Source organism: Clarias gariepinus, chromosome 7 (genome assembly GCF_024256425.1).
Source record: "Clarias gariepinus isolate MV-2021 ecotype Netherlands chromosome 7, CGAR_prim_01v2, whole genome shotgun sequence".
NCBI lineage: Eukaryota > Metazoa > Chordata > Actinopteri > Siluriformes > Clariidae > Clarias > Clarias gariepinus.
This window is the reverse complement of record NC_071106.1, coordinates 18,206,523-18,278,611: the sequence shown is the minus strand read 5'-3', so window position 1 is coordinate 18,278,611 and position 72,089 is coordinate 18,206,523. Positions and strand designations below refer to the sequence as shown.

General features: G+C 39.5%; 2 protein-coding genes across 4 annotated transcripts in view; both read left to right on the top strand.

Annotated features, from left to right (window-relative positions):
- Positions 1-23,984, top strand: part of znf423 (zinc finger protein 423) — a 155,600-nt gene extending 131,616 nt beyond the window's left edge. For all 3 annotated transcript variants that reach the window (XM_053500257.1, XM_053500255.1, XM_053500256.1), the window contains 3 exons: positions 3,278-3,409; positions 6,982-7,097; positions 23,127-23,984. In XM_053500257.1, coding sequence (XP_053356232.1) covers positions 3,278-3,409; positions 6,982-7,097; positions 23,127-23,156 — 278 coding nt within the window. In that variant the 3' untranslated portion in view covers positions 23,157-23,984. The remainder of the gene's footprint in view (positions 1-3,277; positions 3,410-6,981; positions 7,098-23,126) is intronic.
- Positions 23,985-30,502: 6,518 nt separating this feature from the next.
- On the top strand, positions 30,503-70,024 carry si:ch211-212o1.2 (uncharacterized protein LOC492735 homolog). Its single transcript, XM_053501117.1, has 6 exons — positions 30,503-30,952; positions 50,581-50,700; positions 53,454-53,545; positions 58,281-58,425; positions 60,910-61,122; positions 68,151-70,024. Exons 1-6 carry the CDS (start codon positions 30,793-30,795, stop codon positions 68,270-68,272), a joined length of 852 nt encoding a protein of 283 aa, XP_053357092.1. The 5' UTR covers positions 30,503-30,792; the 3' UTR covers positions 68,273-70,024.
- Positions 70,025-72,089: the final 2,065 nt, after the last annotated feature.

Here is a 72,089-nt window from a genome sequence, read left to right as displayed (position 1 = left end):
GTAGGAGGAGAGCGAAAGAAACATGGGGAGGGAGAGGGAGCAGGAAAGGAAGTGGAGAGAGATGGACAGGAAGAGGAACATAGTGTAGAGGAAGAGGAGAGTAAAGGACAAGAGGCAGGAGATGAGGACAGGAGCTCAGCACAGACCGTGCCTGTCTCTGGGGAAGCGTGCAGGCCAGAGCTCCACCTGGCTCCCTCTGGTCAATTAGCTGGAAGCACATTGGCCAAGGATTAGCAGCAGCCACTGCAGTGTTTGTGCACGGCGGAGACATGCACAGTTGGTGGAATGATACACGAACGTTGTCTTTTTCCTCATGTTACCGCTTATAATCTGTCCGCTGTGAGCGTGTTTACATACACTCCTAATAATACACACTGATTTAATGTAAAATATCTGATTGAAGAGAAGCTAATAAAGGGTTCAAGACTTTTTCCGACCCACGATAGATGTGTGACAGCAGCACGTAAAGGGGCGTTTAAGTCAAACCAGGACTTTTGATTGTGCAGAATAACAGTAAAAGAGTAAAAACACCCTTTATTCCTTTAAATAATTTCCTGTTACACTAATGCACTTATCCCAGTATTGCAATAGTGCCTGGATACCATCAAAGTGCAAAGCTTTCTCAGTACGCCGGAGCCATGATATCCTGCTTTACACCTGAAACACTGGCCTCCCAGGTCTCGCTTCCATTCACAAAAAAATTCATCAGTCCCAGTTTGACTTGAATTCCCGTCATAACGTTCAGCCATAAAGGATGCCCAACTAAATACCCTATGGAAAATTACACTTTCATTTCACACTTTCCTTTTGTTACGATGAATTTATTGGCAGGTTGCAATCCCGACTGTAGAGCAAAGTGCACTTCAATAAATCATTTCAACAAATCAAGTACTCGACACAGAAAACGAGTGAGCACTCAAATTCCTCGGGAAAGGCAGTGTAATTAAAAAAAAATTCAATTACTGAAAGAATCAGGTGGACCTAGAGTTTGCCAGTGTATGTAAATGTGTTAATTAAAGTCTTACCATGTAAGATGTCATTGATAAACATCACTGACATCACTTATAGAGTTTTTAATTTACTGTATATATTCTATATGTTTTTCACTCAAGATTCAAGATTCAAGATTCAAATAACTTTATTAATCCCAGAGGGAAATTGCACTCCTCTGCCTGTGTCATCTTTAACAGTATTCTCTCTAGTTCTCTTTGATAATGCTGGAAGATTAAAGACGGTTTTAAAGAGTGTTTAAGGCATTTAGCATTTTCCCACTGTTTCCTTAATCGAGCGGCACCGTCTGCACCCCGCCAGCATCACACCACCACAGGACTCCTCTGACTCTGATTAGCTGATCAATCCATCAATCAGTTCAGCTCGCCATCACCGATGCCTTTACCTGCACTGAATCTCCTGTTTAGCAGAGGCCGTAATTGAATATGGTGTGCTTCCAGGCAGGCATTCTACTTGCACACACCTGGAACGCTCTCTCCACCTGCCTCCAAGGGAGAGAAAAAGAGAGACTATGAAATTTTTTGCCGTTTCTTTTGACGTGATTGCGCTTTAGCTAGCAACATTTTGGCAGACTCTCCCTGTGTCCTCCATTAGGCTTCTCTTGTCTTCTTATGATGTGATTCATTTCCCACATGCGTTGTGTGTGGGGGTGTGTGTAGGTGTGTGTGTGTGTGTGTGTGTGTGCGCGTGTGTGTGTTTGGTCTTTAGCTATAGGATGGCTCCCTTCAGTACACTGTAGTCTTTCTCCCAAAGCAGAGCATGTCATCTCCACTGATCAAATACCCTATCTGACACCATGGGGTTGGTTGATGGTAACAAGCAATCCCTACATGTGTCACACACAATCACACACATACACACATAAACACACACGCTCACAAACACAGTGGAGTGGAGAGCTTAGTGTTAGAGCAGAGGCTAAAAAACAGATGATGGAGCATGTTGCACACTTGCTGATCAAACCACAACAGGGCTCACAGAGAGGAACATGTTTTGTCTCTCTCTTTCTCTCTCTCTCTCTCTCTCTCTCTCTCACAAACACACACGCGCACAAACACACACACGCAGGCCCCCTAGCTACCATTACTTTTGGCTGGACAGCCCAATTATCCCTTTGTTTTCTGCTTTCTTTAGCAGAATTCCTTTCCTCTCCCCATATCCCTCTCATTTCCCCAATGTTTCGCTTTGGTGTCGCTGCTCTCTCTTTCCACTCTTGCCTTTCTCTTTCTCTCTATCTCATTTAAAGCCTCTTATCCTGCTATAAAACAACATCCAAAAAATCCTCTGAATGCTGTACTGCCGTTGATTCCAAACCCCTTTTAGGAAAGGGAAACGTCTTCGAATCCAGTGTCTTTGAGGAGACACACCAAACCTTTGTCCTTGCCAGTCTATCTTTAAAATTTTTATTTTTTTTAAACCCACACCTAGATAGGCTAACCTGCTTTCCCACCCCTCCCTGTCCTTTCAGACAGGATTAGAGCTCCCCTACTCAGGCCTTTGAGACAGCGCTTAGATTAGAATCATCGGAGGTCGTGTTTTTCGGACAGGAGTTTGGGAGGTCTGGGGGATGGCAGAGGTGGTTGATTGAAGAGTTTATTAACCCCAGACACCCCTGGAGCTGGCTAGATTTTGTTATGGCTTCTGTGCCACCCCATATCTTCATGAAGGGAGGAGGGAGTCAGCGCGGGGGGTCTGGAGATGGGCAGGGCGATGCGGCGTGGCTGGCAGGAGGGCAGCGCTCAGGTCTGTGTGGCGTGTGGGTGATAAGAAGGGAGCGGAGGCACCCAACTAGGACCCAACGCCCACCTTTCATCTGTCCTACTCTGGTTGGAGGCAGGGGGCCACTGATGTCACTCTGGCCAGCTTAAAATAGAGCTGCAGGCAGGGGGGAGGGCACGGCGCCCATGGTGCTGGGGGGTGGCAGGCAATTACCGGTCGGGAAAAAGACAGCTCTGGGCAAGGGAGGACAGGAGAGGGAGGAGGAGGGATGGTGGGGATGGAATGGAATGGTCAGTCTGCACAGAGCAGAGTAAAGAGAGCAGTGATGAAAACACTAATTTCATCAATAACCATAAAACCACCCCATTCTACATTATTTGTAAAATACCCAGATTATAGAGGTGTTTGTACTGTATGTGTGCGTGTGTGTTATTATGTACCCATTTCTTCTTTCCTCTCTTTCTTCTCTTTACCTCTTTTACTCTGTCTCGGCCTGACCCCACTGCTGCGCGTGTAACCTGTTGTATCATGTGCTCTTCTGTTGCAGAGGAAGGCATCAATCACGAGTGCAAGCTGTGTAACCAGATGTTTGACTCTCCAGCCAAGCTCTTATGCCACCTGATCGAGCACAGCTTTGAGGGCATGGGCGGCACCTTCAAGTGCCCCGTCTGCTTCACAGGTAAGGGGGACTTGCCCGTGGGGTCGAGGGCGTAGGGTCAGGGGCAGAGAAGGCATGTGTGAGTGGGACGTCTGCACACACATACACATGTTCAGATATTACAAGGCGATCACTTACAGTGTCTGCCCACTCACTGATACATGTGTGTAATTGCACTCATTCGTGTAGGTTAATGACGCATGATTGCATGCATTTGCTCAGGTTTTGCGTGTATGGAAATGCAGACGTACTCTATTACATGCTCTCTTGCACATGCCCTAATTGTGAGCAATTAAACAGATGAGTTTGTTTTTAACCTACTCTTAATAATTGCACTCATTTTTTGTATTCTCTCTGCTGGCTGCTTCTTCTGTATTTGTGTCTTTTTGCCTGGCTGATTAATTGAACTGAATTAACACGATATCCATATGCGGCTGGGTGAATGAGCAAGAAAACAGGTGTGAAGTCACCTTAAACTTTATTTGCGTACCATAAAACACCTTCTGTAGAAGTCCATGCTCAGTTACACCTGATTTGTGTCAGCAACATAAAAAACCCATATTTTATTAAGTTAGGAAGACAGGAATATTCTGTAATAAACAGTTCCAGACTTTTGTGCAAATAAATGTATGTAAAAGCAAGTATAGAGAATTAACTGCTAGCTGAATAGACAGGGCTTTATTTTATAACAAGTGCTAATTTTATCTAAAGGCAAGAATAAGGTGTAAAACTTTATCTTGGCCTTGACACCCCACTTTCACCATTGTGTTTTTAGCTTTTCATATATACCTAGCATGCTAGCAATGAAATAATTAAGATTTAGCTTACCTAGACTGCTAAAAAAAAAAAAAAAAAAACTCCTACCTAAAGAACAAGCATATGATGGACTAAATTTAAGATGTCAGAATCAATTTAGAAAGTAAGTGTTTTTTTAACAATTTCATCCCTTTCACCACAACACCGCTAGCTGCAGCTAAAATGCCGAGTCATGGCTAAGATAGAGTGGCTAGAAGAATCAGCCTGTTTTGGAATTTCTAGTCTGGCTCAGACTTCAGGATTGACTATAATCTATGAGAAATGAAAAATAAATAAATAATATGACTGCACTTTACCGTTCAGCCTATATTTCTCTGTGGACATAATTCAGAAAGAAAATATTATGACAGGATCTTATGCGGAAGCAGAGGAATAATAAAGGTGTAATAAAGGTCAGTGTGGAGGAGTCCGGGTGTCCTGGGCAGTTCGGATCTCCTGATGCACTCACAGTAAAGTTAATGAGTTCTGACCTCCCTGTTGAGATGTCTGGTGGGACTGGAAGCCTCCTGGGCAAGAACACGGCGCTCTGGCTACCCTGGCTTAGCCTGCTGGAGATGTGAGAAGCGTGGAGCAAGAAGAAGCTAAAAAGATTCAAAGCGTAATGGTGATATTTATAATACAGGTTTGACATGGCTGCCGTTAATCAGATATCAGAATTTAAGAATTGTAAGTGTAAATCTTCAGGAAGGCTGACATTAAACAGATGAATCTGTATAATATAAAGAATTATGCTTTATGAGCAACCAATACACTTATCAGTATATGTAAATGAGCTACTATTAAGCGACATCCCGCTACAGAACAGCAGAGCTGAGCAACAAGTAAAGGGAGGGTATCTTCTTACTGTAAATAAGGTAACAATAGGGGACAAATGTGTTTGGATTATTTAAGCCCTAGTAATACAGAAATGTCACAAAAAACAGGTAGTGTTTGTACATGAACACTGGAAATGCATCTGAATGTCAAAAAAATACTTTAAAGCATATTTATAGTCCCCCCCCCCTTTAAGAAATACTATATATCATACTTTTTAAATTTCAGGTCACTAGTGTTACACTATCAACCCCAATATAACATAATGTTGAAGATTAAAGCAACACACAAACTAAACCTTATACACCAAGTATAAATATGCTATCAAAAGTAAAAGATGACAGATAATGATCTTCAAACTAAAATAAATATATATAATAACCATATATTAATATAAGAAAATATATTTTATACAGTTTAGCCAAAGAGGATATTTATGACGATCTAGAAAACACCTAAGAGCTACACTTTAAATAAAGCTATATATAAATGGCAATATAGTCACACTGTTAAAGAAAATGCCATGCACCATAATAGACATGGTTACAGTTTTGCCTTGCTGTCTTTATCTACATGACCTCTGACCTGTGAATTTCTCAACCTTTTTTTGTGAACTAAAAAGGGTCTTTGTGGTAGAATCTCTTGTTTTTTTCCCCTATCAGTAAACTTTTCAAAGGGTAAGAGAATGGCGTAGCGGTGTAAGAAGGGACAATAACTGGTTTGGGAGGCAGGAGAACGCTTCCTGTGTTGCTCGTCCTAGCTTTTTGAGGCTCCCTGTTAGCAGCCCACATTTATACTGATAGCAGGTTAAAAGGTTTAACATTAGTCTCAAGGCTTAAAGGTCTTTAAGGTAAGCTGGTTACATATGTGTGTGTGTTTAGCAGAGGTCAGAGTATAAAGGGCAGCTTTATAGAGAAGTGATGTAATCCGCTCAGCTTCTCCAGGGCAGAGCCCCCGATATATACGTGTGCTTTAAGCTAAACAGCTATATGTGTGTGAGTGTGTGCATGTGAGTTAGGTGTAATGTTCATGGACACTTGAAAGTCACTTTGAACTGCTTGTCAGGTGACGTTTGGGAATCAGAAATCATTATTTGAGCTTGTCAGCATCACTGCCTGGTGTTACAGGCCTGACTATACAGCCGCAGTCCTCTATGTCCTGCCTTATTTTTCTCTCTATCTTTTCAGTGGTCGCCACTGATCTGTTAAATACTCTTGAATTCCTTCTGCTTTTTTATCAGAGTTATTTTTTTCTTAAACAGTGAGTCATTGTTTGTTTTTCCATTTCAACTCTCCCTGGTGTGTCATGTTGTCCAACAAATTGTCCTGCTCATTATTGTCCTCGTGATCTCTCCTTTCTCATTTTGTTTCCAGCTACCTACATCCCTCCACACACATACACACACATGCGCACACACACAAACGCATACTCGTACATATAGTAGGTATGCAGGCCTTTTTTAAGTTTAACTTTATTCCTGTGTGGTTTATGAATAAGTAAGCGAACTGCTTTCTCCTCCAGGGATTTTTTAATAATTCATGTTTTTCTACACGCACATTGCAAGTTAAGTTTACTGAAATGGGAAAAAAAAAAAAAGAAAGAAACACAGGAACAGAAGTGAAAATTCTAGGGAAAGGGGTGGGGGATGATTTATTGATAAATATCACAAGTCCTTAAGGGCAAAGAAGAGTCTACCTACAGTTTCCATCCCTCCACTCATTTCTTAATATCATCCCTCTTTCTCACACAGCTCTTTTTTCCTCCCCCCTTGTGTCTCCTTGCGTCATTTCCATGAGTTTTTGCGTTCTCTTCCACTAAAGGTAGAAGTCTGTGGCGTTGTCTCCTATGATTTGCGCTTGTCCGCCAACTCAATCACTGTCTGACATCACTTTTCCCTAAGAGCACAACCGAAAGCTTTTAGACAATCATCTGATTCTTTTCTTTCCTTTGTTCATTCTCTCTAGTGTTCGTCCAGGCCAATAAGCTGCAACAGCACATATTCGCCGTGCACGGGCAGGAAGACAAGATCTACGATTGCTCGCAGTGTCCGCAGAAGTTCTTCTTCCAAACTGAGCTGCAGGTTAGTTACGATCTCCTCGATAAACTTTACCTTTCTGAAAATTAAGGGAACATTTTTAATAAGCAGCTTATTTGCAAGTGCAGTTCACATGTAAATGTGTGGGTGAAGGGAGATGCAAATGTGAGACAAGTTAAGAGTAATACTTAAAGGTGAAGAAGGTGGATTTTCAAGGCAGCAACAGGTCCAGCACTGTGCAAATGAGTCAGATGCTGTTGCCTCAATAATAAAGCATCAAATAAGTTTAGCAGTTTTATAATGAAAAAAAAAACATTGTTTAACCATACTCTATGAAGTGACTGAAAAGTCATTCATAACACAGCCCTGAGTGAGTCACTCATCTCTACTTATCAGTACGTAGTGATCATTTTGCACTTTAATCATTACACTGATCCAGCATGCTATTGTTATCTATAAAGCAGCAGTATGCATTAACATCCTTAATGTTCTTACACCGCAGTCACAGATTCAATACATACTGTAGACCCTGTTCATTACAGTACAGCAAAGACTGTGTGTGTGTGTGTGTGTGTGTAGCGGGAGTAGGCTGTCATGGTGTAGAGCACATCCTAGACAGACAGCTCAATGCCCAACAGGTTTACGCTCAGGTGCACAGAGCAAGTGTTCAGTGTGGATTGTTGACAGGTCATCAGAAATGGGCTTGAGTTATTGTAACGTTATTCATGAGTTTTACAACGCTCCTTTCCAGATGAATCTCTCTCTCTTTCTCTCTCTCTCTCTCTCTCCTTCTGTCTTCCTCTATGTGTCACAGAGGTTTTGTCTCTGTCTCTTGAATGCGGTCATGCTGAGCCTAAAACACACACCCAGTCTCTCTATACACACACATAACAGGAAGACTTGTACATTTTATGGCTATCACACACCCTAGGTGTCCCTTGTTACACTTTTAAGTACTTACATACCTCATACATGCACCTCCTTTATCTTGTCTCGTTCAGAGCTATGTCAGTGAAACAAGTTCAAGCCAAAAGTATGATTGAAATGTTGATAAAAAGGCAGTGGAAAAAGTGATTCCTGTAGTGGTGCTCATCTCCTGGCTCTCACCAACAAAGTGCTCGTCACCAAAGCTATATAGGGAAAGATCTAATACATTTGTTAATAATAATAATAATAATAATAATAATAATAATAGTTCTAAAATCAGTGGTACAATCAGCTAGATGTCAAAACTTTATCTCTCCCAGTGGTTCTCAGAATAGAATCCTGGGACAACCGCATCCCTCCCCCCCACCCCAGGAATCTGTGAAGCATAGCCAAGCGTTCATGATTTTTTAAAATTTAATTACAGTGATGGCCTCACTAAGCTAACCTTATTACATTTATTAACTAGTTTTTTAAACTATTGGCCGGTCCTTGAAATTGAGTGTGTTTAATCCAAAGTCAAATCACTATAAATAATACAAGATTATATAAGACTTAAATAATTACAGAGCTATGAAACTACGTCAACTATGTAAAGGCACTGCAAACTGTTTAAAATAATTAAATTATCACTTGCTTGGTCTATTGAATTACTGAATCGTGGGAAAAAAGAGTTCGACGTTACAGATGTTTCTTTCACAGGATATTTGTCATCTCAATCTCCTCTGAGATACTTTATGTCTGGTAGGTCATGAAATAGTCAGTCTTTGCAGTAATTAAAAAACATTCAAATGTGCATCAAGAAGTTCCTCACTTTCTTATTAATAAGATCTGGACTAAGTCTCTGTATTAAGCAGCCCTGTCTTCCTCTGAAAAGTTCACTTTATTTCAGTATTCAGATGGCAGATGTAGTGCTAGAACTAAACTCATTAGCGTGATAGATCTGCATGAGCAGGATAAGGAAAGCGTGTAATCGATAAAGCCTGAGCTCTATAACCAGACACTGTTCAGGGGTAGTTTTTTTTAAATCTACTTGTATGAATTTTATAGAATTAGTTCTCTTTTTTATGTGTCTTTTACTCATAGGAAATAATCTGTTAGTCCCGATCATTCAGTAGATGAAGGTTTTGTGCTGAGATCTTTTTACCCTATGCTGCATAATATATTTCGTTGTGCTGCTTATAGGTCAGACAGAATGAGGAGCGCAGGCTGGGGTATAACTCAGCTCTGTGAAGCTCCAGTGGGCAGCTGGGGTCAGCTCCATCCTGCCCTAGCTCATGCTGCATTCATCTTCCTGAGCTATGGGCCACCAGCCTGCACACTACACACACTGGTGTGTGTATATGTTTGAGAGGGAAGACTGAGTCAATGTTGGTAGTTAGGTGTGAGGTTAATAGCCTTCCGATGTCAATAGATCTACCATAATCTTTTCAGGGAGGCAATAGGAGGGGGTGTGACCTAAATCTCCCATAAGCCCCCCCATTATCTTGGTCACTGCATGTAGCCCCACCCCCAGCCATGGAGTGACAGTGATGTAGAGCCGGCGGTGCTGGGCATATGGCCGGTCAGTCCATTTAGCAGCAGGAGTAGCACTGGACCCTGTCGGTCACTGTCCACCTCGCCCTGAGGCTGGACGGCCAAGATATTCACTCTAGCCGATGGCCCAGTGGGTGCAGTCTCCCTCTTCTATCTTTCCTTCCATCCCTCTGTCCCCTTATGGCCCCCTACATCCGTGCCAGACCTGGAGCTCCAGGCCAACCAAGCATGTGTGGGTGTATGAATACGGAGGAGTCAAGGCTTAGAGGTCTGTGGTCTGTTTTTTGTTTGTTGTAAAATACTAATGTCACTTTATTTCAGCTAAATATTTGAGTTCCTTGAAGGACTAACCAATTACATCTCAGAGAATAAATGTATCCATTACATACATTCATTGGTCAAGGTAATAGGAACACCTGCAGAAGACCACATCTGGTTCCACTCCTCTCAGCCATAAACATGAATCTAAGTTTGCAGTGAGCACAGAGTCATTGAAAAGAGATAGCTGCCAAAATGGAAAAAGCCCAGACAAGTTTATTCTTTATCTGTCCAGGTGCAGCCACTTCTTGTTCTGTTCTCACTTGACAGGGGTAGAACCTGATTTAGTCCTCTGTTGTTATAGTCCATCCTCCCATCAGTTTGACACAATGTTCTTTCTGAGAAGGTTGTAAAGAATGATTGTTTGTAGACTTGGCTCAAACCAGTCTTTCCTCAACAAGGCTCACCTAGATGTTAAGTAGTTATGATTTATCATGACTCGCACCTCCAAGGTCAAGGATTGTGTGTGGAGTTTGCATGTGCTCCCTGTGGGCTTCCTCTGGGTGCTCTGGTTTCCTCCCACAGTCCAAAGACATGCATAATTCTGCTTGTATTTGGCGTTTTTCAAATTTCCCATAGTGTGTGAGTGAGGGTATGCCCGCTTGTGTGCCTTGCAATGGATTGGCACTCCTACCAGGGTTTACCCCTCTTCGTGTCCTCTGGGATAGGCTTCAGGTCTTCTACTACTCTGTACATTATAAACGGTATAGAGAATTTTCACGTGTGTGGTATGACTGTGGAGATAGTGCCCATCATTTGGCTTTAATTTGACTTTACCATAGCCAACCAGTCTTACCGTGTGTGTGTGTGTGTGTGTGTGTGTGTGTGTGTGTGTGTGTGTGTGTGTGTGTTAATGAGGCTGGATGGATGGAGGAACCTGGTCTGCAAGCCCTAACCCTCTCAGGGCCAGCCTCAGTTAAACCTTCACCATCCCATGAGCCTTTGCGGGACACTCACTGCATCATGCTGTCTCCCTCCTACATTGCCCATTTCCCCCCCTCTGCCTTGCTCTCACACACAACCACTAACAGTTTCTAACTCCATTATTCTCCTTTTTCTGTCTTTCACATTCTTTTTGCCATACTTTCATACTTTCTTCATATTTGATCAGCCACATGCATATTTTAGCCTCTCTCTACTGCCTGTCTTTCTCTCTCTCTTGCTCTCTCTCGCCTCTCTCTCTCTCTCTCGCCTCTCTCCTGTGCCCCATAAATAGTGCAGTCGTAAGCTGGTAAATAAGTGATGCTTTGCTCTGATCAGCGCAGCTAGACCCACTCTGCCAGATCCTAGCTCCTTTGCTGGAAACTTCAGAGACTTTTTTCACACTGTGCATGTGTACATATGTGTGTGTGTGTGTATGTGTGTGTGAAAGAGAGAGAGAGAGAGAGAGTTTTCTTTCAGCTGTTGTTTTGTTTCTCTAGCTATCCTTCCCAACACATTCCATCCTGCCCCACTGTTGGCCCCAGTGGCCGCCGCTGTCATCTGCTGACAGCCTGCCTCATGTTTACACACTACTGCCTATACTGCTGCCCTCTAGGGGGCGCTGCTAGTCCCTCATGACCAGCACCCTTCTCTTTGTTAGTGTGGGCATGGGTGTGTGTATACACTGTCTCTTTTAGCACTGCTAAATATTTAACCAGAATAAGCAGATCGGGGTGTGAGTGTGTGGTGCATGTGTTGAAGTGTGAGTTGGTTGGGAATGATCTTTGTGCTTGTTTGTTGAGCCCCGCTCCCTCCCCTTGACAACCTGAGTGTGTTGAATATTTGAGCTCTGTGAGTCCTCTCACAAAGGAAATCAGAGTGATGTAAGAATGTTGTGCATGTTTGTGTGCCATGGATGAATTCGCGAATGCCGACGTACACAGTGTCTATGCATGCAGTGTGTTTATTAAAGGCACTGTTGGAATTACTTTAATATTGTTTACAATTTAAATTCATAGCAGTTACTGGGTTTATGTCTCTGCAAGTATTGTTTCGACTTCATCAAATCCATTTTATATCAGTTGATGATAACTAAATATACACTTTAAACCATGCACTTATGTGTAGAAACAATAATTCAATCACAGTGGAGCATAGTAATAAAAAATATAAATTTCTTTTTTTTTCTCATATTTCAGCTTATTAGAAAGCCTGGTTCTGATTGCAGGGTCACTCCCCTTGGAGCATAGAGGGTTAGAGTCTAGACCCAATTGTTTGAGTCTTGCAGCGCTGGTGGTTGAACCCCAAACCTTTTAGTCTGTAACCTGAAGCTTTAACCATTGAGCTATGCCTCAAAAGCATAATTTGCTGGCACTATTAGGTGTCTTAGTGTTTAGCACTTAGTTTGTGTGTTCTCATCATGTTTGGTGGGTTTCCTCTGGCTCCTTCCCACAGTCCAAAGACATGTAGCATTGGTTAATTGACATTTCCAGATTACACGTAGTGCATAATTTGGTGTGTGTGTGAGACCATGTGCCTGCGCCCTGCAACGGTTTGGGAACCCAACCAGGGTGTGCCTTGGCTTGTTCTACACAGGAGACCCTACATGGGACCCTACACAGGATAGCGGGACAGAAATTGCTTGGCTGGAGGAATGGATAGATGGATGCATGAGTGTGCTACTGCCTCAGCTTTGAACTCAAAATGTCTAGACAGAAATGACATTATTCATCACACTGAGGTGTTTGTGCGGTCAGGGGTTACATTTATAAGATAAATGACTTGATTTATTATTTATTTACTTATTATTAGTATTAATAATAATAAGAATATTATTATTGTTGTTGTTGTTATTATAATTATTATGATATGTTTTTATATATTTTATTTGCAGTTCTTAACAAAGATAGAACATGATCAAAATGTGTCTTGAATATCGCCATTTTTGCCCTATATTTGGCAAGACCTTTTTAGATTTTTCAGGATTCCTTGTCAGCTTTGTTCCAGTTCTGTTTTAAAAAATTATTAAAAACACACAATAGGTCATTGCAAGGAATTCTACATTGTAAAGTATGCTATTTTTAAAATAAAAGCTTTTTTCTTATATAGAAATACAGTATGTATGACATAAATATTATTATCCCCATTATGCCATACTATGATTTACCTAAGCATTAGATTATAGTGTGGCTCAGGTCTGCTTGCTAATAGTGATCCACACAACATGCTGTATAGAGGTCAAAAACGGTCCTCTTTTTTTTCTTTTTTTTCTTTTTTTTTGCATTCAAGTATGCAGTTACTCTAAATTCATTTTCTCTGTCGAGTACTCAAGCTGTCAAAATGACCAAGATGTCTGTCTGCAGTTTATGCATGTTACATGAGGAGATTTAGCTCAAATTTCAAAATTATGATTGCTGTAAATATTCTTGGGTTTATGTTGCTGACATACTCTTTTATTGTGTGTGCACATGTGTGTGTGTGCGCGCGCACGTGTGGCTGTCTGCCCATGTCCCAGCTGCCCTAGCTTGTGGAATGGCACAGTGTTTTATTAGAATGGGGATCTGGGGGGCTCTCTTCAGACCCCTAACCCCAACACACACATGCATACACACACATAGACAGACACACACATACACACAAACACACATACAGTCTCCCCAATCCCCCCTTCACTGTTGATTGGCTGGCTACTTGAGGTGTAACCTGGGGACTGCAATATAGGCAGCAGCTCCAGTTTAAAGCTATGAGCATTGGGCTGAGAGGAGCACACACACCTCTACACTCTCTGCATGTCCCCACACACACTCCCTACCCCTTCGCCAACACGGATACACTGATATACCCAACCCTCAGCCGATATCTGAGTAGAAATTATACCACAGGCTTAACTACAATTGAATCAATCACAAATAGGTCATGCAGAGGAATGCCTCCATAATTGAAGCGTTCTTAAAAACTGATAACAGAAGAAAATAAATGATGTCACCCTCTTATTAATGCAGTGATGTGATTATAGTGTTTTGTCGTTTGCGTATTCATGTTTCTTCTGCTTTGGCATGCAGACAGTGAGATCATGGCATACAGGAGGTTTAGCTATGAATGCAGTGTGTGTCAAGAGGGTTGTCACAGAATTTAGGAAACACACACACACACTGTGGACCGCTGCCTGGTACTAGAGTAAGCCAGAGCAGGAGGGGACATGTTTAAGTTGTTTACTTGTTTTGTTGTTGTTTTGTTCCTGTGCTCTTGCTGAGCTGGAGACTCGGACGAGTTTGTGGCCTGGTGAATTCAAATCAAAACCGCTCGCCATGGGGCAGCACAAATCTTCGGAGAAAATCAAGACATTCGAATTCATTTTATTACAACATGGGACACCGGTTTGGGCTCGGTGTGTGTCTGCGCATGTGGGTCTGCGTGGGGTTGTGTGCGTGTAATGAATAGTGATGGAAGTATGCATTAGTTTGCAAATTCTCCACACTTCTACACACACAAACAGAAACACCGACAGACACACACACACCCCTTTGCTTTGTTCACGAAGCACCCCTCCTTCCTCGAGACGATGATCTATAAGAGGGTTTGAGAAATGAAGGGATAGATGAAGCAGAAGGACGGAAAGACAGAGACAGAGGGAGAGCGAGCACGAGATAGAGTGAACTTCAGCAGCTTGGCACACAGGGAGATGTGGCGTCTGCTCTAAATTGAATAATTTGAGGAGTGGTGTGAGAGAAGGAAAGGGAGGAGAACTAGCGAGCAAGGGTAGAAGAAGAGGGGAAAGGATCCATCGGGAACGCCGTAAACCTTGTCCTCGTATCTGCCACGCAGTTTTTCAGCCCTTTACTTGCTGCTGCTGACGATGTTTTCCTCGTTCTGTCTGTGACATGCGGGAAACTGAGAGGAGACAGGGACAGACACAACATGAGAGCGGGAGGAGGGACGAAATAGACTCTGCTCTGGCAGTGCATGTGTAGTTTGTGTTCCCCAGTTAGACATGACAGTCGAGCAGGGCTGTTCGGTGGTGCTACAGCTCTGCTCTGCGTGCCACGTTGTTGTCGCGCCTGCAGATTGCCAGATTGGGGCAGTACCTGTCATGGCTTTGACAATGACGTACGAGCATAAGCACTGTCCCCAAGAAGATGGCAGTAAACAGTGAAACACACACACAAACACGTTGATCTCACTATACTTGCGACGCCATGTGATTGACATAATTACTAATGCAGCTAATTATAAGTGCAATGGCTATATATAATTCTAACATTAACCTTAGTAGCTAAAAGAAAACGTGTGAGGAAAGAGGTGGTAATATTGATAACAATATTAAGGTCCTTATGGGGACATTGGGTTCGCATAAACACAAAAAATGCACCCACACACACATCACAATATGTTGATCTGAAGTTGGACATATTGTGACAGTAGAGTGGTAACATATAATAAGTAAAGATTCACAGCGGCACAGTGATTAGCATCACGGTCCAGGTTCGATTACTGCCTTGGGGTTGTGTGCATGGAGTTTGCAGGTTTTCCCCATGCTTGGTGGGTTTCCCCCTGGTACTCCAGTTTCCCCCCACAGTTCAAAGACATGCAGACTAGGCTAATTGGTGAATTGGTGTTCCCAAATTGCCTATAGTGTGTGTGTGTGTGTGTGTGCCCTGTAATGGACTGGCACCCTGTCCAGGGTGTACCTCATCTGGTTCTCCTGGAATAGGAGATGTGGCAGTGCTAATAAAAGAAGAAATGTGTACCTAATGTAAATTCAGTGAATTCTCTTTATCTCTTTATATACAAGCCCCAAACTTTATCACTTTTTTTCTGCAGAAACACCTCAAGCTAATTCTGGCAGAAAACCTGCACTACCTAGCAACCTCAAAGCTAGTGACTGTGCTCTTAACTTTTTATACCTTCATGACAAAAATGAATCAGGATAATGTAATGAATTATGATTTAAAATATTTCCTTATCATGTTTGAAAAGATTTCTGGTTACAAACAAACTGGCTTTTTTTTTCTTTTGAGCATGCTATTAGCTAGCTAATTTATTGGTATAGGATAGTGTTAGCATAAACTAGATACCAATAAATTAGCTAGCATTAGCATAAACTTGCTGTGTCATGCTAGTATTTCTGTTTATGTCAATGATTAATTTATGTTCTCAATATAAATTTAAAATTAGGTTACTGTAAGCCTACAGTAAAATAGGTTAAAAGCATAGACAAACACCACAATAATGTATGACAATAAATTTTTAAAATGTAAAATATATATATATATATATACAGTATATTAATAATAATAATAATAATAATTAGAGTAAAACTGACTAGCTGCGTTTCATAACCACTCTGAAATAATACATTTCCATAAAAATAATATTACACTGCATCTTTAACAGTAGTGTTAGTAATGTGTGTGCTGCTGAGGGTTGTGTAACATGGTGGTAGCGTAATGGCTTGTGTTGCACTGTGCTTGTGTGCTCTGGCTGCCTGTAGAGCTGAAGAACTCTATAATCACTCTGTACATTATGTGATAGTATCTAACAATCTAATGATCCCTCACAACAGAGAGCACACACACAGGGGTTTTTCACACTCTCACACTCGTGCGCACAGGTTGAGTTTTTGCACATCTGATACACACTTTGTCTCTCGCACTTACTCATGTGCACTCGACACACGCAAAGGGGGCCTTACACTTGTGTTCTCGTACACTGCTTCTCACTCTATCACACATGTACAGGAACATAGACGCACACACGACTAGGGATCTCGCACCTTTCCACTCAACGACCAGCATCTGCCAGGGTGTTTTATAAAATCTCTCTCTCTCTCTCTCTCTCTCTCTCTCTCTTGCTTGCTCTCTCTGTCTGTCTTAGTTCAGGAATGTGTTAAAGTCAAACTGGTCCATTCCCAGGAGACAGGCAGGGGTATGTCGTATCTGTGACACGGAAAGTGAGTGTGTGTACTCCGGTGCGTCTCTGAGCAGCGGAACACAGTTAGCGTAGCGTAGCTTACCCTTAGCCTACCGCGGCGCTGTCACCCATGACATGGCCCGTCTGGGATGCTCAAGACTCGCCGCCCCACTGAGCTCAGTACCAGTACTACAACAGCATGTGTGTGTCTGTGTCTGTGTGTGTGTGTGTGTTAAAAAAGAGAATCAGAGGAAGAGAATAAAGGATCGTATCTGAATTATGCACATGTGAGTTATGTAATGCTCCACAGGTGGCTCTAATATTTTACAACATAGGGTACTCAAGGATAATTTTGCAGATTATATTGATTAGAAGGTTTGGGCTTCCTAAAGGATTGTACTTGAAACCTTTTTTTAAATAATTAATATTAAAACAGAACAAAACCCTTTAAGGCTTTCTCAAGTGAGGAATTTCTGAGGGGCTCCAAGTAGCCTTTTACACAATAGTGAGATTTAAATGTGTATAATATACAGTGAAGCTACATAATGTACGTCAGACTTTGTGACTATCAGCGGCTAATAGAAGTAAGTTAAATTTAGAAACCTGACACTTACGTATAATAATCCAGTCATTTCTTCTTCTGGTATCAAAAAGTGATCTGAGCAATATTAAGATATGGAATCTGAATTGTACTGTATTGTACATGAATACAGCGTAGTTCCATGTCTTTCCTCGAGTATGTGTTGACATTTAGAAACTACCTTATTAGTCACTAGGAAATACATTTCTTAAGGTAGATCCCTAAGCTACCTAATTTGTTCAGAATAATTGGATGATTAATGGCCTGAAAATGGTCTCTCAATAGACAAGCGTGGGATGGAGGCGCTGGCGTCTATATATGTGCAGGTGTTGGATATTGTGTTCGAGGCCAGTGTGCGCCTGTGTGAGCTGAGCCTGCTCGATGATAACCATGTGCAGCAGTAGGTCAGTTCCTTTGTGCCAAACAAGTCAGAGGGAGAAAAAAATGAAGTCTGATTTCACCTGTGCGATCTGATCCACTCTTACTTTTTACTAGCCCCTCTGAGTGTTTTCTTGCATATTAGTCGTATATGAGTGACTGGTGTGAACAGAGTTCTTCCATTGTTTTGTGGCAGCAATAGGGGCAGGAGGATGTCCCCTTGGGGTAGTGTGCAACGCGCAGGTTGTGGTGCACTGTAGTGAAACAGGACACTGCCGCAGAGAAAGGGAGAACAGGGACAGGGACACGGACAGGCGGCCCTGACTGGGTGCAGGCTTCCTGTGTAAGTGTTGGGTTATGTGTGTGTATGTATACATGTGTGTGAAGAAGTGAGGGAATCCAGGGGCAGGGCAGGGGGCCGTTTATTTGTAGCCCACTCCCAAGTGAGTTTCCTGTCTCTGGGAGGTGAGAGCTGAGAGCATATGAAGCTTTAAGACAGCCCATCTGTTAGTCTCCGGCCCTTGGAAGACTGTCAAGCGGGTCTAAAAATAAGCCACACTAAAGTGCACCACGCGGCAAAGGTGATTTTTCATTTTGTGTTAAAAACGGAGCAAAGAGGGACAGGCCTGTGTCCTGAGAGCAAAGCTACACACACTGCTCTCTCCCCCACCTCCCCTTACCCTCTCTCCTGCCAGCCTCAGTGTTTCCTCTTCCTGTTTCTGCCTAGCCACCAATCCATAGATATTAAGTGCTTCTTGAATCACATCGAATGCATGTGTGTGTACAAATATGTCCTAAACAGAGATTGTTTACTGTGTGTTTATACTGATTATGTGGGGACATTGGACTTCTAACTTTTTCCTGTACTGAGAATGAGAAACTTGTGTACATAAAACATAAAACACACCTATACTGAAAGTTAAAGGGTCTTTTCCTGGGGCCGTCAAGTAATGTAAAGCAAACCTTATTTCTGTAAAATTAAGCTTAAAAGTGTGATCAAGCTTAATCATAAAAACAATCAGTAGACCAATAAATTTAGTTGGGATTATATGTCATGACACAAAATGCCATAATGTAGTGTTTTTAATGTAGTTTTTTTCCCCCTGGGGCGGAGGGTGGGGGGTTATTAGCATAATTTGAAAATAAAATAATTTACAAATTAAAGCCTTTAAATTTGTGATTGCATAAGTATTTACCCCTGCTGCTATGATTTGTATTGTTTTGTTTTGTTTTTTGTTTGTTGTTGTTTTTTTTTTTTGTAAAGAGACACGGTGATGGCATCAACAGTAATGAAGAATTGCGTATTATTAGCATGTATTGTCACTAACTGATTTTAAGACTTGTAGTTTGTTGCTCTGTTTTGCCCCCTAGTGGAATAAAAAGGACTAGCCTTTTCCCTTTTTCTTCTTCTGTTTCCTCTTTTTTTATTAAATTGTGGTAAAATTAACAATTGAGTGATTCATGATGCACCTTTTCTAAGACATTTATTTATTTATTGTTGTAATTTTACATTTGTCCTACACAGTATACTGTAATGCATGTGAAACAATTATTGATATTATTGAACAACTCCTCTTATACGATATATATATACACCCACTATAGCACTATAGCAGTATAAATTAATTCTGATTTTTTTTTTCTCATTACAGGGAAATGTGTAATTTTTCCTGTTATGTTGTATTTGCTACCAAAACTGCAGATAAGGGTATATTTGGATGAGTTCGGATAGTTAATAATGAATGTTAGGTAGTTATTTATTTATTTATTTATTAATATTTCACACCACCAAACAATGTCCATAACATGCATAGAAGTGGTACATGAAATTTGTGTGTGTGCGATGCATGTGTTTATACTTTGAGACACTTGTAGGACAGTAAATCCCTCAGTGTGTGAATGAACGCAGTGAACTAACTGGACTTTATTCACTTCTCCACTTCCTCCTCACACAATCACGACAGTGCGTCCAGCATACTGGTAGCATTCTCGTGCTCTGTCTCCCTCCTTCTCTGTTTGAACAGGCCTAACCAACACATTACAGTCTCACCGATACCTTACTGTCCCCAGGGGGCACCACAGAACCGGGAGCTGGGGCCCTGCAGTATACACACACGCGCGCAGAGGCCTGATTGAAAGTGACATGACAGCAGCTCCGGTTCGGCTGCGTGCACATGCTCATATGTGAAAAGGGGCAGTGTTGGGAAACGCAGATTTGATTTTCCTTTATCTCTCTTCCTCCCCCTCTCCCTCTCTCCGTCTCCCTCTCTTCTCGTCTCCCTCTCTCCTCCTCCCCCTTAGCGGGCGCAGCAGTCTGGCGGTCTCTGCATTAGTAATGGGACTGGGCCATATTTCCCAGGAGTGCGCAGCTCCGCAGGATTTAGCCTCTCTTTTATAACCAGTTTAGGAAAACAATGACAGCGTAGATATTGACTGAGCTCCGAGGGGCTGTTCTGCCAAGCGCACAGCCACCCCCCCAGTTCTTGCGATGAACAGGGGGGGAGGAGAGAAGGCGGCTGTTCTACCTGGTGTGCCTCCCCCCTGCTGGATCGCAGCAGTGGCCACGCTCAGGACTCGTGCAGGTGTAGTGTGGTTGTGTGCAGCCGTGCAGGACTGGGGAGGTTCTTATAAAGATACAGCCAGGTCGTATCCCTGGATTAAGGGGCTATCCTGTTGTTGGTTTTGTCTTAACATCTATGTACTGTATCTGAGCGACTACCTCAGGCATGGAGAAAACAGAGTTATTGATGCAGTTGTGGAGTAAACAGGTTTTTCTATTGTGTTCTCAGCACAAGGAAACATATCGAAACTTTTGTTTGGTGTAGTTGGTATAGATGAGATCTGAACATTCCTTTAATACAATGTCTAGTAAAGGTATTACACCTACTACTTGTCTCGAACAGCCGTATTGAATGGCTTTCTTTAGACAGGAATGTGTTTATATGTCTGTGTAGGATGAGAGTTGTTTTAGGAGAATATTATGGTCGACTTTCCTTAATGTTTAACTACCCTTTGTCCCTCTTCCTCTCCGCTTCTCTCTCTCTTTCTGCCTCTCTAAGAATATATCAATTACAGCTGCATAGTACTGATGTCATACTGCGAGTCATTATCAAATTCAGAGACACACACTATTCTAGTGATCGATCGCCTGCGGCTTGATCAATACCGCCGCCCCCCGACAAGGCACTCGGATGAAGAGAGCAAACTGCGACGCGCCTGAAAACGTGTGTGTTCCAACACACCGATTAACTAATTTAAACAAGTGTTGCTGCCGCAATGGCCTCTGCATCTGCCGCAAGCCATGGACACGGGCACGTATGACGTCTGGCACGGATACACAGGGTGGTCTGTACACTGTACACGGTGTGTACATCTGCGTAGTTAATCATAGTGTACGGTTGGTGCATAGTGTTAAGTGTGTGGAGTAACCGACTAGTATATACATGTACGCCAGTGTGTGTGTCTAAGTATATGTGTGTGTTGTTTGTTCACCAAGCTTTCTCCACTTGTACTGTGCAGTTTCCATCAGGCCACTGCAGTTGCGGTGTAACCCTGGGCTCCAGGGAGCGTCACTGCCTCTCAATCCCTCCTCCTGCAAATCAATAGCGCTCCACACAACCCACTGCACCTAGGGAAGAAGCACACACTGACACACACATACACACACGCGCACACAGTCATGCTATGTGCATAAGACTCACACAGTTACATATATAAGAAACCATATAATAATTCCTCTCAATGTGATCATTACTCACAGTATGAGACTCTTCTGCTGCAACAAATAACTAGTGTTTCTCACACACACTTCATATTGCACGGTGTGTAGTATATAAGTATGCACTATACCTCAATAAAGTATTCTTCTCCTCCATCATTATATTTTATCACTCCACAATCAATCCCCCCCCAAACACAAACACACAAACACACAATCACGTTATTTATAATAACAGAACCCTGTGATAAACCCACGGCAGTTTGGTTACAATGGACCGCTGCTGTTCTGGAATTCGGTTAGAAAGACGTGACGACAGGATGGTTTATTTTTGTGCAAGATGCTGCAGTCCTTCGTTCTTTGTCCCCCCCACCCCACACACACACACACACACACACACACACACACCTCTCTCCTGCCCCTCATCATTGCCCGTTGTGATGGAAGACAATCGGAGTTAGAAGCAACGCTGACCTCTGCTGTAAGGGGACGGTAATGCAGGCAATGAGACGCGCCGCTAAAAAGTGGTTTGCTCTCATAATGGGGTCAGTGGCTCCCAGAGAGATGCGGCTCCTCGCTGGAGAGGGCCCCCTCCCTCTATCTTGTCCTCTCTTTTCTGCTCTCTTCTAAGCGGGAGGGGCAGGAGATCAGAAAGAAAGAAAGAAAACAGACCAAGTGCCGTGCGACACTCTCCAGTGTTAGGTTTAAGACCCAGTGATTTGGCCCTCTCCTGAAAATACATGGGCAGCAGTCGTTTTACAAAATATGTCCCCTTAGATAAGAGCCATAAATGAGAATAAATATTTGTTTAATCCTTCACGGTTCCATTTTTTTTCACTGCTTTTTTTTTTGCTGCTTTATATTTCCTCATTTTGCAGCGAAAAAAAAAAACTCAAATCTGTCTCTTGGAGAGATTAATCGTGTAAAGCAGCTTTGAGAGGAAAATGTGAACGAATGTCCATTCGCTGGGAATTGGGTTTATGGTGCAGGCAAAAAACACACAGCAAAAGCAGCCAGAGAGAAATACCAAGAAACGCAGTGTCCACCGAGCCCTTGCGTAACTGCACTTCCTGCTCTTATTAGCGCTAAACCTCTTTATGATCCACTGATAAACTTGTGCACCATTTTTAACAGAGTTTATTCACTTTATGTGTTTTAGCTCATTTTGCCTCTTTTTAATTAGCCTTGGCATGTGCTAACCTTTGTGCATATTCGAATCAGAGCACAAAAACTGTCCACCAGAGGTGTTTCGTTGTGATTATAAATTCATCCTCTGCACTCGAGGGCCCATAAAATGTGGGTCTCATAAGGTATTAAGATGATGCTTTAAAATATTCATAAATATGAATTTAAAAAAAAAAGAGAGAGAGATCCGAATAAACAACGGCGGTTGTGGCTGCCATGGACCAGAGGAACTTTAAAGCAAATGTTAAATAAATATAATATGAGAAATATACAATATATAATGCATTGTTTTCTTACCACTCCCAGAAATAGGAATAAAGAATGTGTGTGTATTTAAAGCTTTTCAACATGTGACAAGCTTTGCATAATATAAAAGGTAAAAAAAAAAAAAAAAAAAGGGAAACGAGAGAGAAGAAAGGAAAGAAAGGCACACATGTGGCTAGAGAGCAGGTACTCCCTTATCAAAGAGGGGGTGCTGGCCCTAAGATGGACAGAGAAGCCTGGCGGGTGGCTAGAAAGAGAGATGGATGGAGGGAGGGGGTGGCGATGTGGGCACGTAGCTTATTATTTCTCTCCTCATGGGTTCTCTTCTCTTCCTGTGCAGAACCACACACTGAGCCAGCACGCGCAGTGAGCCCGAGCCCCGCAGGACTCCCGGTTCAGCCCGGAACCCCAACCCAGGCCCGGTGGGGGACGCCCATTTCAACATCACAGCCAATCAAAGTGTCATTTGCTACTCACATGTAAAACTCTAACGATTCCGCCACCAGGCGCAGCTATTACGAACGGTGGGGAACGAATATTAATGGGATATGCTATTAAAAAAAGAAAAGGAGGAAGGGGGGAGGAGATGAAGGAGAAGAGAAAAAGGTATTCTACGTGCAGTATTTTTATCGTCCCTGCTTCCCATTTGTGCATTTTAATTTTTTTATGACTTTTTTTTTCTTTTTTCGAACAAAAGAGAAAATGGTAAAAAAAGAACCTCTTCTCATCTGTCTATGATTTTAGTCTTTAGAAATGCTTCACTTACCATGTCTTCTGTTGCTTATTGTATACAACTACATTGGTGCCATTTTATTTCCTTTAATGCATTTCATTTTTTTTTTTGTTTTCCTCTTGGTTTTCGTACCTTTTATTTCTTGCAGTAAATAGGTACTTGTGCTGTGTTGTGAATGCTTGCCAGTCGTAATATCTTTTTTTCTCCTTTCTATTATTATTGTTATATATTTTCTTTTTTTTCTAATTACAGTAAAGAAAAAAGACAAAAAAACAAATTGACAAAAACATAATGGTTTTGATGGAATTTTGCAGTTCATGGGCCTTATGGTTGTTGTAAAAATGAATATCATTGATTTTCAGTTCAACTGGATGATGTCTGCTTTTTAAATGTGAATTAACCAGATTGCAATAAAAACTAGTACAGTTGAAAATAAACAAATAAATGAATCATGAATAAAGGGAATACGTGCGTCCTGTGTGTCTTTTCACAAACCACAGAACAGATTTGACGCTGCAGCTTTGCAGTCTAATGCCTCGGCTGCTCTCTTCTCAAGGGTTTCTTCTGTTCTCCTCTCCAAGCTTCTGATCTCTTCTGCTTTCTCTTTTTACACTTAGACACTTCACACTATTGTATAGTTCATGCTAAATAAAGAAGCTCTTACAAGAGAGCACCAACGGACCTGAGTGTACACTGTGAATAACAGCGAAATAATTAACAGTCATGTATGAGAAGTGCTGGAATACTGCATAGTCCACTTTGTAGTGTGGATTTAAAGAAGTATACCGGCGGGTATCAAATGTCCAGATCAGTGCATGAGATAATATAATGTTTGATTATACTGGGAAGAGTTAAGCAGCTTTTAAAAACTGTAAACGCATTTATAGGGGAATGAGGTTTTAATTCTCACTCTTGCTTCTCTTCTTTATTAAAACTGAAAAAACAGTTTAGACTCTATTAGAAAGTAAAAAGTATTATAAATTTATTTAGCCTCCTGGTGTCGTTTTAAAATGTGTGTTAATCATATTTATGACTGTACATGCTTCGGGTTAAGAATGTTGATTACACTTTATTGACATAACACAAACCATGTAATGTATTATGAGCCATGAATTTCTGCATTAGTACATCATATGGAACAATGTTAAACACTTGTATTAACAGTCTAGCATTAAAAAACTGTCTAAATTTGCCTGTAAATTTATGACTTTTTCCATAGTAGGCAGAATAAAACAATTCTGTTATTAAATTTTTTTTAATTTAACCTGTACATATTTAAAAGCAGAGTGACCAGAATTTGGATTCGGTGGGAAATTTGAGTAAAAGTATAAATTGGATTCTCAGGAAGGACCCTGTCACCATCTTATACCATCTTCATATAACTTCTTGTGTTCCCATAATTTTCAAGATTTCAAGAAAATTTTTACTCAACCAGTAAGAGTTTTGTGTGTGTGTGTGCAAGCTTGAGGACTATATATCGTACAATACCAGTCATGATAGCGCTACTAAAAGTTAAAACTAGTAAAATGAACTTTCCAAAAGTCACCTCACCATGGTTGGTACCGTGAGGAGGAACAAGCGTGAGCTGCAATTTGCTCTAATTGCAAAGGCAATGCCATTTTTCCTGCGCACCAGCCACAACAGGACTTCTTAATGCACTGCAACTATGAATCTGGCCATCAATCAGCATATCAACTAAACATCAATTAAATGCTAGTTATCCATTTGTTAAAATTCATTTGTATTTCAAAATGTGGTAAAGATACTAATTATAAAGGAAAATTTATAATTATTATAAATATAATTATTATATTTATTGGGCTGGGTCTGGGTGGTGATGGCTCAATAGTATGTAGTACAGTATGTAGAGTGTATTTTTATCATATGTGTATAATAAATAAATAAATAAATAAAATAGTAATCAACATGTGCTTGATAAATGCCAATATAGGTTAGAATTTGGTGAAAATAAATTCTTACTTATCTAAATTTAGTACTCAGTATTATGTTCATTAATATGGTGTATTTAATTATTTTCTTATGTTGTTATTGGTAAATAATGCAGTATATTAGTGTATTAGTTAAGGAAAGCTTAATATAAAGCACTACCCTAGTAAATAATACATAAGCATAAAATAAAAAAATCTCATGTTCAGTGGGTAAATATGAACTGAACATTCAAAATAACCCCTGGCAACAATTTCTCACTTTGAGAATGTTAATGCCATTTTTATGTACTAAATTAAAAAAATCACAGCTTTAACACAAAACAGTTGTTTAATAGCTAACCATTCTGGCTTTGTGAAACACACCTCAAACAAAATAGGAAATGACATTATTTTAATTATTGGCATATTTTTTCCAGATCAAATAGTGGCAAAATTATAGAGTGATGAAGTGAAAACATGAAATCACCCTCATGAATTGCATTTCCAAATTAAATACCTGCACATGTCTAAAAATGCTAATGAGTCGGCATTTAAAAGAGAATGCTTACAGAGAAGGCTGTTGGGCTAATTGAAATGAAACATGACCCCAACAAGACAGTAATCAATTGAGACAATGGAAGGGATTATAAAACTCCTTCGAAAAGAAAAAACAACACAGAGGGAGGCAAAGGATGTTGGCTGTTCCCGGTTAGGCTCGTCTAAAATGGGAAGGACATAAAGGAAAAACATACAGGTAGAGACATATGACAGAGACGTTAAAGATCCAGGATAGAAAACTCAAAGAAATCTGGCTTGAAAATAAAAAACTGCACAATAAAACAAATGAAAAGGAAATGTGCAGAAACAGGAGTCAGTGTGTATGACAGAACTTCAAGCATTCCGCTGAATGAAATTGGATTTACATATAGAAAATGAAAATCTAATGAAAACCAGCACTGACACCTTAAACAGAGGAAAGCTATATTACAATGAGCTGAAGAGAAGCAATCATGCAGTGGGGATGATTGGAAGACAATGATCATCAGTGATGAATCAGGAATCTGCATTTGCTGAGGAGATGATGCAGGGACTTTCATTGGGTGCTGGTCTAATGAAACATGTAAAGATGACTGTCTGAAGAGAACAATCTAATTTCCCCACTCGTTTATGTCGGCTGAAGGACCAGTGGCGATGGAAATCATTACCTCAACAGTCACTGCAAAGGTGTATGTGAACATTTTTGAACACTTTCCACTGATAAAAATAGGTTAGGTGATAAAGTCATTTTTCAGGATGATAATGCATTTTGTTACAGTTACAAAAATTGCTCAATGCCAAGGCTTTATCTTAAATAGCTGATCTGTGTACAGCAAGAGAATATTGTTTTTCATTAGTGTACTGTATGCCTCAAATATTTCAAGCTATCATAAAAGCCCGAAAAGGAGCAACAATGTATAATAATTATTATTTTTATTATTATTTGTATTAGTAGTAGTAGTAGTAGTAGTATAAAAAAATTATAATAATCATTAATATTCCCTTCAATATTGAGTGATTCTGTTTTTTCCACTTGATCTCGAAAAAATACACCATTAATTAATGCAATTTAATTTAATTAGTTTGATTTATTTTCATAAAACAAGAATGTTCAGCTATTTAATAAAAACTGATTTGCATCATATCTGTGATTTATTTTTTTTTATTTTTTTTTTTATAAAGAATTTAATCATTTTAGACCATTTAACAATTGTAATCTTTTGAACGTTGAATCGATTTTGAATCAGAAACTGGCCCGGCAGGTCAATAAATCAAATCGCATAATCTACAAAATACAGCTCTATACCACACATAATTTCATCTGTACAATGACACACAGACTACAGTTACTGTACTGACAGACAGACAGCCAGATAGAAAAAAATTAAATGTACTAAATTCATTTATGAATGGAACACATTTAAAAACTACTAGATGTGCCCGCAACTTTGTTTACGTGGAATTTAATTGCACACTCATAAGTGCGTTTTAAAAAATATACACCATGTGATGAATTTTGGAATGAATTAACATTTTTGTTATTGTGAAGTGCGCAGAATGAAGATGTGAGATTTCATCTATTTAGCAGATTTCAATTGTACACTCATGATTGCATATTTTAAAACATACAGCACCATCTGTTGAATTTTTTGAAAAACAAATGATTTTTTCAAGGTAAATTATTTTTTTTAAATATAAGGGCGTTTTCCATTTAAATTTTAAAGTAGCATATATTCTCTTCCCATGGGCCGAAATGGGATGAAACCAAGCCTATATGTTACCTCAAGCTCAGCCAAATACACCTGTAAAAAACACAATTAAAATTTGTTCAGTAGTTTTTATGTGATGCGTGCACAAACAAACAGACAAACAGACAGACAAAACTCCAAAAAACAACTTGACATGTTCTATTACTCATCTTAGGCCCCCCCAATTATTATTTTGCAAATATCTTCACTGTACAGACCACCAACACCAACAGTGTTACAGTTTTATTATAAATACAGATGTACATATAAATTTATAGATAAATTTTTGTTGTTTATTTACTGTTTATTTTTTGTAATTCTTTTAAGCATGTGCAAATAGGACAATGTATTACTTCATGTGAAAAGGCTTTCACAGTTAGAGTTTGAGATCAATTTGTTTAATGAGAATTTTGTGCTCATTGGTCAGGCTTCCTGTCATAATCCATGTCAGGGATTCAGTTAAAGATCAGTTACACAGAGTATTGAAAGCGCTTTGCTACAGCAAGTTGATGACTGCATTCTAATGAGGGATTTGAATGAATGATATTAAAACAGCTGCTAAAAAAGCATATTGCAGCTTTAAAATGCTTGTTATCTTGTTAGTAATCAGAAATTTAATGTACTAGCAAAACAGGAACTACAGCATTGAATAAAGGTTTTTCTACAAACCTTAAATTAGCTGCATGATCTCACATTCACATTCCAATGTGGTATTCTTCAGTATAAAAAAGTTATCTTACACTACATGACAAAATATAAGAAAAGGTAACACATGGATCGTTTTTGCTCCATATAGGCCTGGAACTGAAATATTGGCATTACACAGTTTTTTTTCCCCTAAAAGACTACTTTCCTTTATTTAATGTCATATAATATGCTTTAAGTAGAAATAGCAACCCAGTTTATGTATGGAGACAATTCAGTCAAAGATCATATTTTTAAAGATCAGATTCCTGTTCATAAATTAGCACAAAAAGAGAGCTACAGTGTCTAATTTCTAATCATTAGGGCCCAAGCATCATAGTGTGCAAAGGGCCCACTTGTTCTTCTAAGGATTTTTTTTTAGCGCCCAAGCACTATGACATCGTAGTTTGTGAAGGATCTTTTTTTCTTTTGGACGGTCTTAACATGGCCAAAATGTCATGAAAGTTATTACACAGTTCGAATCTGCTGCCATTAGAACGCCTGAGCAGCTGGGCCATAGGCGTCTATGTATATATATATGTATGTAAAACCTGGTACACATTTGTAGATCTCAGTGAGCTAAACAACAACTCACTATGCATGTCATGGGGTCTACTCAACAGGAAGTCAGTTATTTTGGGTTATTAGCAAAACACACCAAATGGAATTTAATATACTCCTCCTAGGGGAATTATTCGATTGCCAACAAACTGGGCCAGTATGGATCTTAAGACATTGAGGATGCACAATTGCGAAGGGGATTTTTGATAAACAGTTTAACTGTAGTAAGGCCTTCAACTTACAGTGAAAGTGGCTAATAACTTCCATAGTTATATATAATTATTAGCACAGGTGCTTGGGTCTGACCATTGCTGCCAATCATTGCTGATTAGGGCTGGGGACGTTTTTATATGTTAATGAATTTCAACATACTGTACAGTAAACTAAAAATACGTTTTACACAGTAAGCATTAATCAGGACAAGATTCGAGTTACATTAATGTGAGGTTTAATAGCCATGATGGAGTCACCTGTTTGACTATATACATTTCGTCTGGGGACAGTATTGGGGGTGAAGCAGGGGACAGTATTGGGAATGAAGCAGGGGACAGTATTGGGAATGAAGCAGGGGACAGTATTGGGGGTGAAGCAGGGGAAAGTATTGGGGGTGAAGCAGGGGACAGTATTGGGGGTGAAGCAGGGGACAGTATTGGGGGTGAAGCAGGGGACAGTATTGGGAATGAAGCAGGGGACAGTATTGGGAATGAAGCAGGGGACAGTATTGGGAATGAAGCAGGGGACAGTATTGGGAATGAAGCAGAGGACAGTATTGGGAATGAAGCAGGGGACAGTACTGGGAATGAAGCAGGGGACAGTATTGGGAATGAAGCAGGGGACAGTATTGGGGGTGAAGCAGGGGACAGTATTGGGAATGAAGCAGGAGACAGTATTGGGAATGAAGCAGGGGACAGTATTGGGAATGAAGCAGGGGACAGTACTGGGAATGAAGCAGGGGACAGTATTGGGGATGAAGCAGGGGACAGTATTGGGAATGAAGCAGGGGACAGTATTGGGAATGAAGCAGGGGACAGTATTGGGAATGAAGCAGGAGACAGTATTGGGAATGAAGCAGGGGACAGTATTGGGAATGAAGCAGGGGACAGTACTGGGAATGAAGCAGGGGACAGTATTGGGAATGAAGCAGGGGACAGTATTGGGAGTGAAGGAGGGGACATAGTTCCGTGTTCATCTCGCCCAGCAGCTTGTTCTGATTCCACACCGCTCACCTGCCTCACTGCTCAGTAAGGGACCGTCAATATCTTACACACCAAAATGAAAACGTCAAACGTGTAATCAAAGGCAATAGATATGGATCATTTTAAGCGATTTTAAGTTCTTGATTAAAAAGAAAACTACTATACCGTATAATCTTATTTGTCTTAATATAATCAACACTCGCCGTTTTCCTCGTTCTTTTAAAAAACGTATATTTTATAACACTCTCTAAACATGACATCCACCATAGGCTCAAGAGGAGGAAAACTTTTTATCCTTTAAACGTACAAATCATTTACTGCACACAGTGTAATATTACTAGCGCACACTTCAGGCTTTAGACGTTCCCCGAGAGTGAACGAGATACGTGATGAAATGCACATACGCGAGTTGGTTTCTGCGACGGACCAATTGGTGCGTAGCTCTTTTAGTTCCGGGTGTGTGTGTGTGTGTGTCGCTCAGTTAGAACTAGCCGCTGTCGGTTAGCCTCCAACCCGTAGGTGTGTCAGTGTTCAGTACATCAGCGTTATTTTGCACTGAGAGTTTAAAGACAGTCATTTATGCATTGTATTTGAGACGAGCTCCGTTACGAGGGAGAGAATGGCGGCAGCGTTACTGTCTGAGACGGAGATCCGACACCGCTCTATGGCGGAAGAGGACCCGAACGGGAACGAGCACGGCGCGGCCGCCCGCAGTAGCGCACCCCGCTGGGGACCGCAGCACGCCGGGGCCCGCCAGCTCGCCCAGCTCTACTCCCCCGGTAAGACCATGAAGACACACACACACACACACACACCTGGTATAAGAAGCAGGAGATATCCCCCCTCCCTTCAGTCTGGTGCTAAATCCCAAATGTTAGCCATGATAAGGCCAATGTTGTGAGCAGAGCGAGGTGTGTTCTCCTCCTCCACTGTAGAGAGAGCACACAGCAGAAGTTTTAGTTTGATCAGATTTATATTTAGATCCTTAGTGAGCAAGCCAGATGTGACAGGTGGGGAAAAGCTCCCTGTAGGAACTCTAAAGCTCAAAGGAAATCACACTGCATATTGGGATAAATTTATTATAAATATTTTATATTATAAATTATAAATCATTATTATTTTTATATTTAATAATACACTGTAATACTTTACTAACTTTTAACAACAGACAAACAAGTACCATATTTTTAGTTCGCAGGTTATGCGTCCAGGTTATGCCATTAAATTAGCAGGTTTATGAAAGAAGTGCAGCTTAAGTTTGCCCACCTTTCACATGATTTCGTATACAGTTTCTCTGATGGCTTGTAGCTGCTCAATAGTTCAGGACTGGAATTCCCATAAACAGTTTTGTACGTGAGCCTCCAATAATGAAAATGGACTCCTACTAACACACAGTATGGCTTCGGATCAAGCCCTGCTATCTGATATCACCCAAATGAGGATGGTTTCCCTGTTGAGTCTGGCTTCTTCATCTTTTCATCTCAGGGTTTTTTCCTTGTCACCCTTGCCTTGCTCATCCGGATCTGATCATTTCTGATTTATACATATTTCCTCAAACTTTTTAAACTCATTTTCAGCATTTTATGATTTTTTTTTAAAGCTTCATTGCAAAAATGAGCAAAATGCATTATGTAAGTAAAACTGAATTTAATTTAATTGAATTCCGTAATATTTGCACTTCTTATGTTGTTATGCAGTATATGCCTTGTCAGGTTTATTGTTCTCAGAAATAATATGTGTCACTCAGCAACTTGTTGCCCTCTTTTTTTTTTTCAGAACATTCTCCATGTTGTTAACTCAGTTTCATGTCCAGAAAAATAAGCAAAATATTTTAATCCAAATCTACTTCAGGCTTTTAATTAAAAGCTCAGCTTTTGTGCCATGGTGTCAGAGGATTAGTGGTTGAAGAAATATGTACAGAATTGACTTTATCAAAGAATGTGCTTTCACATTGTTTCACAATCAGCTGCTATTGCCTGTCCAGGAAGTCTTCCTGTTGTGGCCTGAGCGGGTGATTGCTTTAAGCACAAGGTAAAAAAAAGAGAGAGAATAGATCTGTTCAATTTGGAATGCTATTAGGAGTGATAATGATCATGCCATTTTGAGACTGTTCATCTCCAGGCAGTGCAAGCAGTACATCAGGCATGTGCTGCCACTGGCAGGCCCTGTTAATTATTTGGGGAAGTGTGGGGTGGGCTAGTGGAGGGCTGTTTTGCAGGGTTAATAAGTTAATGTGGTAATGCATGTCTCTGTTGATGAGAGCACTGGGGATGGAAATTTTGGATGAACGGAATACCCCCTCCCCCACTGTTTGAGATGGTTATTTATAGAAGTGATGCACTGTGCTATTAACGTGCTATGCACATTTAAACATGCTGTCCTTTTGTCATTTCTTCAAGTTGTAGTGTTAAAAGGGTTCATTAAGGCTGCTTTCACACTAGGCCTGGCCAGGTAAGATTGATCTCTCCCCAACTGGCCAGCTTTCACATTAGTAATATTGTCCAGCACCTGAGTACACTTGTGTATTTCACTTTCTGATACTGTAGGTGGCAGTGTACATCTAGTTGGTTTGGCAAAAATTCAGAGAAGGAAAGAACAAGGAAGTCAGTGTTTAGGATATGTTTAATATGATTGATATTACAAAAAAGTGTTAAGCGGGATCCCCTTTGCCTGCCATCCTGTTTTATCAGTTATTGCTGTCCAGTTCAGGGGACGAGAGAGCCGCAAGGTGAGATATATCGGAGGAGACAGACACGACACGTTGTGGCATCACGTTCTAATCAGAGGTTCTCTTCCGTGTTCAGGAAGTGTCGGCTTTCATATTTGATTCGAGCCATGCCCAAGCACAATCCTAATTGTTCACGGTAGGCAAGTGCACTGGGATTTTTTTACCCCACGACCACAGTGTGAAAGCACCTTTATATTGAATGTTGCGCTTTTCTTTTTAGGGAAACGGTGGGAGAGGATGGGGAAGTGTTCAGTTCTTTATGGAAAAACACAATTCCCTTTAGTTTCCCCCTATGGTCAACGCATGGGTTTTTTTGCTCATTAGGGACACTCTGATCATTTTGATTTATATACGTTTCCTCACACTTTTTAAACTAATTTACTTTTTTTTTTCTGTAAAACTGCTTTGCGAATAAAATTATGAAGATATGAAGAATTTTGATTAGTTATGAATTGCAATTATTTTGCGTCCTGATTTCTGTATCACTACACCGGCTCCAGAATCGATTTATTCTATTGAATATTATGTGATTTTATTATAATAATGGTTTATTATACAGTATTTCTAATAGAGATGAACCGAAGTAATCAGCCATTGACCGAAATTGGCCTTTGTACAATCTATGTACAATCAGCCTTGGACATAACAGATTCTGTGCTGAGTGCAGAAGTTTCTGAATGGTGCAGCAAATGCATTTTTATGGTGTTACATTTTCAAAAGTTCGATTGGCCCTGTTCACTCTGCGAGAGAATTATTTCTATACCCACTCGTTACACACTTACATTAGTCTCAAAATACCTCATTCGCTAATGAATATCGTTAGAAGCTGTGCGCGCCTGCATTTTCACAATTGCTCAACACGTGCTCAAGACTTTAGAGCCCTTTGATGTGGTAAAATGTTGCAGTTTCCTACAGATGGAACACTCTAAACTATTCACACACTAGCATCCTGTGTGGTAGAAGGGAATTATTTGCTAGGATTTTTATTATTTGCTAGAATTATTATTATTTAGAAATAATAATAATAGTGGATGACCGAGATACATGCTGCTGAGTGAAAATTTAGCTTTTTCTTTACTTTAATTTTCAGTTAAATGCTAAACCCCTTATATTTTAATTATTATTTTTTTTTTTGTGCTGCCCTTGGTTTTTAAGTGAGAAACTAATGCCATAAGGAATGGGATACATTTAATTACTCATATTTAGTTCAGTTGTGAAGCTGTTTAAAACACTACGGTATAAAACTATTACGTTATAACAACTTATTTTTAAAAGTTCAAGATCACAAGTTGTAACAAAATTTGTTAAAAATTTAATTATTTATAAATTTGTGATACTTAGAGAATCGCAATATTAATCAATCAACACCTGGGTATCGTAATAATATTGGTTGGTCACTAGTCATTCCTGTCCCTAGTATTTATAATAAAATCTGCATAACGCTTTTAGCACCTGTTATTTGCTGCTATATTTTCCTTAGCAGAACATTGCTGTGCTGTTGTAATCGGGTTTGTTAGGATAGAACATTCTAAACCAAATATAAGTCTTTTGACTAAACGTCAAAAGAGCAATTAATTCTTTTTCATATTTATGAGCTATCCAAAGCAGAAATGGAGAAGACCTTCAATGTTGGACTCAGGATGTTCCAGAATGCAGTTCACCTCTACGACACAGTTGTAGCAGAGACACATTTTGACTGTCTTGCATCTTGCATCCTGATATTTCCACTTTCAAACAGTAAAAACCAGTGAAAACACCACCTCAACTTGAAAGTTCATCACATTTATTTGGGATAGTATTTTAAACTACCAGGTCCTTCATTGTCTACAGATAAACATCAGATTTAATCTGATGTTTATCTGTAGACAATAAATTATTGAGCATATACAGTCATAAAACATGGTTACATCTGTAGCATTGAACATGTTATGTTTATTAGAGTTATTATGCCTTGTTGTTAACACTGTTTGCTGTTGTCTGCCCTTGTTTCCGTAATGTTATTTCAGTTCAAAATGTTACATGACTGGTTGAAAGTCACCATAGTAGAATTCCATCAATCTTACTATGACAAGCAAACACAGGCAAATTCGAAGCTTTGGATATCAAAGTCAAATAGCATTGTGTGTAATGTAGGCAACTATTAACTGAAATCATAATAGACCAAAATGTAGTTCAAAAAATCAACTCAGAATTTCATTAAAGAATAAGTCTTAGACACTATTAAAGATAAAAATGAATTCAGACAATATAAACGTTGTTCGGACTGATTTTTTACATTTAAAAGCAACCTTCACATGTTAAAGCATCCAGGTATTGTGTTACACTGGTATTAAAGTATTAAACATGGACAGCTTGGTTCTGATCACAGAGTTCTGGGCCTTATCAAGACCCTCTTATTAGAGGACGAGAGCAGCCTAGACTTCTGGATCTTCTATCAGCAGTGGGTGTGTGTTACCCAGAGTAGGAGGCTCAGGGGTGGAATGGGATTGATGAGACTTGGTTTGTTCTATGGTGTCTCTGCATCATAACTGCTACCCCAGGAAAGTGGAACAGCTGGACGCCACTTCCCGCCATATGTCTGCATCTCATGCACCGCTGACTGTGATTTGCTCTTCTTTAACCCACTTTATGGATTAGATATGAAGTAAACGAGCATCTGAAGAGTATCTGCTACTTGCTGAGGACTTGGTGTTGCGCACCTGGGCTCCTAAGGTCTGTGTACTTGTGGATGTCATTGTATCCGTAAGTGACACGCTGACGGGGAAAAAAAGGTTAATGTTAGCTCGACATCTATGTGCTGACCAGAGACATGTGCATCAAGACCATTCTTTATGCATTCAACCAAAAAATGTTGCCTGGGATGCAATGTTTCTTGAGACAATCCAGCAGCAGGTTGCTCATACTGCTTAGTTTGTTACTTAGTTTGTTCGATTTATTATTAGGGAAAGAAAGATCTTGTGCTGTTGTGAAAGTCAAAGAGCTAAACAGAACTGACTAATAGGATATGGACTTGGGATTGGTCAAGAGAGTCTGTGGGAGATGAAGGGATCAGTCAGAATTTATGTTTCAGAGAACATTCCTGCATAAATGGTTAGTTAAGTTCATTTTTCAGTTTACTTCTGCCCTTATTTCAACAAGTAGCTGTATCAGACACTGATTAACTAATGCACGTGGAGCTGCTGCTTATCAGGTGTTTAAACAGCACAGTGTTTGTTTATGGTCACTATCTTCGAGATAAGACAGTCGAAAGCTAATATCGCGCACACGAGGGATAATTTACAACCCTTTATCACTTCAATCAGAGAAACAGCTTCTTTTTTACCCTCCCATGTTTGATTAAGTGAGGGAAGTTATTTAAAAGCTATGGGATATTGTGAATGTGTTTCTTAGTACAATAATCAGTCATTCACTAAACAAGTCATGTTTTAAATAGTCCCAGGTTATGCTAAGTGACCCTGAGCTAACTGTCACTTTTAGCTCTGGTCATAAATTGGATGTGAAGTAGTCTAAATATAGTCTGCACTTCAACTTGGTTTCAGACAGGATTTCAGCAGGTTTGGAAACATTGGTTGGTTATTGGAAAACCTTTGTACTCTCCTGAATATAATATATAGTATATATATAGTAGTAATATATTAGGATAGGGTACTGTAATAGATGTATTGGGTTGCAAATTTCAGACATTGCTCTTTACCTGTAGTCAATCACGTTCACAATCAATAATAATTGAATCATTAATAAATGATGATAACCGGACACACATTTTTCCTCTGGAGAGTCAACGTTTATTGTAAACTGTTCTAGTTGCACAATCCACTGTTTCCCATACACTGATTTGTTTATGGTGGTTTGCCATATTACCAGCATTGACCTTCTCATATTATGTTTGTTTTTTATTATTTAAAATGAATATAAACATTATTAATTGTGTGCAAAACCTTGATTCACCTAATCCCCCCAACACACTGAGAATAGCCCTACCGTTCTGTGCACAAAAATTGTCCGTGCATGTTATTTGCTTGTGAACATATGACAGTTCATGCCGTTGAACGAAAGTAAATTGCTCTGGAGAAAAAAAAGATGGTGGAGGTGAAAGCAGATTGAAAAAAGGCCAACTCAATGTGTTGTTCTCCACAAATTAATTGATGTGATAACCTGGTCATTCAGTACATTCTGCTTGTCAGCTGACTTTGTAAGTTTTTACACATGACGCTGCTGAGCCTAGACCTGACCACCTGATGCAAACCCAGACCAAAACACTGCCTCCTGAGATGTGTTTTTTTTTTTTTTTGGAATGAACAGTTGAAATTGCGCTTGATTAACAGTAAAGTTGTCCTGCTTCTGGCTGGAGATCTCGTCGCATGGATGCCCCGTGTGGTCTGCCTGGGATGCGTGTGGTGACTGGGGACGGTTCCACTTTACCATGAACACGGTCCTGTCCTTGGCTGATGCAGACAGCTGTTCTATGAGGACTCGTGACTGCAGTTGCTTGAGAGTTCAGGACTTAAGTTTCCAACAGTCTACCTGTGCCTCCAATAACGAACTGGACTCCATATTAACTAAAACACATCTCATGTTATACTAAACTTACAGTCTCGCACAGTATGATTCAGATCAATCCCTGCTATCTATTTTACCCAAATGAGGATGGGTTCCTTGTTGAGTCTGGTTTCTCTCAAGGTTTCTTCCTATTACCATCTCGGGGAGTTTTTCCTTGTCGCCGTCGTCCTCGGCTTGCTCATCAGGGACAGTCTTATCATTTTGATTCATACACATTCACATTTCGTACAAACTTAAATAATTATTTTTATTGTGTAAAGCTGCTTTGCGACAATGTAAATTGTTAAAAGCACTATGCAAATAAAATATAATTAAATTAAAGTCCAGTGTCAAATAAGATAAGTCAGATAGTCTGTATGCTACTGCTGTATGACAGTCCTTGCTTACAAAGGTCCAAACATGTGACTGCCATGACAGAATAGCCAAAACAGTTTCATGAGTAGTTTAAGGTCTACTCATAGTCATAAGACTATTTCTGGTTGAGTGATGTAGTTTATTAGTGAATCAAATCTATGACAACCTGTTAGAACTCCCTTCTGACTCAATGTCTCTATCACTATAGTGAAGCTGTGGCTAAAGAAAAACATACAGTAAATGCATATGAATGATCACAACAGGCTCCTGTTAAAAAAATCTTGACTCCCTGATCCACATTCTACTTTTTTTCCAATGATTTTCAGATCTCCCACAATACTGTTTTTCCCTGAGTACACCTTTGAGCCGCTAAAATGGGTTTGGATCTTGACTGTGACCACTGCAATAATAGTATCCTGGGTACTGCATGTGAAAACTGTGTTTTCCTCCACAGATAAGTACCCCTTTGACGCCACACCTTTGTCTAAGTGCTTCCCTGTTTAAAAAAAAGAATATATTTCTGCTCCTGTCCCAGGTGGTTCTGTGGTGAAGTTCCGTTTGGTGTGGGAGTGGTGCGTTGTAGCTCAGGAGACAGATAGAGCGCGAAGCTACAGAACATGACACCAGGCCTGTTATCTAAAGCCAGTCTCATAATGAGTGGGGAAGTATTGCTGCACACTACAGGTGTGGATTATTTTCTTCCAGGAATTTAGATTACCAGGAAAGTAAATTTTTAGGCATGAAAAAAAGCCTAAAGAAGCAGTACAAGAAACCCTGTTCATATTTACAGCTGTCCAAATCCTTTTTATTTCATGAAACTCTGAGAGTGATCAGTTAGCTAGTGTTTCACATGAAAGTGGCTTTAAAGGTCATGTGATGCCCATTTTAATTATAGCCAGGTATAAACCTGGTTTGCTAAATCAGGTTTGCTCTATCCTGTCAAGCTTGTTTACCAGCTCAGACACATTTTTATTCAGCAGGAGCTCAACTCTGCCCCCCTTACCCCCCTCCCTCGTCAGCACAGGAGACCGTTTGCATCCCTTGCCCTTTCTGTTCTGCATGTTTGATGTACACTTAGCCAAGGCTGTCTGAGCTGATGAATAATTTAACCCTCCTCCTTTCCTCCAGACCTGTGCAGCACATTGGCTGCCTTTAGCTTCCCGACCTCAATGTCAGTAGGTCATGGGTTCATGACACAGCAAGGTGTTTAGCACACCTCCTGTGCATTTGATATGACTAAGTGACTTGAGCAACCTTGGCCACTAGACCAAATTTTTGCATCTGTATCAAGAGGTACTGTCCCCTTTGAAAGTGTTGGAAAGGCAAGGTTATTATTTTGTTTTTGCCGTACACTGAAGACATTTGGATGAACGAGAAAATTAATTAAAAAATCATATTTCATTTAGTGATATGCTCTCACCCATCAAGGTGTGGATTTCAGCACTGTGGTATCTAGCATCAATCAGGAGGACCTTTAAATCCTGTAAGGTGGGATCTCTATAAATCAGACTTGTGTGTCCTGTACATCCCACAGTTGGTCTTTCAGATTGAGATCTGGGGAATTTAAAGGCCAAAGTCAGCAATTTGAAAACTTTGTCATGTTTCTCAAGCCGTTCCTGAACAAAATTTTAGTGTGTTCGGGGAGATTATGAAAGAGGCCAATGTTTAGGTACAGTAGGTGCTACTTGTCAAAGTAACGTCCTTATGAAAGCCAGGACCCAAGGTTTCCGAAACATTGCCCAGAGCTTCACACTGCCTCAGCTAGCTTGGTTCTTTCCTATAGTATATCTTATTTTCATAGCTGTTCTTTATTTGCCTTGCTTCCAATGGATAGGGATCCACAGACATTATCAAACTGTTGACACCCTGTTGTATTACTGCTTCTTTTAGCCGTTTTTTTTTTTTTTTGGGGGGGGGGGGGGGGGTGTGAATGGTTAGATGGTGATTGACTTCATCCATCGATAAAATCTTTTGTGTTCTTGTGAAACTGTGATTTGGATCATTGCTTGTTGTTAACACACTGGTGGTTTCCTTTTGTATCTGAACCGTCAGAATGGTCTGCTTTTCTCGCGTCTCTGTGGTCTTTATGTATGGTAACAACAAATGCAGGTTCACAGGTAAAACTAATGACACCAACCCAGAGTAGATATTCAGAGCTGTTACCTCTTTTAAACAATTATTTGAACAGGGCACTCTGGGCAACAGGAAACGCCTGAGGGTCATTCCTTGCATAAAAAGGTCTAAATGTGTTCCAATATTTTTGATTACCTGAAAAATATGATTTAACACATCTAGATATAAAAATTAAAGCTGAACTTCTCTATTATCTCAGATAGGTTTATAGCAAGAACAAGAATTGGCATCTGCTGCTTCAATACTTTTGGTGATGACTGTGAAACAACCTGTGAGCAAACATTGATGTTATACTGTAGAACAAAATGTTTATTTAATGTCTATACAAATAAAATTAATAAGAATAAAAAAATATATATTCATAAGGAGGTAAAATACATGTAAAACCATTTAAAATCACACTTTGAAAACAAAGGCCACACACCAGGGAAACCAAGTGCATTAAGATCTCAAACCCATACACATCATTACTCAAACACTGACTTAAAGTTGCAAACACATCAGTCAGGATATTAGTATGCACACACTATAGAGAGATTTTGAGTTGGTGTTAATAAAAAAGATTTAAAATGCACAAGTGCGCGCACACACACACAGACAAGCGAAGACAGCTAAACACAAGGCCTGAAACCACACAGCCTGTTATTAATATTTGATTGAGAGCTGTATTAGCTTTTCCAGGAACTTCAGGTGACAGATGAGATGGCGACTGTAGGAAACCTGTATAATTACTATTATCTGAAATTCCATTTCTGAGCTTTTTACTCCCTGTGCGTTCTTCAATCAGCTCTGTATTTAGTACCAAGTTCCCAGTCAAGTGGCCCCACTGTGATTCTTTTTTTTTTTTTTTTTTTTTTTTTTTAATATTTAAAAATCCACTTCACTGTTCATTTTTAATCACACACTTGCATCACATCATCTCCAATAAAAACTTAAGTCTGATGATCTAAAAGAAAGGAAAACAACCTGGAGGCAGAGCAACAAAGGAATGCATGTATGACTAAAAGATGTGTGCCACTAAGCGGGAGTGTCTTAGGTGCACCAGTTACTTTCGCACCAGTAGCTTGTGTCCTTCATTAGGGTCACTTCAGCAAAAAAAAAACAATGGAACTTTCAGTTATTTTTTACCAACTATTATTATTATTATTATTATTATTATTATTATTATATGAAATATATTCAGTTTAAGCTTTGAGAAGCTAACCATTATTGGGTCAAATCACACATGATTTGGGGCTTTTATTAGATCTTAGCTGACCACGTAAACGGGCAACCATGTCGGCGCAGCTTTGTTCAAGGTGTGCTCATGCCATTTTTTTAAATTATTCTTGGTCAGTGGTTTTGAACTATTTGTAACTACAGTTTCAACTATCGTCTACTTTAACAGCAGCACCTATGCACCTTTTCCTTTCTGCAGTTTCTCATTCTACAGACTGCTGTTTATAAATCCCAGATGTTCAGCCGTATCTGAAATACTCAAATGAGGCCATCTGGAACGATAACCATGCTCTGATGTTTGATGTGAACATTAACTGAAGCTCTTGATCTGTAAGTGCACAAGTTTATGCATCGTGCTACTGCAAAATTATGGGCCGGGTTTAAAAATTGAGTAAATAAGCAATTATCCAGGTGTCAACTGAGATTTAACTTTTACATTTATATTTAGGCATTTGGCATGCCTAAATATAAATGTAAATTCAGGGCGACTTACAGTATCAAAGTGCTTTGAAGGTTCTGTCACTGGATATAGCCTTGATTACTAGGTTATCAACTATAAGTTCCATACTTCCATCAGTCAAACACTTTTGGGAAACAAATTGAACAATTCTTTTTGGCAAACAAATTGAAAAAAATATTCAAACGATCACATTTAGATCAGTTGATTTAATTATTTGATCCTAAACTACCTCGGTTAACTTATAGTCAATGTAATGTACTACACACTAAAGTGTTTTATGAAATTGACACTAACATTTATTAGCCTTGACTAGGGCTGAAACGATTCCTCAAGTAATTCGATAACAAAAAATGATCAAGGCAAAATTTTCTGCCACGAAATTTCTTTTAATTAATTTTTAAAGCTTGCATTATGTTTTTGCGCAATTATTTGTTTGGCGTGACACAGCGCGCTTCCAGATGCAAGCCAGTAAACACCGACGAAAAAGAACGCTGAGGTCACCCACAAAGTGGAAGGAGACGCAAACAGTTAGCTGTGTATTGATTTGAGGGAAGCAAAATGGAAGGGAGCGGTAAAATGATCAGCGAACCAAGATAAGTAGAAACCAGCAAGAGAAAACGACAGAAATTGTCATTACAGGCTTATGCAATGCATAAGCTGTAAATTTAGAAACTTTTAGTCCTAAAAGGTAACTTGCACAACTTAGTGTTTTGTATAATTATTTATTTTAATGTGTGACATTTAGTCATTTGGAATACCTTTTTTTTTTAGTTTATTTTATTTTAGTTATCTGAGAAAAGGCTTTAAAATAAGAATGTAATGCACTTAATACATCTCAGTCAACTTTAAGCTTTTCCTTGTATTGTAAAAAATGACAATGTTTATTTTTGATTAAATGCTGTATGCTTTTAAAGAATAAAAGTAGATTTTTCTAAAAAGAAAAGCAATTAACCTTTGTTTCTCTTATATATTTTACATTACTGTTTAATTAAGCAAAATTACATTTTATTCAAATACTCAATTAATCGATTAAATTTTTGGTAGAATACTTGATTAGTAAAATATTCGACAGCTACAGCCCTAGCCTTGGCTGTTTTTTCAAAGTGCTTGGGTGAATTCTCCTGCACTGCAACCAGGCTCTAGGTTTCTTGGCCCTTATCATGATAAAGTGTTTAGTGAAAATAATTAAGTAAATATTTGTTGTTCGGGTGTTTGCCTGAGTTTATGGTGTGTGTGACACAGTATGCTTAACTGCAACAGCAACTATGTTTCTCTTAGACTGTGTTGGTCTGTAGTAAGCTGACAGTTGTACAATGAGGTAGTCTTCTGCACAGTGTACACTATGACAAATCCTGCAATTTCTCTGTCTTTCTACACAGTCGAGGCTGGCTTTTGTTTCAAGCTCAGGTAACATTCAAAATTTATACAGCAGACACAAACCGTGCCTGTGCGTACGTCCCAGGTTGAGCTGTCCACTGAGACCAGATGAAAGCATCAGGGCATGTGACTGATCCATTTGTGCTAATCTGGGGAATTCTTGCCTCCCTCCCTTTCTTTGTGACACTCTCTCATTCTCTCTATCTTTCTTTGTGAATCTCTCTCTCTTTCTCTGTCTTTAGCATCTCTTTTGACCCACTTTCACTACATCCCCACCCAAGTCCCATTTGAAGACGGGCCTAATGAGATCTGGCCAGAGGAAATGCACGTGTCTGTCTTTTTCACAAACGTTTCAGGTTTTCTGCGCCCCAATCCACAGCATTTCAGTTTACTCACATGTAGATGTCCTTCCAGTTCCAGTGAGGTGAAGTGATGAGAGAACGGCTCATTTATGGCATGTTGGCAGGCTTGAAGGCTTCTATTCTGGGCCTTTGAGGCGCCTATTGTTCTACCGCTCCCGAGGAGGTAGGAGCTGCTCTTTCAGAGGCACGGCTGTGCCGAGGACGCGGGCCACCGGCACTCCATCAGGAGAAAGGCGTCCTTTGTTGGCTTGGGACAGGGACCGTGCCAGACACACATCTCGATGCTGTTCTAAGAACACCTCCCTGTTCACACTCGCTGACTTCTGGCGTGACAGCTGAGTAACCGGCTGCATACGCCCAAAGCAGGACGGCGCTTCACATGCTCAAATATTGTTTCATTCTTTTGTCCAGTTTGCTGCAGTTTTTTTTTTTTATTTAAAATCGACTACAGGTGCAAAAACAAGGGAAGTTTCACTAGCAAACAGTTCTTAATGGAGCCTTTACCTGCAGGACAATTCGCACGGATGGTGGAGGTGGACAATAGGATGGTATTGGGACACCAAGATTTATCTACTCAGGCAAAGATAACAAATATGGGTTGAGATCAAAAGCTACAAGCCCTAAATATATCACAGCAAACTAAAATCTTACATTATGGCCCTGAATTAAAAGAAACAAATAAAAATAAGGTTTCTTCTTTTTTTAAATTTGAATATGAACAGATCCACATTGAGCACATGCAGCTCCAATTTATTGCTAAGGTTAGCATTGATATGATGCTAGGACTGAGTGGTATTGGCTTTTTAGGTTTGCAGTGTTGTGCATATTTGTCACACGTAAATGATTCAGATCATTAAACAAATTTTATATTACACCAAGATTACCTGAGTAAATACAAAATGCAGTTTTTAAATGATGGTTTCATTAATTAGGGAAAGCTGTCCAAACCTGCTTGGCGCTATGTGAAAAAGAAATTGCTCCCAAACCTAATAACTGGTTGTGCCACCCTGAACTGCAATCATACGTTTGAAATAACTGGCAGTGAGTCTTTCATCTTCTTTCCAGAATTGTTTCAACCCGGCCACATCACATGAACTGATACAGTAGTTGGACATTCTGCTTCAGGATTTTCTGATAGAGTACAGAATTCATGGTTCCAAGTCATCCAGACCATCACACGTGCCACCAACATGTTTGACTGTTGGTCTGTTGTTCTTATTTTTTTAAAAGCTGTGGATGTAATGGGACACGCACCTTTCAAAACCTTTGTCTAATCATTACAGAGAATATTTGGCTTTACTTTTACTCGTTATGCTAGATGGGTTTCGACGGCCCCCCCAATGTCTGAAATCATTTTTTTTTAAAAAAGCATTTTGTATTTACTTAAGTTATCTTTGTGTACTGTAATAAAATTAGTTTGATCTGAATCATTTACACATGACTCATACACTACCGTTCAAAAGTTTGGGATCACTTGCAAATTTCTTCGTTTTTGTTTAGTGATGTATTTTCTACATTCTACAACAATACTGGAGATTTCAAAACTATAAAATAGCACATATCGAATTAGGTAATTACGTAACAACAACAAAAACAACAGTTAGTTGTTATTTTAAGACACAGAGGTTAGCCTTTCTGTAATAGTTCTTGCAAGAACAGTATTGTCAAGTGCATTTGCAAAATCCATCAAGCACCATAATGAAACTGGCTCTCATGAGGCCATCCCAGGAGGGCGAGACCAAAACCTACCTCTGCCGCAGACCAGAAGTTCATTTAGAGTTATCAGCCTTAAAAATGACCAATTAACAGCACCTCATAAGAGCATTAGTAGCAGACACATCTCACCATTAACTGTTCAAAGGAGATTAATGCATTTTTTGGATGCCTTCAGCATTCCTTTACATTGTAGAAAGAAATGAAAATCAGGAACCATAATGGAGTTAGAAAGTGACCCCAAACTTTTAAACGGTAGTGTATGTATAAAAAGTAAACAAAACCAGAAGAGGCCTGATACTGACTTACATTTCTCTCTTTATACATCTGGGCAGTTTGAGGCTTTACTCAGTGCCTCACCGGTGATGGTTGGTGGTGCCGGAGTCTGAACAGGTGACCTTCCGATCAGTAGTCCAACCACTCAACTGGCCCGACCCCCTGCACCACCTTTTGCCCCAAACCTTTATATATACTCTATATTCTTGTATTTTGGAACAAGATATAGAATGAAGCAATACTGTTTATATCACTATAGCTTAATGTTGCACTTCACCCCTGCTCTCCCTCACTACCTTATTTCTCTATAACAGCTATGGAAGCTCTACAGTAGAAAACTTACCTACTTCATCACAGCAAGTAGACCTTTTATTGCTTTAGTTCTGTTTACACTATTATTTATTATACTATTATTTATTGTTGAGAACAACTGAAGCCGCATTCTTTTAGATAGACCTATTTTTCTTTCTTTCTTGTTTTTTTACTGATTTGTTCATTTTCGTGTTTCAAACAGGAAACCCTGACTTAGCATTTGTTTTTTGTTTTTTTTTCACTTACAGTCTGTTTTAATGATGAACATGCTTATGATCTTTTACATGTGGCATTGATTTCCATCTGAACACTTCATAGAAATTAGTGTGATATCTATTGTGTGTCACCATTTAACCTAAAAATAATGAGATATAATACTTTTCAGGTTCATAACTCCCAAATCTACATGACGCTCTGTATATCGCTTAGTGAGGTGATGTTATTTTTTCAGGAAGTGCTCTATGAGGGTGTGAACATGCACAGGAAGGGCAACATCTGTAAAGTATTTATAGAAGTGCATAACATGTTTAAAAGCGAATTAATCAACAGAATCTCACATTTTCAATAGCCAAGAACAGCTAGAGACCTATCTCTATGCTATCTCTCATGCTATCTTAACATTTTAGACTGCAAACGTCTGTGTACAGCCGTAGTAACTGGTCACTGTTGTTGATGTGCTGGCTGTTTTCACTGGTTCTGTATGCTTAGTAAGCTTAGTTGCATGATGCATTCTTAAAGGGGTTAATGTAACCGTCACTACAAACTTGGCTCTGGAAAGCTTTTTAAATAGCATTGGCTTAATAATATGGTGAATGCTTTACTTTTGCACCACTTGGGAGCCCTAATCCTTAGATTTAGGTCCAGTGATGATGCAATACACCATGGACACAGCTGGAATAGTCTCACTATATGCAAGATGTTGGCTCCTTTAACAGAACAGACACGGGGGAGTTATTTTTTATTTATTAATTTAAAGTATGTACGGTTGATGGAAAGCTTGCTTCCATGTTTCAATCTGTTGTAGAAGGCTGCAGATGTTAAGTGGGTGAGAGAATGAGCAGGAACGCCATTAGCATTTACAGGGTGTTGTTTGGCACTCGAGCCACCCCTCTGTGTCGAATCAGGCATTGTTGATTAATTCCAGCCTATTAGCACCCCCCCTCCCCTTCTTCTCATCCCCCTGCCTCTCCTCACCCCTCCCAGGTTAATTCCCCACGCCAGCGAGCAGCGAAGGGGGCCATGGGTGTGAGCGATCGTCGCAGGAGTTTGCTGGCGAGCACATCGTTGTCAGGAGTGTATTAATGAGCACGAGGCTCAGCTCCCGCGGCCAGGGCCACGACGGCGATGCCGGCTCTGCTGAGGCCTGGCCTAGTTTCTGCCCTCGCCGGGGAGCAAGACAATCCAACGACTGATGCTGATCACCTGACAGTGGCCCCACTGCTGCACACGTTCATGTGTTTGTGCGCGCGTGGATGCAGGAGACGGATGGCAAGTGTGAACACGGCTAAATGGCTCTCTCCTTGTAGTTTCCTGTCCCTGAATAATCTGCAGAGCTTCGGCGGAAGGTGTCATGGATAGTGTTGGTCCTTGTAGTAGTTCCCCACAAGTAACAAGTGACCAAACTGAACAGATGTGTTTTTTGTGCTTGGACAGTCTGCAGGGTGTTTTATTATAATAACGATGCTGAGGTGAGCCACTTGTGAACATTTCTTTTTTTTAAATGACAAAATTACCCTTTTTGTTTAATACACAGTTGCCTTCAGATAAAGTTCTACGTCTCCATCATATATAAAATCTAAGAGGTAAAACTTCTATACTCATATAAACACTACTCAAACAGTTAATTCACTGGACTTTGGAGCGTGGTTTAATTAATGAGATTAATGCTCATTTGGTTACAGGCACTGATGTCAAGTGAGGAAACTTGGAACACAGTTGGCGTTCCAGTTCATCCTGATGGTGTTCAGTAGAGCTGTCAATCGTCCTTAGACGTGATTTGTGCAGTTTAAAAAAAATTTAATAAGTTTTACTCAGCATCTGGCAGAACCACTCACAGTTCATCTGAGGACTTGGTTGCACCTGCTTCCTTTTTCATGCAAAATCCAGCAGCTTCTATTTATTATTTTTTCTAAAAAGTAGCTGCTTACATTATATGCTGTTTTCTTTTCTAGCATAAATAATTCTTCTGTAAATTTAAACTTTATTATTCCATTTCTGTAATTATGGTTGAATGGATGAGTCGAATGGTCAAATTGGTGACCTTTTAATTTCATGATGGCCTTGTTTGTTTTTTTTTGTTTAGTTTTTTTGTTCTTGACGTGGCAGCCATAACCAAGCAGGGTGTGGTTATGTACTGAGTGAAACATGGACTGAGATTTGTGCAGATGTCTATATCAGCTTTGCTTGTTTTTTTTTCCAGCTCAGTACTGATCCAGGTTTGTTTTACTTTTTAGCATCAGGAGGACGTGCAGCAGCACCATCAGCTCAGTCGGCGTCAGCTGAGATGAGTGTTTACTTCGGTGTCAGGTGTTCGTCTGAAACAGGTGTCACAGGGAAGACGTGTAATAACTGCACGCAGTGAGGGACACCTGCTTCAGTATTAGGTTCTAGAGGCTTATGGGAACCATTGTCGTAAGTCGATCGTGGATGTTGTGCGGTCAGCTGTGTGTGTACCGATACATTAAGAGTGTATCATGGTTCAAGCCTGGTCTGCTCAGTGGAAGCCAGTTCGTAGAAATCCTATAAATAACGGTCATCACTGTCCTCTCCTCAGCCTGCTCGAGCTCTGCATCCTCTAAAGGCGGAGTCTCTAATGGCATTAAATTTTCAGAAGAGCCGACTGCACTGTGCCACTTTAGAAGAAGGAGAGAAGACAAAAGAAAGATCAGTGGGAGAAGAAAAGTTTTCTGTCATTAATGACTGAATATGCAAACTAATGAAAATGGAGATGGTGTGCAGAATGATGAGATTGGGTTGATGTCTGGTCGACAGAGTGAATAATGTAGTAGTACTGTACTTCATTCTCTCTCTCTGTCCCACTTGCTCTCGCTCTCTCTCTCTCAGTTGTACAATTCTGTCAAGGCTTTTCAACAATTTTAAGGAACTAATGAGTTCCGGAACAATCCAGAAGAATAATGATATAATAACTTGGTCTACAAATCTTGAGTTTCAGTATATCTTGAGCATTAAAAAACGCACCAGCCCGCTCTCGAAATGAAAGGAAAAATTTATTTGTATGTTTTTTGCATATTCGTTGATATACAGTCAAGGGCAGCACAGTTGTTTTACTGGTTAGTACTGTCGCCTCTTATCTCCAGGACTGGGGTTCGATTCGGGTCTACAGTCTGTGTATGTGGAGGTCGTATGTATTGTGGCTTTCTTCCGGGAACTCTGGTTTCCTCACACAGACTAAAGATATGTGCTGTAGGCGTAGCGGTATCCTTAAACTGCCTACTAGTTTAAGTATGACCATATAGTCATTTCCATAAATTGCACACTACCAAAATTCTTTATTATATCTGTCAATGACGAGGTATTGCAGTTTTTATTTGAGTCCTGAGGGATTAGTATAAAATGTATAGTAGCGCAGTTGTAAAGTGCTCGCCCTATTATCCGAAAATAGCGAGTTAGATTCCCGGGTGATGCTGTAACCTCTCGCAGCCGGAGGTCTAGAGAGAGAACTGATTGGCCGAGCTCTCCCAGAGGGGATGGATGAGAGGTACTTAGTGCTCCCAAATTAATCACGGCTCTACAGCCAATCGGGGGCGTCTGTGTCCTCCGAGTGTGTTACGCCCCCCTCAGCGGTGCGTGAGCGAGCAGTTCGAAAAAGATTCGGTTGGCTAGCATCTGAGGAAACATGTGATAGTCTTCGGTCCTCCCGAGTGTATCTTGGCCACTAGGACCTTAATGTGGGAGCCCCCTAGTGACTTGGAGGAATTGGACACGAATAAATTAGAGAGAAAATCGGGGTGGGGGGTGTATAGGCCTTTTCATATCTGCAATCCACCCTTTTTAATATCATTAGATTCTTTAATATATGGTTACAGATCATAGACAAGTGCATTCCGTAGACATCACAATGCACTAGAGCTCTTCCCTGGTGACACTCACTGGTGGCAGGCTTATACTGCAGGTTTCTTTGGTTCATGCTTGTTCTAGGAGCAGGTTTCCCTTCAGAAAGCAAAATGTATGCGGTTTTGAATTCAGGTCCAAGCACTCGACCTGAATAATCTAATCAAACTGGTTAATTTCGAATTATGCTCCTAGTCCTAGTCTGTCTCCTCTGGTGTGCTCGGTCAAATGGGTTTTGAAGCATTTGACTAAATCTGAAGAGATAGTATAGTTTTATAAACTTTACAATTCATCCTGCTGCTTTTCCCATCATCAGTTGATCCAAGGGAGGCAGTTCCATCTTTTTATCCATTTATCTTTTAGTGTCTTGTTTTTGATGAGTGGAAAACCTTGCATTTTCTCTTGAATGTTGAATTGACATTACCTCCTGCCAAATGCATTTTTCATTACTAATGAAAGGATTCTTCTGTCATCCGCTATAAGGTAGGGAAAGAAATTCAGTGCTGGGTTCTTCCTGGGTTCCTCAAAAGAGTCTAGTGCCTGACATCCATATATTTCTGCTGACAAATATTGTGATAAATAAGCTTCAAGTATAACTTGTTCCGATGTGTTTGGCAGCTGAACCTAAAATGAACTAGACTTAAACTTCTGTTACATTAAAGCTGTTTATTTGTGATGTTATTAATACAGTTAAATAACGAGTTTGTAAAATATAATAAACTGCATCAATTCTTAGTTTGTTTTTTTTAACTAGTTACATTACTTCTATGTCCTTGTGATCGCTCTTGACTTTGTCCATAGTAAAGGTTTTTATTGTGTTTGTGTTTTGTATGCTGTTCACAGGAAAACGGTTACAGGAGTGGATCTGTGTCATCTTGTGCCTCTCTCTCTTCGCTGTCAACTTCCTCTTCCTCCTCATCAACTTCTCCACAGTGTCCATCTACAGAATCATTTTTGGCATTGGTAAGCTGCTGATTATTACTCTGTGTAATAATAGTCTGAACATCATAAAGACCATAATCAGCTAGCTAAAAAGCGGAATCGTTGGATTGTTCCTAATGTATTGCATCTTTTCAAGATGTTTCTATTTACATGTATTTGGTTTTACATAATGTTGGAAGCTGTTGGAAGCTGCCTTTTATCATAATTATCCTGTATGTTAATGAACCGAACATAATTCGTATACAAATTCAGATTAAACACATTTTCAAACTTATTGTGTCAAAACCTTCATTATAATTAATTATATCCATAATGAAACAGCTGCTTGTTACCCACTGTTGATATTATTGCATGTTCCATGTACATGCTACTTAACTAATATTCCTAACAATAATATATTTTATTTTTCATTTGTCTTGTTTGTGATCTTTTTAAACATTTGTCATTTGTTTAAATATTTAAAATAAAATGTCAACCCTCAGTAGGGCTCACATTTTAATAGTCTTGCGCTGGCATCATCTGATTTTTTTCTTATTTTTATTTTTTTTATACCCGTCAGAAAGGGAAAAAGAGAATAGTTTAGAAAATAATTAAGCAATAACACACAAAAGGGAGTGCTGATGTACTGAAAGTCAGCATGGCTGTGAAGCGGTTATAGGCCGCAGCCTCGAGGGTGATATTGCTTTTATACACCAGTTCTACAAGCGTCACTTGTTATCAACAGACTATGATTTGATTCTTTATTTTACCAGTTATTTTGCTTCGTCAAAACGGCTTTCCAAAACAGAGGGCACTAACTGGCCTTGACAGTCAGAGGTGGTGATCGAGTAATTAACAAGGCTAAAAAGTAGTTTTAAAACTCTTAACAGTATTATGTAACCAAAAGGTGAGGAGACTACAGCATGGAGATGGTGTACAGTTTTGTAAATCTTGTAAGTCTCTTTTTAGGTCCCCACTTATTCCACTTCAGCTTTTAGCTTAACTAACAATTTCAGGGTTACATTCCAAATAGCGTAAGGAGTTGCCCTTGTTCAGGGGTTAACAGTTACAGTATAAGAGCACATGTTAAACTATTATAATAACTTTTATAAATACAGTAGCCTCTATTATATTCTATATCACAACTCATGGAAAACCTCTCGTCCAATTACAATGTTTGGTCAGAACTAACTATGGATTAATCATAATAAAATAAAAAGAATTTTTGGAGAACCTTTTTTTTTTTTTTAAACCCTTCTCACAATTAGTGGAACTGTACTATATGTAGCCCAGTGTAAGTGTAAAACATTTTTTACTGCTTTGACAAAAAAATACATAGACATTAACAGGTCTAAATGAGTTTAATGCATTAAAGCAATTATTCCACTCAACCATTTCAACTTTTATTTCAAAATGAAATAAACATCATTCTAAATGTAAAACTGCAGCCTTAATCAATAAAGAAGCAAATGGATGTTCTGGGTTAGAGAGAATTTAATATACCGTGTATACAGGATCATTATCAAGCTGCAATATAAGTACTAAATCAAGCCACTGATTAGGGCTTTATTTTATTAGCAGTATTTTTTCATAAAGTAACAAAATCACCTAGTTTTTATTGTAGGACCCAGTTCATCCTCAAGTCACCTTTAAATTTTACAACATTTTCTCCCAATTAAATAATTTGCCAATTCCCAGTCCACCCTAGTAATGTGACATGACAGAAGCTGACCACTTTATTAGGTACATCTGTAAATTTTTGCAATTATGCGTCAGCCAAGGGTGTGGCAGTAGTACAGTACACAAAATCGTGCAGATCCACACCAAGAGCTTCAAGAAATGTTCAGACCATCAAAATGGTAGACAAATGTCATCTGTGCCCTGTTGGTCCCTGGTTTGAATATTTCAGAAACACAGATTAGTACAAAAATATACCATTGAGCTCTCTTAAACTAGGCAGTTGAAGAAGCATTTTTACCTGAAGAACTGCTTCTCACTGGATATGTTTGTTTGATTGTTTTTTTTTCTTGCACTATTCTTTGTGGACTGTAAAACCTCTGGTCATGATGATGATTTTTTCTTATCGGTTTTAACAATACATTTCAGCCATTAATATTTGTCATAAACTAATTATAAATAAACAGTGATTTGTAAGCACTTGCACTGATGTCCAACAATTTAATAAATATGCGTACATGGAATAATTCTTCTATAACTGGTGTAAAAGTAAAAAAATGGTCAGAATACAGGTTCTGTGTGAGCTGACTGTATGTTTGGGGTGAAAGACAAACGTCTACTCAGAAACTCTGTGCACAGCTGTATTATTGCTATTATGAAGTCCAGTTTTTAATAAACCACCATGGTGCCATTTGATTATTTTAACTAAACATCTTGTCATTATAAATGTTATTTTTCTGTTTAAAAGGTTTACTGTTTAATTAGGTAGCTGATAGATTTTAAGTTTCCTGCTAAGACAGTAATCGTTTTTCTGTTTTTTTTTTTTATCTTGTAGTTTTTTAATTAAATTTAATTACACAGAAATGCAAATGACTAAATAAATGAATTTGTTTGCTTGTTTGTTTGTTTAAAGTGACAGTAGGCTTTGGGTTTTGCTTTAAAACCCATTCCTTTAGGTGCAGTTTTGCTTCAGTCGTTTCGCTGCATCGCTAGATTTCTATATATTACAGCCATTTTCTGTTTTAAGTTTTGACCTTGACATTAGAACACACTGTTCAGTTCACTAGGATTGAGGTCATATAATAACTGCTATCTGTTTTCCATGTCTTGTTCCCTAGTGACCGGTATCGTCACAGCAGACTTTGCCTCTGGAGTGGTGCATTGGGGAGCTGATACCTGGGGCTCTGTGGACATCCCTATCATTGGAAAGGTGGGCTTATGGAAGAGAAATAAGAGGCGAAATCTTTTTCGCTACTCAGCATTATCTGATTTGTAAAGAAAATAAGTGATGAAGCCTCGCTACTTTACCTTCATTTCTGCTAATTTGGATATGTTTTTTTTTATTATTGATTGTGAGTCATAGTATATCTTGGCTTGCAAATTTTAATATGGCATATACCAATGTCTATTCATTTGATTTGTATTTCAGCTACGACAAATATTTACCTTCTACTGTTTTTTTATCTAAATTATTATATATATATATTTATTTTTTATTTTATTTTTTACTTTATGGTGAAGAATACAGAAATATTCCACCATCGCACACATTCCAAAAACATGTACATTAACACAGTGTTCATTCCCCTTTTGTTGTTGTAATAACCTCCACTAGGCTGAGAAGGCTTTCCACCAGATTTTGGAGAGATGCTATGGAGACTTCTGCCCTTTCAGCTGCAAGCATTTTAGTATGTTCGGGTACTGGTGTCGGGTGAAGTTGGCATTCATCCCAAAAGTGTTCATGGTTAATCATATTGTCCTAGACCTCGCTTTGTGTACAGGTGCATTATGTTCAATAAAATGTTATTTATATTGCACATTTTAACATTGGACATTGTCACAAAGCAGTGCTTCCAATATAGGACCGAATATAGGTATGATGATTAGATATCTATATAATTTTGTCTATATAATAAGTATATAACAGTCAGTATTCACGGTTCCATTTTTTTTTTTGCGATTCGATTCTTAGAATTAAATGATGAAAAACTAAAACTATTTTTTAATTATTACTATTTCTTTATTTTAAACAATGCAAAGCAACTTGTTTTTTCTGTATAATATTAAATAAATAAAAAATTGCCATGAACAGACTTTTCAGAGTATAGATTAAAAAAAATCTTGTAAAAAATATATAAAAAAATATGTAAATGATAACTTTAACGATTATCCCCAAAATAATATTGAAAGAATAAAAAGTCTCTGGAGAAAAGGATTGATTGAAACTACGAGGCATTTCTTTCCATTAATAGAGCTCCAGTCTCGGCTAGAATCCGCAACTTCTAGACTTCTCTGTCATTTGGTGGCTCTGTTTTTAATGCTCATACGATTATTTAACCATGTAACCTAAAAGGCATGTTGGTTGATGCACAAATCCAGGTGGTTTTTGAAGAATGCAATTATGTGAGCAGCATGCTATCTGGTGTTCAGAGTGCGAGTATGCTTGATGTATAATGAATAAAATACTGGTTTCACAATGGTAATAGCACATTTTTGCATCGCTATGCATCATTACACTCCTATCATATAGTGTGCATGTTAAGTGGTTAAGTGTGGCCAAATCCTACTTTCAGTCGCTAGCCCACTGAGGAAATAAAAAGCTCCAAAGTGCTGCTTAGTCCCATGTTTTGGTTGCCTGGAAGGTTACTGTGCTAAAAATTGGTAGCTTAATGTAATAACAGGGTAAGATAATAAGCTCTGTGCTTTAATACATATTAAAAGAAACTAAGAAGTTTGTAATTATTATTCTCTTCTAATGTAGCACATCACATTTGTGAACTGCATAAAAAAAAACAGCAACTTGGTCAATGCTTTAGCCATCAAATTTGACTTTCTGCTCGCACATTATGTCTTTAATATGATATTCAAGTCTTTATTTTCTCAGCATGTTTAACCTCAAGATGGCAGTGTGTAGTAAACAAGAGTTATATGCTGGCTTAAATGTTAAGGAAATGCAAGTCAAGAAGTTGTTATGGAGTAGGCAGTTTTTTTTAAAGGTGGTTAAACCTACCAGGCAACTAATATATATATATATATATATATATATATAAGTTTGTCCAAAGCTATAAATTTGTTTGCTTCTATTAATTTTAAATGTGATTTTAATTTTAAAATGGTAGACATTAATATTTAAAAACAGTTCAGCTAAGTTGGCTCTTTTTTTGTAGCAGATTATAAGTTAATGGAATTTCTATCACAATTATGAGCAGGTTTCCCAGATTACATTGCAGTCTGTCACAGAAGTGCTCGCTCATTCCACATACAATATGGGCTCCTAGCATATTAGTGGGTTTGATTTAAACAAATGACCCTGTTTAATTTTCATATCAGCCTTTGCTTCATTGGTCAGTTATGGTTTACTAGGCTGACGCCGGATAAAGAAAAATGCCACATCCTCCCGAGGGGATGTCCTCCGTTCCTCGTTTTCTCCGAGCTCCTGAGTTGCAACCTCCATCACTCTCACACACAGGCATGCTATACCCAACATGGGGGCAGGAATACCCAGAAGAGTCAAATTTATGCAGACCACAGTCGCTTTTTCCTCGCCCAATTAGAGAAAAGGTCACAATCTTCCTGTCCAATTAAAAAGCATCTTGCCCCTGCTTTTTGTACTGGACAGGTAGAAGTGATGAATTTGGGCAAGCTTTGTGTTTCTGATGACAGAGGTCAGTGTGTGGTTGATGGTGGTGGGGAGTGGTGACAGACATGCTTATTCCCTGTAGTGCATTTAGTGCAGCTCCCAGGATCCCCAGTGTTGCTTATTACTTTAGATAATTGTGTGCATTAGAAAAGCTCAAGTACTGTAATAAGCATACATAAGGTTATCCAGTCCCCCCCCCCCGTGCTTATATTTATGTCTGCTTTACATTTGTCTATGTAAATGAAGTTTACACAAACTGTAAATAAAATTCCTGCAAAATTCACAATTTGTACTTCAAGCCAAATCTACTGTATATTCTCCTTTTCACTCTGTGCAGTGTGCTCACTAAATAGGGTGTAACAGAATAGCACTATGGAATGCCATCAAAAGATTTACAGTAAATCCATGTCTTTTGTTAAAATTCAAGTTTTAACCTATAATGCAACGATTCTATATACAACAGTCGTCTTTGCTCCAGCAAACCGTATGCAGGTTTCATTATTTAAAATTGTTTACATGAGATAAATTATCATGAAAAAGACAAGTGTAGAAGATGATTGGATCTGTAAGCACTGATACCGTTGGATTGATACCCAATCCACATGGATAACTAACTTTATTTTAACCCGATCTGTTGGAACAAACACAAACTCCGAAAAGGTTAATGTCGTCTTTGTGTAATGGCACTGCAAGTCTGTAGCATGGTCACATGTACGCAGTGTCTGGGATTCTGAGGACAGGCCATCTTTGTGTCCTGGAGAGCAAGCCATCTGAACATCGCGTCCAGCAGCACCCCTGTGTCCTGGGCCGGCGAGGCCGCACTCTCTGCTCTTTCATCCGCGTCCGTCTGTGCTGTTAAACGGCTTGATCCGCCAAGCCGCAGCTAAAGTGAGGAAAGCAGAATGGCTTTCTTATGGTGTCACAGCCACCGTGGATCCTTCCACTGTCAAGGATAATTAGGACCTGCCACCTGGGAGTGAGCAGACTTCAAAAAGAGCAGGGGAATTTACGGCCCCTTCAGCGCGCTGCAAACTAAGACCCTTTAACGGGCACATTAAAGGCGACACTCGGCGGACGGCTCTATACAGCTTTCTGTCCGTGCGTTCAAACCAAAAAGCACCAACTTGAGAGAGTTGCTAATGAGCATGATTAAACAGGCTCTTAAGAGTGACGAGGAAGAGAGCGCGAGAAGCGGACATAATGAAGCGGCTTGTTCCGGTGGGTGTCGGGTTAAAAGTGGGGGGGGGGGGGTGCAGTCTCCTATCAGCCACTGCGTTGCCAGGGCAAATCCAGTGATGGAAGTCATGATTAGGCAGAAGGCGGCCAAGGCAAGGCAGGGTGTTAAACGGTGCGGGATTAGCGGCAGTGAAACGCCAGGTGGCCATGGTGTGCTGGAGAGTCCACACACACACACACATGCGTCTAGAGCTTATCACACGTTTAATCTCGCACACGGGCTGAGGATGAGCAGAAGGAGAGGGAATATAATTGTCGAAATATCAGCAGATATTTCCCCCCATCCCTGCACTCCAGCAGAGTTCAGCCATGCAGCCTCAGATTCAGCCATGATTGAGTTCGGGCCACATGATAATGACGTTTCCTCCCCTGCTTGTCTCCTCTGAAGCGCCATACCACTGCAGCTCCAAACGCTTCTTTTTTTTTTTTAGCTAAATAAATTACTTTCATTCTTTTGTGGTGGTGGTTTTTTTTTTTTTTTGCTTCCTTCCCCCTCTGTCTTGCACATGCACTTCTTTCCTGTGCCGTCTTTCATTTGTTGTGCCCCGTGCGGCCCTGGCCATGAGTGACACGAGCTGCTGAGCGCCAGCTTTTTCATGCTGCAGGATGGCAGCGGTGGGGAAGTGCTGCTTTATGCCCAGTTATCTCACAGCTCCAGAACTTGTGAACTCCTGCCTCCCACCCCCGCTTTCATTAGGCTCTATCGGTCAGCATCAACCCTCCTACACCCTCCTTTCTCCTCTGACATGCAGGAGCCCTCATGCTTCAGAGCTGTTTCTTAAGGCTGACATTCTTTGTATTTTTTTGCTTTTATTCGGAAAACTCCCAACTTGTGCTTGAACTATACCCCGTTTGATTCTGCTGTAATATGGCACGGCGCAGTTTAAACCAGACTCCCAAGGACGCGCGTCAGTCGAAACTTTGTGTGAACACCAATTTATTTAGCCAGTCACTATGATGTGTATGATGTGTGTATTGTCTATATTACAGAAAGGTAATTTTTTCATATCCTTTCCTTCCCTGTGTCTTTCTTTTATCTCCCTGTCCCTATGTGGCATCACGCGCGCAGGCGTTTATTCGTCCATTTCGGGAGCACCACATCGACCCCACAGCCATCACGCGGCACGACTTCATTGAGACCAATGGAGATAACTGCATGATCACCATCCTGCCTCTCGCCCACATGGCGTACAAGTTTCTGTCCTACACACCAGGTGCAAAGCCACAGACACACACTTTCAATATGTTCCTTTGCATATTAATCAAACAGAACTGTGTTTAAAAGGAGTTTGTTTCGTGCAATGTGCAAACACAAATGACAAAAAAAAAAAAACTGCTAGAGTAACAATGCATGATATTTTTGTTTGAGCGCAAAAAAAATGTAGTTTTATTAATTACTTTATTTAATTAGCATAGCTGACTGATTTAATTTAATCGTCTGTCCAATTTCTTGTACTGCTGCAACAACATTAAGTTAACACCATTATTTTGGACATCATTTGGTAAAAAGAAAAATCATGGTAAAACATCATGGTCATTATCTTCTTCTTCGTTATTCGGCTGTTACCTTTCAGTGGTCGCCACAGCAAATCAACTGCCTCCATCTAACCCCATCCTCTGCATCCTCTTCAAAACATCATGGTCATACATACAACAATAAACTACGTTCATGCAGTGTTAATTTCTTTCTGACTGTTAATTAACAAGATGTAATATACTCAGTGTCCTCGTTGTACTCAACAAAAACTAATTCTACTTGTCAGATGTTAGCTAATTTAGATGTACAATTCAGAATGAATTCTACATTTTCCTTATTTAAAGTGATGGAATGCAAGAGCACTCTACGAGTCAAAAGATTCATGAGATGTGTGAGGGAGTGGGACTTCCAGATGGTGTCATTTAACATCTACAGTGGGGGAAATAAGTGTTAGATCTTCAAGCAACCAACAATAATTTAAAAAAGATGTTTGCCCGCTTACGAAGAAATGAAGGGTTTATAGTTTTTCATCATAGGTTTATGGTACAGGATATAGACAGAATATCAAGCAAAAATCCAGCAAAAGCACATGATACAAATGTTATTTCCTTCATTGAAATGCAAATCGATTTATAGGTATTTGATCCCCAAGCGACCAACAATAGTTCTGTCTCCCACAGACTGGTTATGTGCTTATATGGTACACTTATTAATTTAGGAAGGAGCTCCTAACAACAACGTGTAATGTGTATAAAAGCCACCTGTCCACAGAATCTCTATCTTCCATTCAAATCTCATCACTATTGGCAAGACCAAAGAGCTGTCAAAGCAAGTCAGGGACAAGACTGTAGACCTGCACAAGGCTGGAATGGGCTACAAGACCATCAGCTAGAAGCTTGGTGAGAAGGAGACAGGTGTTAGAGCGATTATTTGCAAATAGAAGAAATACAAAGTAACCATTAATGGCCCTATATGCAAGATTTCACCTCATGGAGTAAGAATAATCATGAGAAAAATGAGGGACCAGCCCAGGACTACACGGGAGGAGCTTGTGTATGATCTCAAGGCAGTTAGGAAAAAGGGAGACCAAAATTGAGCTCTTTGGCATCAACTTGACACTCTGTTTTTGGAGGAAAAAAATGCTGACTATGACCCGAAGAACACCACAGTCCCTACAGTCAAGCATAGAGGTGAAAACATCATGCTTTAGGGCTGGTTTCCTGCTAAAGGTACAGTCTGACTTTGCTGCATTAAGGGGTTAATGGACGGGCCATGTATTGTAACCTCCTGAAGATGGGTTGTGGATGGGTCTTCCAGCATGAAAATGACCCAAAACATACTGCCAAGGCAACACAGGAGTGGCTTAAGAAGAATCACATTAAGTTCATAGAGTGGCCTAGCCAGTCTTCAGACCATAATCCTATAGAAAATTTATAGAGAGAGCCGAAGTTGCCAAGCGGCAGGCAAGAAATCTTAAAAAGTAAGAGAAAATTTGTAAAGAATAGTGGATCAAAATGCGTCCTGAGATGTGTGCAAACCTGGTAACCAACTACAAGAAAAGTCTTACCTCTGTGCTTGCAAACAAGTGTTTCTCCAGCACGTACTAAGTTAGGTTTCACGTGAGGATCAAATACTTATTTCCTTCATTGAAATGCAAATCAATGTATAGCATTTGTATCATGTTTCTTTATGGATTTTTGGTGGATATTCTGTCACTATCCTTTACCATTAACCTATGAAAATTTTTTTTATAAACCCTTCATTTCTTTGTAAGCGGACAAACTTTGAAAATCTGCAGGGGATCAAATACTTATTTTCCCCACTGTATCTGTTAATCTGATGGGGTAGAGATTTATGTAACTTTTTAGATTTTTGAATTTCTGACCAGCGAATGAAACACTTTTCGCAAAGCAGACAGATACCGAAGGTAAGGCATTTGTTAGAATTCAGACTCAGCAAATGGACTACTTGTTGTAAACTACTAGCACTTTACCTAGTACATGAAGTGGTTAGTGTGATCTTTAGTGTACATTTTTAACAGTAGCATGTGTAAGCGCATTGTAGCAGTAGAGTTGCTCAGTTGTTGGTATTTTCGCTCAGTAGCTTTAGGTGAAGATCAGTTTGAAATCAGATTTGCAGTCTAAGTGGAATAAGGCACATTGCATTTTTATTCTTATGCATATAATTGAATCTCTGCCCTGTGTGGATCTTCCTGTCACAGATGCCCTTGCTGAGTCCTACCCCTGGGACTGTTTTATGTTTGCGCTTGCCGGTTTCGTGACGATGACCAATCAGATCCATAAGTGGTCACACTCCTACTTCGGCCTGCCGCGATGGGTCACTCTGCTGCAGGACTGCCATCTAGTGCTGCCTCGTAAACACCATCGTATCCATCATGTGTCCCCTCATGAGACCTACTACTGCATTACTACAGGTACACACTAATGCACACACACACCTCTGTTCATATTATACGTGTTAATTTATATTGTTTGGTGGTCTTGAGATGTTTTTTTCTAAGCAGGTTGTTATAATATAAGAAGTTAGTGATTGTGAATTTTGATAAATCAAATCAGGTATGTAAAATCGATTTGGGTATACATTGCAATTCTTTTCTGTGACAATACAGTACATGTCTCACCACACTGACTCAAATCAATTAAAAAAGATTTTTGCATTAAAGTGTTGCAGTTCCTCTTTAATCGTACAGGTGGCATGCTGTAAATGTGTCACAAATTGGCATGTAAGACAGTGTTGTAGGAGCAAATTCTGTTACACGTGTTTAAAATTAAAGCAAAGTATTGGAAAGAAAATTGCATATAGAATCTGAATATTTATAAAATGATGATACTTACAAAATCGCAATACAAATCGTATCCTCTGATCCCTGGTGATTTCCGTCCCTTCTTTCTACACACCGTACCGTTTATATGGGTGAGGTTCTAGGCTACCTGTCTTGATGCACTATATGGCCAAAAGTATGTCTACACCTGACTGGCACACTCGTGTGCTTGCTGAACATCCCAGATCATCTTCCTACTATAACCACTTTCATTTTTCTGGAAAGGCTTTCAATAAGATTTTGAAGTAAAGCTCTGGGGATTTCTGATCATTCAGCTACATTAGTGAAGTCAGGCACTGATGTCAGGTGAGGAGGCCTGGGGTACAGGCTGCATTCCAGTTCATCCCAAAGGTGTTCATTGGGGTGCAGTCAGGGGACTGTGCAGAACGCTCAGCTTCTTCACCTCAAAAATTAGGAAACATTATCTTTATGGAGTTTGCATGTGCACAGGTTTTGGTCTTTTCCAGTGATTTTTAAATCTTAGAAAGTCACTAAAGACAGTAATGCACTGATCTATCAGGCCCAATCAAACAAATTACACAAATCCTGTTTTTTAAGTGATGTAAACACCTGTGCCATCAAGGAAGAGAAAACTTTATTGATGTGATAAAATGCTCAAATCATTAGCTGAGTTAATTTTATTGCCACATAACCTTGCTGAATTTAGACCTAACCAACTGAACCAACCCCAGATCATAATACTGCTTTCAGAGGCTTGTACTGTGAGCACTATGCATGATTGGTGCATGCACTTGCCTTCTAACCCTGATGCGCCCGTCAGTCTGAAAATCAGGCCACATGACCCTTTCCATTGCGCCAATCTATTTGCTCCCTAGCAACCTGAAGCGCTTTTTCTGATTAACAAGTGGTTTTCGTATGGCCACACAGCTGTTCCTATCCTGTGAGTTCACATCACATTTGGTGTGTGCGTGTGTGCGTGTGTGCGTGTGTGTGTGTGTGTGTGCTCTTAATTTCACTTTCACTATCAAACATAGCTCTGATTGCTTATTAAATGCAACCTCCCCAAGCATTTAAGTGACCTTCCATCATGGTTATACATGATTTTCTTCCACATCGTTGATGGTTCAGTGCTATTCTCCCACATTTTTCTTAAGCAATATCACACAAGACTGAGTGCTGTTATCAGCACACCTGTGATGTGGTTGTAGGCATAAGGGCACAGACTTCTAATCAAGTCAAGTAGGTTTTTATTGTCATTTCAATTATATACAGTTTAGTACACGGTGAAACGAAACAGTGTTCCTCCAGGACCAAGGTGCTACATACATGTAACAAAAATTAACAGAAACTAACTGGCTAACTAGGACAAACCAAATTTTCACCATAAATTATTAAAAACTATTCTAAAGTACTATTCAAAGGACAACATAAAGTGCACATGCAAATGTGTAAACAGGAGCTGCAACACGACAACATGACACAATCTAATGTCGTAAAACCATTATTAAGTAACCAAAGTGGGCATTTTTAGTTAGTTTTTTTTTTTTTTTTTAGACGACATAACGTAATTCAATTCAATTCAATTTTATTTATATAGCGCTTTTAACAATGGTCATTGTCTCAAAGCAGCTTCACAAAGATGAAAGAAAAAAATAATAATAATAATAATAATAATAAAATATTAATAATAATAATAAATTGTGTATGTGTGAGAAAAATGTGTCTAGATAATAACGAGATGAATGATTGAAATTTCTCTGATGAGCAAGCCAAGGGTGACGGCGACAGTGGCAAGGAAAAACTCCCTGAGATGGCAGTAGGAAGAAACCTTGAGAGGAACCAGACTCAACAGGGAACCCATCCTCATCTGGGTGATAACAGATAGAGATGATATAACACCATGTGTGTTATGCAGCTGAGAGTACAATATAACAGAAATTCTTTAAATTAACATGAAGTCAAGTTCAACATAGGGATGAGTCAGTAGGTGCAGAGGGCAGATGGGATCTGGATCACTGGGAGCACAGGAGCAGGATGTGTAGCTCCAACCATAATAAAGCAGAATCCAGCTGGAGCTGGTCCTTCTCTGGATGCCTCAGGATCCTCACAGGGTTGGCCTTTGTCTAGTAAAGCTGGCACAATCTCCAGATGCCTCGGGATGGGTAGAAAAGTACAGAACAGATGGAGAGAATTAGCGTAGTTGACATTCAGGAAAGATGTACTGAAGTATGAAGTTACGGGATGAGTTACGCGTATGCCAGATTAAAGAGATGCGTCTTGAGTCTACTTTTAAACTGGGAAACTGTGTCTGAGCCCCGAACACTGTCTGGAAGGCTATTCCAAAGCTTTGGAGATAAATATGAAAAAGCCCTACCCCCTTTTGTAGATTTTGAAATTCTGGGAACTACCAGAAGTCCAGAGTTTTGTGATCGATGTGCTTTTTTGCTGAAAGAGACTCCATGACTCCATGGACATGGTTTTGAATGTGGGTTTTGACAGGCAGCTGCTCTCTCCTCAGTACTGCAGACTGTAGAATCTACTTTCAACCCATGTTGCAACCGACAGTTATTGTACTTAACGATTGTAGAGCGCCTATGACAGTAATGGCACCGGTAATTTTAACTTTATCACCACACATGGAAAGCCTCTCATCCAATCAGATTACTCTGTCAGAGTTTACTGGTGTAATAATGTATTGGACAGTTTTTAACCCAATTCCAACAATGTCAGCAATCTCCTTAGTGGTTTTCTTTACTTATTTCAGGCCAATAATTTGACCCATCTGAAGCATGCCTTTTTTTTGGCCAGGTAGTGTTTTTTAATGTTAATGCTAGAAGTTTTAATAGGCTGGATGTTTTTGGGTAGTGATCTCTTAAAGAAGTACCAATGGCAATAGCTTAAATGTTGCATGTTTATCTGCAGTCTTCCCCTTGCTGTTTTCATAGCAAAGCCGGTGAAGCTCTAAGTGTATTGTGCAGCCGTGTTGCACATCACTTTTGTCTTTAGTAATGACAAAGCTAAACATTTTGTTAAGACTTCGTGCTGAGCTTTATGAGAAAACTGTTCACTTTAAATGCTCTCTCTATCCCTCGTATTCTCATACACAAAACCGGAAAAGAGTGTATCAATTCTTCCCAATTACTTTCCGTTTCAATCTGTAAACCAATATGGCCAGATCAAACCAATTTGCCAGACATCATTTCTAAAACTTTTTTTCCTTTTGTGGATTGTCTCATGTAATTTAATTGCAGCACTAATATTATATTCCCAGCCCTCCATCACATCACACATCCATCACTGTTATTATTGGTAAACACTGTTCCTTTGTTATTAATGATGTTACCAGGTTAATGATGCTTAGTTAATAATTGATTGATCTCTTTGAAGGATTTACTGTTGTGTTTAAAATAATAAAATTATTATAATACTCTTACAAGCATTAAATTCCTGTGATGCACGTGCGTCACCCTGTGCCCCTGTGGACAGCAGATTGCGGGAGTGCAGCGCGTGTGTGTTTTGAAAGAGATCGGAAAAGCAAGAAGGTCCTCTTGTCTCCCTCTTTCTATTCCGAGCTTGATGGAGAGGCATAATGAAGAGGAAAGGGAAGGTCTTCCTCAAACAATCATTTATCCCATGCATTAATTTCACCCCATCTCTATCTCTCTCTCTCATTCTCTAATCTCTTTCACCATCTCTCTCTCTCTCTCTCTCTCTCTCTCTCTCTCTCTCTCTGTCTATAAGAAATCTCTCAGCATGGCTGGGGCTCCTCCACCCTTTCCCCTAGGTCCCCAGGGCCCCCTGCTTGCCTTTGTATGTGTGACAATCTCCATGTATATTTAATGCTAACCTGCTGTCAGTGCTAACAAACAGGCTTGCATAGAGAGAGACAGATTGAAAGGAGGGAGACAAAGAGGAGTAATCAAACAACAAGACACGCTACACTGCATTCCTCTTGCACAGAGAAGACCGCTGCAGGGACCACACACACACACACACACACACACACAGCTAGTGAGGGACAGGACATGTGTAAATGGAGAGGGACATTTAGGTTAGTGTGTATCAGGTGAGCCAGGGCTCATCATGCATGCTTAAACTGTAACTGGAAGTGTATCCTGTATACAATGATCAGCCATAACATTTAAAACCCCTGTCACATTTACTGTATACGGTCTTATCGGCCAAGAAAGAAAAAAAGAGTAGGAGAGAGAGCACATCAAGAAAGGGAAAGAACATAAACATCATATGACTTAAGTGAACAAATCACACTAAAATGAATGAAATCCTAATGATGGCATCATACTGTATCTATATAAAGTATTATAGGATTTAAACGCAAGCTTAATCTTCCAAGCTTATCTTACATACCGCAGTCACTACCCTCACTGCTAACTTCTTTAGTATGTGCGACAAGATCATGTAGCTCATCTAGATCTTTAATCTACTGAGTTACAGTTAAAGTAGGCCCGAAATGGTCCTTACAACTGCGCAGATGCCCCCTATAGTCCAGCGTACAAGTTTGTGCTTTTTATTGCTATATTTCTATGCTACACCACTTTACAAGGTAAAACATGAGTCCAGGTCTCAGGCATCCCTGACATGACACAGCTGAAAGAGTTAATGGGAGAACTTAGAGGGGCCCTTTCCAGTTTGCCTGTACTGGTCCCGTAGCATGATTTTTGTTCCTCACCCACTGTTGTGGTACTCAGTATTAGGCAGGTGTGTGTGGATCGCAGCAGACTTCTGTCGAAGTGGAGTAATTTTGTTATTTAAAATTTTTGTCCTGTTCCACCAACCGTCTTGTTCAAATGGTTACTCGAGTAGGGTATACACTGCTCAGGCAAAAAAAAAGAAATAAAAAAACGTCACAACTTCAGAAGGGTCAAATCATTGGCCTGCATCAAGTACTGAAAACAATTAAGGAGATTTTAAATTACTGGAATTGGTTTAAGAGCCGTCCAACACATTATTACAACCATTAAGGACTGTGCTAAACCGTACAACTTAATGGAGAAAATGTATCATGAATAGAGATTAAACACTAATGAAACACTTAGAAATGTCCAGTAGAAATCAGAAAAAAAAAGCTTTATTTTTAAAAAACAATATATTACGAAAGTTGCCTAAACTAAAGTAATGTATTAGAATAATTGACTAAATAATTATATTTAAAAATAGTTCCCTAAACTTAAAAAAAAAAAAAAAAAAAAAGCCATGGAGAATTTTTTTCTGCGTTAAAAAACATGATCTATTTAATTGATAATAAATGTCATATTAGTGTATTAAAGATTTTGAGAAAACTGTTTGCCACAAAACTTAAAATTAAGCTACCACAAAAATTTGGAGTTTTGCTGTTGCTGATCCAATTTCAATAGGCGATAAATAAGTTATGTATAAAGATCAGACTTTGGAGCAGCGGAAAAGGGTCATGTGGTCTGATGAGTTTAGACTGACCCTTTACCAGAGCGATGAACGTGTCAGAGTAATGAGGGAAACACATGATGCGATGCACCAATCACGCATAATGCCCACTGTACAAGGATCTGGATGCACTATTATCTGGTATGATCTAAGGTTGCTTTAGTCTGTGAGGTCTAGGCTCAGAAACCTTATGTGACAATTAGATGAGTCAGCTGATGACCTGAATGTACTAAATGACCAGGTTGTTGTATCAATAGTTGTTGTTTTTTCCCCCTGATGGCACATGCATATTCCAGGATTTGAATCGCATAAGGTTGTTTGTTTCGACTGGGCAGTGTATTTTATAGAATATATTTATTCTTAAATACAAGTTAGATATTTATCAATGTTAACTATAAGTCCGATGAAGAGAAGGAAGGGAAGCCGGTTTGACTAGATGCACCTTTAAGAGAAATATACATATATGGTAAAATTTAAAGTGTTCATATTATAAAAATGTTGTATAAAAGTAATGTCACACTTACCGTTGTGCTATGAATACATTATGTATTATTGTGTAATATAGTGTCATTTATGTTTCAGATTTATTTAGTTTATTTCCCCCACAGTAGGAGTTTTTTTTTACATCAGATGTGTTTTTATCTGGTTTTGGGACTGACATGAAGAGTGCATGCCCTACCACCTCAGTGGCTGGGTGTGGGACAGTGACCAGGAAGCAAACCATAGGCTTCATGATACTGTAGATCACTTTTTTTTTTTTTCCAATTCCACTCCTCTCCTCTTCTGAAAGAATCCTGACCAAACCTGCGTTCTCTTGCAGTTATTGTTTTTCTTTGTGAATATTCTCATATTTATTTGCATGAATTGAGTGGGTTCTTTTTCCAAAAAACAAAAAAATGATTCATTTAAACCACAGTGGATCTGGCCAGAAGTAAGCACGTTACTGAAGATGAGTGAATGAACACATCATGCATAGACCTGTCGCACAGAGCTACACAAGCACCATGCTGCATCCCCAAATAAACTGTTTTCATATTTTGTTCCCCTTGGATTCGATTCTGATCATCTGAATACCCAGATAGCTCTTTCTCTTAGAAACCTGTACTGTATTTGTTTCAGATTTACATTCAAAATAATCTTAGATATGCTTTTTTTTTTTGAATCACAAAAATCTAAGGCTACTTTCTTCATGAATCTCTCTCTCTCTCTCTCTCTCTCCATCTCTCTCTCTGCCTCAGGCTGGCTTAACTACCCCCTGGACCGGATAGGCTTCTGGAGGAAGATGGAGTGGTTGATCGAGAAGGTAACGGGACAGAAACCACGCTCTGATGACATGGCCTGGGCCAAAAGGACAGAGTGAGACTATAACGGGACTGCAGCACCGTCATCCCTCGCTTCTCTTCTCCGACAACATGAGGGAAGCCTCTTGGACAGAGAAAAAATCCGAATATGGCCCTTACTTCTGACCCTTAATCCACCCTAAATCCCCCTTTTTCTCTCAATCACTATAGCACAGAGAATTTCCGCTGCTGAGGTTTTCACCTGTTTCAACGCTCAAGTCGTCTCCGTCTTCTTGTGTCTCTGAAGTGTGAAGTTTTTCATCCACTCCCTCACACACACAGAGCAGGAAGAGAAAGCTGAGTTAAAGACATGCCTCTAAAAGCACAGCACTTAAAAACCCTTGTGATGAGTAATAGTTGATTAGTAATAGTGACAAATTTTGTATTAATTCTTCCTGTCTGCTTGTGGTGGTGGCTTTTCTCATATCAGAACTGTCTTCCCTGGAGGTTGGGCTCTCCAGGGGCCAGGAAATAGATCTATTTTTTAATCCTGTTTGATGTTTGGGTCTGTTTTTTTTTTTTTTGTAACCCGTCTATTTGTCCAGCTTAATCAGTGTTCTGCTGTTCTTTAGTCGTTACATGTCCTCCATGTTTGTCAGCGAGTTTAAATAGAAGGAGGTGAGTTGGTGTGTTTGTGCTGTGCTTTGGTGAATATTCTCCATGTCCTAACATAATACCACAGAGCAGATTGCAACACATGAGCACTTAAGACCTCCAAGCGAGGGCATACTGGCTGTACTAGTCCGATTCTTATTTATTTAAAAAAATAATCAATAAATACTGAATCTCGTAAGCTTGCACTCGGTTTCGGTCTGTGAACTTCACAGCGACACCACTGAGACGCGACCAAAGCAGCGGCAGAGCCGTTCCGATTATCCCTCATTCTGCACGCATAATCATAACCGGTTCTTGAAGCCATGAAGCGGAGCGAGTGCAAGCTTCTTGTTGGTTAGTACCAGGATAATGCTGACTAATCCTACTGTACTTCAAAACACTCCTGGTGTTTGCACTTAATCTCCATCCACTGCGTATGTAGCATTATGCAGTTAAAGCGGGGAGGAACCTGAAGACGTTTCCCTGGATTGAGATGATGTACACCTCTTTAACACACTTTAATCCTGGGAGGAAATGTGTAAAACATGCGAGTGCTTAAAGCAAAACTGTTGCATTTTAACAATGACGTTCTTCATTGTCCAAGAAGCAATACTTTCAATCCTACAGATTTCACGTGCTTTTCCCCAAAGGTTGTGTGTGAAAAAATTTAACGTGTTTTTTTTTTTTTTATGGCTACAGATGCGATGGCTGTTGATGGAGTATTTATTTATCATTTTTTTAACTATTGTGGCTTAGACTTGAAGATTAGTTTCAATAGATAAGAATGATTATATTTAAGAAAAAAAAACAATTTTCAACCAAATAAGCGTTACACTCTGTTTAATTGATGATATTTAGTAAAATAAGTTGGAAAGAAAAAAAAAATCCTGTCTCAGTTATGTTTGGCCAGCAGGTAAATGGTAAGAGTAAAAAGAAATCAGCCATAGTATATATGTATATTTACACTCATTTATTATTATTATTATTATTATTATTACTACAGCTTGACTAGTTGTGTGTGTTCCTTCTCTTTATGGCTTTATAATGTTTCTATTTTTTACTGAGCGATCAGCCTTGTATGTATTCGTACTGTCTATCTTGCAGCTAATGCTTGCTGCTAGTCTGCCTTAAATCATTTTTATTAGCTGTTTGATTTAATAAAGATCTCTTAAGTTACATTTTACATTTGATGAGGGTTTATTTTTTCATTTGCTTGTTTTTTATTCGGTGTACTTTTTTTTTTTTTTTTTTTTCCTTTCAGAAGATTTAAGTGTGAGTCATACATAATTGCGACTTGATTTATAACAAAGAATAATGAGGGCAATAACAGGAAAACTGCAATATTCTGAGAGGTGCTTGGCAATGAGTCATGCCCCCTGTTATGTATTTCACGGGTGATTGATTAGACCTTTTTATATGGGTGCAATTTTGGTTTAGAAGTGCGTTATTTAATTCAAGAGCTGCTTAAACCTGTTCTTTGTAGGCCGAAGAGTAAAGTAGATGCATGACTAAGGACCTCTTGGCTCCCTCCAGTGGTGTGATGGTGTATACATTAACGCGATAATCCATAGTTTGACTCGGATGCATCAGAGGCACGACATACACACTTTAAACAAATTTGAAACGTTTGTAAGACATTATTTATTTAACGCTGAATTGAAGTAAGTTTTTAAGGACAGTCTTTAGGACGGTGTATATTCTGAGCAGTGCTGATACCGGTGAATGGCGATCGAGAAGAGGTCACTGTCAGTGTCCTTCGTGTGCAGGCTGAGATCCATGTGAATAAGGTTCACGAGTTTGCACCTTATCAGTCATTCTCTGCCTCCTTCCTTGGTCAGACTGCTGAGTACACACAAGTAAACATGGTCTAATTCCTCTCCCAGAATGCATTAGGGCAAAGAGAGAGAGAACTGAGGCGTCCAGAAAGAAAATGAGTTCACCTTTAGGGACATGGGCAGAGGACATGACTGGAGGGAACACACTCCTGCGTAGCTCCCTTCTGGTTGTGTCTGCTGGTTGCACCGACATCATCAGGACATCACACGCTTCTGTGCTGTGACCTCAAATAAACAATTACCAGCTAGTTACAAATCTGAAGGTGTTCATTCATACACTCATTTATTCAATATATGTTAATTCATCCACTTTCCCATATAACACAAATCGAATAAATCTTATCACATTTATATCATGTGCTTTAATTATATTTAAAGTCGCTATGTTATTTGATTAAATGCTTGTCTGTTATGTCCTTCTTGACCATGGACAAACAATAAATCTGAAGTAGTAAAATTAGAAGACGAGCAAAAACTGGCTGTCCACACCAAACCCTGAGAGTCTGTGCTGTAGGTCTAAGTGGCTTCTGATTTACATTTTACCCCCTACTGCAATAACAGATGAATAATAGAAAGAGTTTGAGGATATAATGGGTGCTAAAACATTGTCACTTAAGGGGAAATGAGTGGTGGGACTTTATAGGAAGGTATCTAAGAAGATGTGTTAAAGTTGAGTCCATTTTGTGAGTATTTGTTCTGTAATTTTGTTCGATGTCTGCGTTGCTCAAGACTGCCAGGTTATCCTGACACACTCCATAGTTACACTGATGTACTGTATGTAGTTTCGTTCAAATCTTTCCAAGGTCCTGTATCATGGTCTGGATGTACAGTAGATGTAGTGTGCATATGAACAAATAAGCTCCTGGGATCTCGATGGGTGGTCTGAAATTCCTTGGAGGAGATATAAAGGAGTCCATTAAAAAGAATTATAGAAATAAGTCCTAGTTAAATAAATGTTATACTATATAAGGGTTAAAGCTGAAATTTTTATTGTAGTTGCAAATGCATTAGGGTCACAAAGTGGTACATCCTTGTTGGCGATCAATCCGCTATCAACGTGCTAGAATCATTCTACTTCAGTTTAAATCAATAAAGTACAGCAAGGATGATGAACGTAACATTCACAGTTGCAAGGTTTTCCCAGACTTAAGAGGCTGATTTTGAAGATACTGTACAGCTCCTGAATTAAACCTTCTGAGATCCAGACTTTTCCATTGTAGATTGTATACACTGCAATTTTTCCACACTGGTTCTCTTTATTAGCACCAGTGACCATGAATGTAACGTCATCATCAAGTCCTAACATGATGATTGGACAAGGATATAGCTGGAAGAAGATGCAGTGTCCTCTATGAGGACATTTGGGTCCCAGGAGGCTTTGGGGAAGAAAAAAAAAACTTGGTGAAAA

Coding starts and splice junctions, on each gene's coding strand:
- si:ch211-212o1.2 (XM_053501117.1), top strand. CDS start 30,793: ATGGCGGCAGCGTTACTGTCTGAGACGGAGATCCGACACCGCTCTATG. Junction 30,953..50,580: donor CGCCCAGCTCTACTCCCCCG/GTAAGACCATGA, acceptor TGCTGTTCACAG/GAAAACGGTTACAGGAGTGG. Junction 61,123..68,150: donor CTACTACTGCATTACTACAG/GTACACACTAAT, acceptor TCTCTGCCTCAG/GCTGGCTTAACTACCCCCTG.